The sequence below is a fragment of the Cetorhinus maximus genome, unplaced genomic scaffold, assembly GCF_964194155.1.
Source record: "Cetorhinus maximus unplaced genomic scaffold, sCetMax3.hap1.1 HAP1_SCAFFOLD_1537, whole genome shotgun sequence".
NCBI classification, from domain to species: Eukaryota; Metazoa; Chordata; class Chondrichthyes; order Lamniformes; family Cetorhinidae; genus Cetorhinus; species Cetorhinus maximus.
In genome coordinates, this window is record NW_027597477.1 from 8,911 (window position 1) to 78,964 (window position 70,054).

A 70,054-nucleotide genomic window follows, 5' to 3' on the forward strand; every position below is an offset into this window, starting at 1 on the left:
AGACGTTCAGCTGCAGCTCCATTGACTCGCTGGGAACTGGGCCTCTGAAGCTTTCTCACCCACTCAAGCAACACAAAAGCATGAAAGTGCCACCAAATGCTCCAGAACTTTCCACCCCTCGGGCACAGACTGCAAATTAATGTGTGTTTTAAAGAGCAGCAGAATTTGCCGACTGGGCATGTTGTATAACCCCCTGTGGAAGGTGCCCATGGCACAGTCACTGGCGGAGGGGCTCACAGCCCCTTGCTGTGTCTTTATTAAGGTTTGGTCCAGTCTCCCCCATGGTCCAAGCTAACAGTGCAGCCTTGCAGTGCGGGTTAGGAGAATGCCTGTGCCTGAGCTGAGAGCACAACATGCAGTCCAATGGGCAAAGCTGCTGCCAATCGGTCAGGTGGAGTGGGGCAGAGGTGGGTTGGGCTTCGGACAGTCAATGAGCGCGCTACACACTGGTCATCCTAGTGGTGGCCAGGACTCTCCTGCATGTGTGAAGGGGCCTTCAGACTTAACCAAGAGAGGTTCTTAGGACACATATGCTAACCCACGTGTCTCTCTCTTTGTTCCTGCAGGAGGAGACCATCAGGATCATGGAGCCTGGTGATTTAGGGGTGTGCCTCATGGTTTACAGGGAGCAGAGTAGGAGAAGAGAGCAGGGGAGGCACCTGGCTTGGCAAAGGGAGGAGCACCTCCCTCAGGATGAATGGGTGGCAGGGCCTGCTGAGCACGCAGATAAACATCCACAGGGAGCCGTCACTCATAGGCCCCTCACTAGGCCCAGGGTCTATAGACAGCGCTTGTCATTCCTGCAGATGAGCGAGAACCAGTGTCGCTGAAGACTGCGCATGTCTAGGGAACAGGTCAGTTATATATGCCACCCACTGTGGGATTTATCACCACGGGGACATGGGGGGCATCCACTGCCAGTGGCCGTGAAAGTGACCACGGCGCTCAATTTCTACACCAGTGGCTCCTTCCAGGGCTGTGGGATCTCACAAGCCTCCACCCACAAGTGTGTCCATCAGGTCATGGACACCATCTTCACGCAGGTACAGAACTTTGTGCATTTCACCCAGGATCAGGAAAGCCAGGAAGCCAGAGCGCTGGGATTTGCCCAGATCTCGGGTTCCCCACAGCTGCAGGATGCCAGTGACTGCATCACGTGGAGCTCAGGTCTCCGTGGCAACAAGCAGTCAACTACATCAACCACAAGGTCTTCCACTCACTGAATGTGCAGCTGGTGTGTGACCACCACAAACACATCCTGCGGGTCTGTGCACGGTTTCCAGGGAGCGTCCACAACTCCTACATCCTTAGCAGGTCTCAGATCCCTGACATCTTCCAGGGTCCACAGAAGCTGCAGGGCTGGGTCCTCTGGGACAATGGCTACCCACAGAGGCCGTGGCTGATGATGCCCGTGCAGCAGCCTCAGACTGCAGCAGAGCGACGGTGAAACGAGACTCAGGCTGCAACCTGGACTTTGGTGGAGAAAACTATAGGCATTTTGAAAATGAGATTCCGGAATATCGGCAGGTCTGGTGGAGCGCGGCAATACAGTCCCCCGAGGGTGTCACGCATCATTGTCACTTGCTGCGTGCTCCACAACTTGGCGCTACAATGGGGGGAGGAGCTGGCTGAGGAGGGGATGGAGGAGCTGCACGTCTCCTCCGATGAGGAGGATGTCAAAGGGGATGACGATGATGAGATCTTTGTAGGTGAGGATGCCGGCAATGAGGCCATTGCTCTGTCCAGACAGGACAGGCACGCTCGGGAGGCCCTCATAGCCGCTAGATTCATGGAGGATGGTGACACACCCCTGACATCTTCACCTTGCATCTGTGCACATCTGGCTCCTGTCTGGCTGAGGGCAGCTCACTTACACTCTGTGATCGGGGTCATATCATGGAGACACAGCCATGAAACTTTAGAAGCACCTGATCCTTTGTCTGCCTTCAGTACCTGAGCCCTTCAGGAGCACAGCATCACTGGTCACAGATGATGAAGAGATGGGGTCCAGACCCACCTTAAAGGTGCTGAGAGCACACGGAGAGAATGATGGAACTCTGTGACGCCTGCACACGACATTCTGGCAGCAATGACCAGCACCGTCGAGGTGCAGGCATCAGTAATGTGTCCAGAGAGTGTGAGGCTGGACCATCACTTTGGTCTGAAGGCCGCACAAAGCACAGGGAAGAGGCCCTGGACAGAGACACCTGCCTTTATCTTGTGCAGAAAGGTTTCACATCTGAGTGACACGAACACTGCTCATCAGAACAAGGAGCCATAGAGAGGGAGACATTATTGGGAGTTTATTGACAATAGTGAACATTATGTACAAGTGATTAACACCCGTGCTCATGTAGGGGACTGCAGAACAGGACACATCACTCACAGCATGGTTGTCTGATGGATGTTGCACTGCTGGATCCTCACTTGGTAGAGCAGCGCCGACCTCACCATCAGCACAGGAACAGTCCAGATCATCGCCGGCCAGCTGGATGGCTCTGTTTTCAAAGTCCATGAGGACCTTGGTTTCAGGCATTCCTCCACCAGTCTGCGACCTCTCCCTGTTGTTGTGTGCTAGCTTGTCCTGCCTGAATAGAGATGGGGACAGTGTAAGCAGGACGCCTGCCAGGCCAGATGAGAAGGCACGTGTGGGCGGTGAGTGGCGCCATGGACAGGATGAGGACAATGAAGGTGTGTGTGAGAGAGTGAATGGTGATGCCCTATTAACTGGCAGTGAGTGAGGGCCCTGTGGATGTGTGATGGGTTTGTGAGTGTGTGAGTTGAGGGTGATGAGAAGAGTGATTTACCCCAGTGGAACGGAGGAGATCATTCATCCTCTTGTGGCACTGGGTGGCTGTCCTCCTCTGCAGGGCGTTGGCACTGACCACCACCTCCCAGGCTGGATTGGTGAGCTCGGTGACTGGTCGTCACCTGGAGTGGGGGTAGAGGAGTTCACGGTGGGCCTCCACTGTGCCCAGCAGGCGCCCCAGAGAGGCGTCACTGAACCCGGGGGCTGCCGTCTGCTTTGCTTTCGGGGCCACCCGTCGCCTGGAGCAGTCCTGGTCTGAATTAGGCTGCGCTGTGGTGCACCTTAAACATGGCGCCGCGAGGGAGGGAGGGAGGGAGCGCTGAGGACACGGCATGGCGGGTAAGTCTGAGCCTCCCCGCCAGCGATCCGGCATGTTCCCCGGGCATGCATTAATAATGAGGCGCTGGGAAGCGGGCGATACGGTGTGAAAACCCGGCAGGAAAAGCGTCTCTCCTCACGCCCACACCGCACTTAGTGCGATTCAGGGAAAATCCCGGCCAGAGGTTTAAACCTAATGCGCCTGCATCGCGGACGCTAATAATTAGTTACTAGCAGGTTAATAATCCTTAACCCTGCCAGAAACCCACGTGGTGCTATTTTACCTCTCGCGAGCACAGTTCCACCTCAGGTCCCTTTAAGGTCAGCAGATGCTTGCCTCCCAGTTAACCCTGACCGACTCCAGGCTGCCAACCTTAGGCACCTGTGCCCCTGGCGGCTTTGCGCTATCAGCTCTGTTTTCAACAGTCCCGCCCCTGCGCCTCAGCCATTGGTCAGCCAGCACATCCGGCCTTACAGCGCCCCGCCCGCCCACCTCAACTGGAAATGCCATTGGCTGATCGTTGACTGCCAGTCCAAACCACCTTTATCCCATTTTTAACATGGTTATCAAACACAGTTTCTCCAACACCTTCGACTGGTCCACGCTAGCATTTATTCTCCACCCGAGCCTTCGCACCTCCCTCTTCATTTCACCCTATTAACATATCCCTCTATTCCTCTTGTCACACTCAGTACAAGTGTGAGGAGAGTGGATATTATGGACTGGAGGATCACACTTTGTGTAAGTGGACACAAACTCTGTTTAAGTTGGCTGCAGCTAAACATGTGACTGTGTGACGCTCAAACTGTGGACAGTATTCGATTCTGTGGCCAATATTTCGTTAAACGTGGGCCTGAATAAGGGAACTTTGCAGCCACCTGTGACGTTTAAACCCCTGGAAACATCTGAAACAGCTGAACCATCATCACTGAAAGTCTTCTAATGTAGCCAGAGTACCCTACTTGTTCCAACTTCCAGACCCACCTGAGACCCAATCTCCTCGCTGTTCGTCTAGAAGAGGCTTCGCAGCTTCATGAGAATCCTTTGCCCCTAAAAGACCTTCCCTCCGACCAAAGCGTCAACTCAACCAAGAAGACAAGAGGCCTGCATTGGCCCCCTCAAGTTCCCATTCCGTTACCTTTCGAAATCATGGATTGTCTCGGCTTCCGTCACCTTTGTGGGCGGCGAGCTCTGGGTGGTTAATGGGTCGTTATCACTCATTACCGCTGCGTAACAATGGTTCTCCCTCGCCTCCTCCCCCCATCGCATCTTTCTTGTGCAAGCAAGAGCCAGCACCCTCGGGAGGAGAGGAAGCAATTGGGAAACAGATTAAAAAAAAACCTCGGTGCAACTGAGAGCAGGATTCATCTCCGATGTGATACCATCGTGCTCATGCTTTAATGATTTAGCTCATCGGAGCTGAGTTGGCCCGAGAGGCCTATTTGTATGTTGCAAACAATAGCAATATTTATTGAAGAAAGCCTCCCGAGCCAACTCTGCTATTGTTGGTTGTCGGGAAGAAACAGGCAATAATTCAGCTCACTCAGAACCTTATTAAAGGATGCGATTGTGCAATTTGCTCCAACTGGAGTGAGTTAGGCTTCCCCAACAGCTGATACGTAGTTGGAAGGCACATTAAGGGGGTTGGTTGGGAGCAGGGGTTTACAAAGGAGATACTGTTACAACTGGGATGGGGGGGAAGTGCACGGTTTTTTCCAGCCCCACTACTCCCCAGGTCGTACCATTAGTTTAAAAGTTTAATTCACTCACCAAAATGGCCAATTATTTACCTTCGCTACTTTAGACCCAAACTTAACCAGGCTTCTTTCAATAAACACATGATTGATTTCTTATAAGACAAATCTTCCTTTTAAAAACAGGTTGCAAGAACTGGTTAACGCGCAATTGCAATCTGGAAGTATAACTATCTATCCCTTTTAAAAATACCACAACACACACACACACACACACACACACACATAGACCAACAAACAAAGGACAAACAGATAGGGTCTCTGCAGAGATGGGCTTTGGAGGATAGGCTTTATGAAATAAAGGATAAGTTTTACAGGGTTTCGACTCTGTCGACCTGGAGCTCCCTCATGTGAAGACTGGTCCTGTGGAGCTGGTCCCGTTAGCTGTCTGGAGGTTCTCACCCAACGGAGGCGTGGGGGAGAATAGAGCTGGACCGATCCTTCCTGTCTTAGTCTCTCGGGTATCCAAAGACAGATAAGTTCCACTGGGGTGAGGGTTCTTAGCTGGATACTAAACCACTCCATTTCAGGCAGGGCAAGGAGAGTGTGAGCTTGTCATGTCTTACAGTTTTACCCCAACTGAATTAAAAAAAAACCAAGCCCAAAATGTAAAGCTCATCCCTGTCAGGTGATTTCCAGTAAATCACTCGCCTTTGCCTTTAAACCAGTTTTTTTTCTTCCCATCAATTAAAATAATTCTTCATAGCGAAAGATAAGACACTATGGAGAAGTAACAAGTTACACTGCAGCAACTCAGCAAGGCTCCTTCAACAGCACCTTCCAAACCCATGACGTCTACCACCTAGAAGGACAAGGGCAGCAGACACATGGGGGCACCACCTGCAAGTTCCCCTCCAAGCCACTCACCACCCTGACTTGGAACCACATCGCCGTTCCTTTACTGTCACGAGGTCAAAACCCTGGAACTCCCTCCCCAACAGCGCTGTGGGTGTACCTACACCACATGGACTGCAGCATTTCAAATTGTCAGCTCACTACCAACTTCCCAAGGGCAATTTGGGATGGGCAATAAATACTGGTCTAGCCAGTGATGCCCACATCCCATGAATAATTGCTTTAAAAATGCCCTCATTTGCTTTCCCTCTCTGTTCAGGTCTCTGGGACTCACACAGCATCAACAGCACAGGATGGTGGTGTGCTGTTGTGATCATGACATTAACTGAGGGTCCCGCATCCCCCAGTGTTCCTGCAGTTAACGTGGGGGTAAAACCCTTTATTTTAACCCACTTACAAATGACTGACAAGTGCCAGAATGAATAGCATTTTTGAAATTTCTTTTGATTTGCCCACATTGCAGTGGTTGAAAAGGCAAATTCTTCATTTATTGTGCTTTCATAACACTGAGTCTTGATCTTATTGAGTCTTTATCACACTGAGTCTTGATCAGATTGAGTCTTTATCACACTGAGTCTTGATCTTATTGAGTCTTTATCACACTGAGTCTTGATCAGATTGAGTCTTGATCACATCAGGTTTTATCACATTGAGTCTTTACACATTGAGTCTTTATCACATTGCATTGAGCCTTTAAAGTTTGGGAAGTTAATGCATGGGTCTTTCTGACATTAGCTGTATGTGGCATTTGAATGCTAGGTTATTGTGTTTTTATGACATTGTGTTTTTATGATATGGGTCTTTCGTAAAGTCCTCTGACTGGAACACACTGAAGGAACACTTCTTGTGGAGTAGTTGGCAAGCGAGGAGATGGTTAAGTAAAATAAAAGCACGCAGTGATCTGGACAATGGGGAATAGGAATTGAAACAAAGCGATGGGAAACAAACTGGGATTTCGGGCTTTTAAAGGGGGCTGCATAGGAATGCCTAGGACCTGGTCAAGGCAGCAGATTGCCTACGCTGGAGGGATGCTTGGTGATCGCATGAATGAGTTGCAGGTCCAGCTTTGGCAGTGCAGCGCTACCATCCATTGATCTGACGACTGGCGCCACGTAATAGGAGGGCTTGGAGAAAAGCATGCTTCGATTGCTGGCAATCTCCGGTAGGTTCAGGATGCCGGTCTTGTCGATCTCGTATATATCCTCACCCTGTCCCGACACTGCAGTCTGGTCAGAGGTCGAAAAGCGGTGGGGCTTGCTGTGGAGCTGGGCGATCATGTTCTTTTTAAAGATTTTCCAGATATTATTTTTGATAAAGCAGTCGCAGAGCTCGTCGTCACTTAAAGAGAGAGAGAGAGAGAGAGAGAGAATAGTTTGCCATCCGTACAGTCAGAGAGCTGCACTAACTCTAACAGGGAGTTTACAGCAAACTTCTTTGGGAAACTGCTGTGTCCGACACCTTCATTCACACAAAAGGGTGGCGGGAGTCTGGAAATGTTGCCACTAAACAGCTGTTGAGCGTCCATACAATTACACAGAACTTACAGCATAGGCCATTCAGCCCAACTGGCCCATTCCTACAGCGTTTATGCTCCTCTCGCGTCCCCCTCCCACCCATCTCACTTCACCCGAGTGGCACATCCCTCTCACAAAGCAGAATACCGCCGCTGCCGGAAAACGCTGAAAAGACCCAGCAGGTTGTGGAGAGAGAAACCGAGCTAACGTTTCAGGGGGTCTGTGACCTCTCATCAGAACCGGGAAAAGCTAAGAGACGTCAACAGGGTTTTGAGCAAGTGAGATCTGTCGCCCTATTTTGTTTCCTATTCTTTCTGTGCTTTGGTTTTTCTCTCATTTATGCTTTCATTTGGCAGCACCCCCTACTCCACACACACCTTTTGTTTCCTTGTTGCTTTTCTTCTACCCCATCACCTGTCATCAGAACTGGAAAAAGTCAGAGGTGAGTAACTCACCTCCCGACTCCCCAAAGCCTGTCCACCATCTACAAGGCACAAGTCAGGAGTGTGATGGGATACTCTCCCCACTTGCCTGGATGAGCGCAGCTCCCACAACACTCAACACCATCCAGGGCAAAGCGGCCCTTCCTTTGCCCCTGGAAGAGTCACTCTTCTGTCATTCAATCTCTCCTGACTTCCACCCTATCACAGGCCTTCATTTGCCCTTGTCCCGCCCATCCCTCGCTCAAAACCTATCCACGGAATCACAGAATTGTTACCGCACAGGAGGAGGCCATTCGGCCCATCATGTCTGTGCTGGCTCTCCTGTGTGAAAGTGCCGTTCCCCTGCCTTCTCCCCGTAACCCTGCACATTCTTCCTTCCAAGATGACGGTCCAATTTCCTCTTGAATGCCCTCGATTGAAGCTGCCTCCACCACACTCTCTGGCCGGTGGGAAAAAAAAAATTCTCATTTCGCTTTTGCTGCTTTTGCCAATTATTTTACATTCTGTGCGCTTTTGTTCTTGTTCCTTTCACAAGCGGGAACAGTTTCTCCCGATCTACTCCGCCCAGACCCCTCATAATTTTGAACACCTTTTGCAGTGCAGTGCACCTTGTAGATGGGTACACGCTGCTGCCGCTGTGCATCGGTGGTGGAGGGAGTGAATGTTTGTGGATGGGGTGCCAATCAAGCGGGGCTGCTTTGTCCTGGCTAGCCTTAAAGGCATTGATGCTATTTGCCTCAATCACTCCTTTTGGTATCAGGTTCCACATTCTAAACACACTCTGGGTAAAGGGGTTTCTTCTGAATTCCCTTGTCGATTTATCAGTCACTATATTATATTCATGGACCTTAATTTTGGTCTACACTGCAAGTCACTTATCGATTTTATCAAAATTTCACAATTGAGGTTGATAGGGTTTTGTTGGGCAAGGGCATGAAGGGCTATGAAACTATGCTGGGTAAATCTAATTGAGACACAAATCATTGGGTGGAGAAGTCTGGAGGGGCTGAAGGGCCTCCCTCCTGATCCATCTCCTTCTTGTGTTCTTTGCCAAAAGGTAGCTGTGACCCTCTCCGCCATAATCTCCACCATGGTTAGGGCAACGGGGCAGGTCCTGAACCCACCTCAGCCGGAAAGGGGCTCGAGCCCCGTGCTGTTGGCACCAATCTGATCCACATCGGCCGTCCGGCCAACCACCCACCCCACCCCCCCGCAAGGAGCCTGAGTCTCTGTGGTCACACGTACTTTTACATGCATACTTTGGTCTGAAGCTATGGAGAGTGATGGTAGAGGTTCCAGATCCCTGCTCTTACCACCTGCCGTTGGCTTATGTTGGGGGGATTCACAAATTGATACTCAACCTAAGCTCCAAAGGAGAGTCATATTGGGCTCAAAACATTAACTCTGTTTCTTCCAGACCTGCATTTTCTACTCTCATTTCCAGCATTTGGCTTTTATGATATTAATATGCAGCCTGTTTGGCCACATTGTGGACTTCCTTGGTCATCAAGTGCTGAAGTGGGTTTTGAACCTGGAGTATTTGGGCTCAGAGGCAGGTATGCTATCCACTGCACCACTAGACCTCCTCCACCTGCTCCCATTGCTTCCTATAATTTAACTGAGTGAATTTTCAGTCCAATTTCTATTATTCAGGCAAGGGGAGCCTATGGTTGGCAGAACAAAACTGTGGGGTCAAGCTCTGGTTTTCATTCCCTTCCCCCTTCACATCAGGAGAGTTGTCCGGGCCCTCCTTATAGTGGCAGGGCCAGGATCTGGAATTAGCCATATGGACACAGATGATTATGTAGGGGGTAGGATTAGTAAGTTTGCGGATGACACAAAGATTGGCCGGGTGGTTAACAGTGAGGTTGAGTGTCTTGGGCTACAGGAAGATATAGACGGGATGGTCAAATGGGCAATTAAGTGGCAGATGGAATTTAACCCTGAAAAGTGTGAGGTGATACACTTTGGAAGGAGTAATTTGACAAGGAAGTATTCAATGAACAGCATGGCACTAGGAAGTTCTGAGGAACAAAGGGACCTTGGCGTGTGTGTCCATAGATCTCTGAAGGCAGAGGGGCATGTTAGTGGGGTGGTGAAAAAGGCATTTGGGACACTTGTCTTTATCAATCGAGGCATAGATTACAAAAGTAGGGAGGTCATGTTGGAGTTGTATAGAACCTTGGTGAGGCCACAGCTGGAGTATTGTGTGCAGTTCTGGTCGCCACATTATAGGAAGGATGTGATTGCACTGGAGGGGGTGCAGAGGAGATTCACCAGGATGTTGCCTGGGATGAAACACTTAAGTTATGAAGAGAGGTTGGATAAACTTGGGCTGTTTTCGTTGGAGCAGAGAAGACTGAGGGGCGACCTGATCGAGGTCTACAAGATGATGAGGGGCATGGACAGGGTGGAGAGGGAGCAGCTGTTCCCCTTAGTTGAAGGGTCAGTCACGAGGGGGCATAAGTTCAAGGTGAGGGGAAGGAGGTTTAGGGGGAATGTGAGAAAAAACTTTTTTATCCAGAGGGTGGTGACGGTCTGGAATGCGCCGCCTGGGAGGGTGGTGGAGGCGGGTTGCCTCACATCCTTTAAAAAGTACCTGGATGAGCACTTGGCACGTCATAACATTCAAGGCTATGGGCCAAGCGCTGGTAAATGGGATTAGGTAGGTAGGTCAGGGTGTTTCTCACGTGTCGGTGCAGACTCGATGGGCCGAAGGGCCTCTTCTGCACTGTGAGATTCTGTGATTCTGTGACACTCGCAGGTGGTACCCATGGAGCAGAGTGTTTGGGTTCTTCAGTACTGTGCCAGTTCATTACCGAAAACCATTTTTATCCGTCAATATGTACGTGCTTACCTCCTTACCCCAAGCCTCCATGGCTTTCACTTACCTTGGGTAAGTGGATTTCATCTTCTGAACTTTGTGCAATGTTAGGGGGTCCGTTAGTTCAGTAAAGGTCTGCATGTCGACCCTTACAATCTTGGTGCCTTGGCTCTTGATACTAAATTCTCTCTTATCCTTGAGGTCATTGGCCACAAAGTATTGCCGCAGCCCCTGTGAACAGACAATGGCAAAACTGCTTGAGCACTCCCAGGCGAATGGGATCTCGGTCACACATGCTGAGGGGTCAGGAGACTCAATATAGGCTATAGAAGGTCAAAGGTGAGACATCCTTACACTCTCAGGTTCAACGCCGCATCACTCATCCATTAGAGAATGCCAAAAAGAGCCACATCCCAAATGAACACTCTGGTCCAGGGTGGCTGGACATTGGTTGAGGATCATGGTGTCTAATGTCAGGGTCTGTAGCCTCTGATATTCATTCATGGGATGTGGGAGCCGCTGGCTAGGCCAGCATTTATTGCCCATCCCTAATTGCCCTTGAGAACACCATCTTATCAGGAAAGAAGCTGAACAGTTTCTTGAAAGGGAGAAGAATACCTGTAAACCGTGTCCCTCTGGGTTGCTACAGTATTGGTGAGATTGTGCCGGGAGTGCTGGGTGCAGTTTTGGTCTCCTTACTTAAGGAGCGATATACTTGCTTTGAAAGCATTTCAGAGAAGGTTCACGCGATTGATTCCTGGGATGAAGGGAGTTGTCTCATGAGGAGAGGTTGAGAAGGTTGGGCCTGTACTCATTGGAGTTTAGAAGAATGAGAGGTGATCTTATTGAAACATAAAAGATTCTGAGGGGACTTGACAGGGTAGATGCTGAGAGGATGTTTCTCCTTGTGGGAGATACTAAAGATAAGGGGTCTCCCATTTAAGATGGAGATGAGGAGGGGTTTCGTCTCAGAGGGCTATTAGTCTTTGGAATTCTCTTCCACAGTGACCAGTAGAGGCTGGGTCATTGAATATATTCAAGGCTCAGTTAGGTTTTTGATTGATTAAGGAGTTAAGGGTTTTGGAGGAAGTGTAGTTAAGGGCACATCGGATCAGCCCTGATTTTATTGAATGGCAGAGCAGGCTTGAGGGGCTGAATGGCCTACTCCTGCTCCTATTCCTTATGACCTTATGCCTCATGGACATTCAACATTCTTTCTTCACTGGCTCTTACCAGTTTAGAAGGTTGCAAGTTCAAGCCCAGATCTAGGTTGATGGCGAGAGAATTGGAGGTGGTAACATTCAGATGAGACATTATTACAATACCAAGTCTGCCTGTTCTGGTATAGTAACAGGTTCAGGTAGACGCTTTGTAAAAAAGCAGTGATGTCCTCTGATAAGCTGACCAACATTCTTCTCTCAGGCTTAAATCAATGTGGTTGACTCTTAACTGCCCTCTGAAATGGCCTAGAAAGCTAGTCAGTTACATCAGCATGACAAAGGTCCACGAAGTCCTGCAAAGCCCTCCTGGCCAACGTGTGGGGATACTGTGCCAAAACTGAGAGAGTTGTCCCATAGACTCATCAAGCAACAGCCTGACATGGTCATACTCACCGAATCATACCCTAACAGCCAATTTCCCAAACACCACCATCGCCATCCCTGGGGATGTCCTGTCCCACCAGCAGGACAGACCCAGCAGAGATGACAGCACAGTCGGGAGGGAGTTGCCATCAGAGTTCTCAACATTGACTTCAGGCTCCGTGATGTCTAATGACATCAGGTCAAGCCCAGTCAAGGAAACCACCTCCTGATTGCCACCTACCGTCCCTCTGCCCTCAGAATGAGTGTTCCTCCACATTCAACATCACTTGAAAGAAGCACTGAGCTTGACAAGGGTACAGGATGTACAATGGGTGGGGGGTTTCAACATCCATCACCAAGAGTGACTCAGCAGCAACACTACTGACCGAGCTGGCCAAGTCCTAAATGACATAGCTGCTAGACTGGGTCTGCGGCAGGTGGTGAGGGAACCAACATGAAGGAAAAACATACTTGACCTCATCCTCAACAAGCTGCATGACACAGATGCCTCTGTCCATTGGTAGGTGTGACCACTGCACAGTCCTTATGGCGATGAAGATCCATCTTCGTGCTGGAGATAGCACCTATCGTGTTGTGGGGCAATACCATCATGCTAAATGAGATAGATTCAGGACAGATCAAAACTAGGCATCTAAGAGGCATTGTGGGCCAGCAGCAGCTGCAGAATTGTATTCAGCTGCAATCTGTAACCCCAAAGACTATGATTACCATCAAACCAGGAGATCAACCCTGATTCAATGAAGAGTTCAGGAGAGCATGCCAAAGCACCACCAGGTATACCTAAAAAAATGAGGTGTTAACCTGATGGAGCTCAACACTCCACTACTTGCATGCTGAACAATGGGAGTAGCATGTGATAGAGCTAAGTGATCCCACAACAAACCAATCAGCTTCTCAGGGTGGTGTCCTAAGCCCAATCACCTTCAGCTGCTTTATCAATGACCTTCCCTTCATCATAAGGTCAGGAGTGGGGCTGTTCGCTGATGATTGCACAATGTTCAGCACCATTCGCGACTCCTCAGGTACTGAAGCAGTCCATGTCCAAATGCAGCAAGACCTGGACAATATCCAGACTTGGAATGACAAGTGACAAGTAACATTCGTGCCACACAGGTGCCAGGCAATGACCATCTCCAACAAGAGAGAATCCAGCTATCACCCCTTGACATTCAATGGCATTACCATCACTGAATCCCCCACTATCAACATCCTGGGGGTTACCATTGACCAGAAACTGAACTAAACCAGCCATATAAATACTGTGACTACAAGAACAGGTCAGAGGCTGGGAATCCTGCGGAGAGTAACACGTACTAACATATGAATTAAGAGCAGGTGGAGGCCACTTGGCCCCTCGAGCCTGCTCCACCATTCAGTAAGATCACGGCTTTCTAATTTTAACCTCAACTCCACATTCCTGCCTACCCTGATAACCTTTCACCCCCTTGCTTATCAAGAAGCTATCTAGCTTGGCCTTATATAAAGATATACAAAGATTCTGCCTCAACCACCTTTGGAGGAAGGGAATTCCAAATTCTCATAACCCTCTGAGTGAAAAAAATTTTCCTCATCTCTGTCTTAACAGGGTGACCCCTTGTTTCTAAACCTCTAGTTTTAGGTTCTCCCACAAGAAGAATCATCCTCTCCACATCCACCCTGTCAAGGCCCTTCAGGATCTTACATGTTTCAATCAAGTCACCTCTTAGTTATCTAAACTCCAGGGGATACCAGCCTAGCCTGTCCAGTGTTTCCTCATGAAACAACCTGCTTATTCCAGGTATCAGTCTAGTAAACCTTCTCTAAACCCCACCTGGTGCCCATTGCCTGTCGGGATAGGCGCCAACACCCCACGACCCTGAATCTGGAAGAGTGAGTGAAGTGAGTGGGAATTAGTTCTTAGTATTTATGGATCTATTTTAGCTCTGGTGTTTTAAGCTGGCGATTACACACTGTCCCTTACACCAAGCATTTACCGGCCAATCAACTGACTAGATTCCTGTGATGTCACAATTGTTTGTTACACTCAGTTTCTTCAGCAGCTGAAATTGTCACGACCCCCCCTCAACTCCCCGACTCCCCTCAATTCCCTCACTCCCCTCCACTCCCCTCCACTCCCCTCGGCTCCCCCGCTCCCCTCCATTCCCCCACTCCCCTCAATTTCCTCACTCCCCTCGGCTCCCCCGCTCCCCTCGACTCCCCCACTCCCCTCGACTCCCCTCAATTTCCTCAACCCCTCAACTCCCCCACTCCTCTCGACTCCCCCACGCCCCTCAATTCCCTCACTCCCCTCGACTCCCCTCCACTCCCCTCAATTCCCCCACCCCCTCGACTCCCCCACTCCCCTCGACTCCCCCACTCCCCTCGACTCCCCCTCCCCCCGACTGTCCCACTCCCCCCGACTGCCCCACTCCCCTCGACTGCCCCACTCCGCCCGACTCCCCCACCCCCCCCGACTGCCCCACTCCGCCCGACTCCCCCACCCCCCCCGACTGCCCCACCCCCCCCGACTGCCCCACTCCCGACTGCCCCACCCCCCCGACTGCCCCACACCCCCCGACTGCCCCACTCCCCCGACTGCCCCACTCCCCCCGACTCCTCCAATCCCCCCCGACTCCCCTACTCCCCCCACTCCCCCCAAATGCCCCACTCACCCGACGGCCACTCTCCCCCCCACTCCCCCCGACTGCCCCACTCCCCCCGACTGCCCCACTCCCCCGACTGCCCCACCCCACCGACTGCCCCACTCCCCCCGACTCCCCCACTCCCCCCGACTCCCCCACTCCCCCCGACTGCCCCGCTCCCCTCGACTCCCCCACTCCCCTCGACTCCCCCACTCCCCTCGACTCCCCCACTCCCCTCGACTCCCCCACTCCCCTCAATTTCCTCACTCCCCTCGACTCCCCCACTCCCCGCAATTTCCTCACTCCCCTCGACTCCCCCACTCCCCTCAATTCCCCCACTCCCCTCGGCTCCCCCACTCCCCTCGGCTCCCCCACTCCCCTCGGCTCCCCCACTCCCCTCGACTCCCCTCGACTCCCCTCAATTCCCCCACCCCCCTCGACTTCCCCGCTCCCCTCGACTCCCCCACTCCCCTCGACTCCCCCACTCCCCTCAATTTCCTCACTCCCCTCGACTACCCCACTCCCCTCAATTTCCTCACTCCCCTCGACTCCCCCACACCCCTTGGCTCCCCCACTCCCCTCGGCTCCCCCACTCCCCTCGGCTCCCCCACTCCCCTCGACTCCCCCACTCCCCTCGGCTCCCCCACTCCCCTCGGCTCCCCCACTCCCCTCAATTTCCCCACTCCCCTCGACTCCCCCACTCCCCTCGACTCCCCCACTCCCCTCGACTCCCCCACTCCCCTCGACTCCCCCACCCCCCTCGACTCCCCCACCCCGCTCAATTTCCTCACTCCCGTCGACTCCCCCACTCCCCTCGACTCCCCCACTCCCCTCAATTTCCTCACTCCCCTCGACTCCCCCACTCCCCTCAATTTCGTCACTCTCCTCGACTCCCCCACTCCCCTCGACTCCCCCACTCCCCTCAATTTCCTCACTCCCCTCGACTCCCCCGCTCCCCTCGACTCCCCCGCTCCCCTCGACTCCCCAGCTCCCCTCGACTCCCCTCAATTCCCTCGACTCCCCTCAATTCCCTCGACTCCCCCGCTCCCCTCGACTCCCCCGCTCCCCTCAATTCCCTTGCTCCCCTCGACTCGCCCGCTCCCCTCGACTCCCTCACTCCCCTCGACTCCCTCACTCCCCTCGACTCCCCCACTCCCCTCGACTCCCCCACCCCCCCGACTGCCCCGCTCCCCCCGACTCCCCCACTCCCCTCGACTCCCCCTCCCCCCGACTGTCCCACTCCCCCCGACTGCCCCACTCCCCCCGACTGCCCCACTCCGCCCGACTCCCCCACCCCCCCCGACTGCCCCACCCCCCCCGACTGCCCCACTCCCGACTGCCCCACCCCCCCGACTGCCCCACACCCCCCGACTGCCCCACTCCCCCGACTGCCCCACTCCCCCCGACTCCTCCAATCCCCCCCGACTCCCCTACTCCCCCCACTCCCCCCAAATGCCCCACTCACCCGACGGCCACTCTCCCCCCCACTCCCCCCGACTGCCCCACTCCCCCCGACTGCCCCACTCCCCCGACTGCCCCACCCCACCGACTGCCCCACTCCCCCCGACTCCCCCACTCCCCCCGACTCCCCCACTCCCCCCGACTGCCCCACTCCCCCCGACTCCCCCACTCCCCCCGACTGCCCCACTCCCCCCGACTGCCCCACCCCCCACTCCTCCGACTCTCCCACTCCCCCCGACTGCCGCACTCTCCCCGACTGCCCCACTCCCCTCGACTGCCCCACTCCCCCCGACTCCCCCACTCCTCCCGACTGCCCCAGCCCCCGACTCCCCCACCCCACCGACTCCCCCTCCCCCCGACTCCCCCACTCCCCCCGACTGCCCCACCCCCCAACTCCCCCACCCCCCCGACTCCCCCACCCCCGACTCCTCCACTCCCCCCGACTGCCCCACCCACCCGACTCCCCCACCCCCCGACTCCCCCTCCCCCCGACTCCCCCACTCCTCCGACTCTCCCACTCCCCCCGACTGCCGCACTCTCCCCGACTGCCCCACTCCCACCCCGACTGCCCCACTACCACCGACTGCCCCACCCCCCCAACTGCCCCACCCTCCCGACTGCCCCACCCCCACCACTCCCCCACCCCCCAGACTGCCCCACTCCCCCGACTGACCCACTCCCCTGACCGCCCCACTCCCACCGACTGCCCCACTCCCCCGACTGCCCCACTCCCACCGACTGCCCCACTCCCACCGACTGCCCCACTCCCCCGACTGCCCCACTCCCCCGACTGCCCCACTCCCCCATCTGCCCCACTCCCACCGACTGCCCCACTCCCCCGACTGCCCCACTCCCCCGACTGCCCCACTCCCACCGACTGCCCCACTCCCCCGACTGCCCCACTCCCCCGACTGCCCCACTCCCCCGTCTGCCCCACTCCCACCGACTGCCCCACTCCCACCGACTGCCCCACTCCCACCGACTGCCCCACTCCTCCCGACTGCCCCACTCCCCCCGACTGCCCCACTCCCACCGACTGCCCCACTCCCCCAAACTATCACACTCACCGTCACTCGCCGAAACACCCACTGCCCCAATGGTGTCAAAACTCAGACCACTCACACTCCCCAACATACACACTCACACGCTCTCCTACTCTGAATCCCCAACTCGCCCCAACTCCCAGACTCCACGCCTCGGCCCAAACCCAAACGTGCGAAACTCCCATAAGCCCCAACTGAAATAACGCCTCAAATATCGCAGCAGTCCTGATTCTCTAATCACTGATTTTAAACAGTGAAGCTCCCAACTCCATCCTCACTGATTTTAAACAGTGAATCTTCCTCCTCACTGATTTTAAACAGTGAATCTCCCGGCTCCCTCCTCGCTCATTTTAAACCGTGAATCTCACGACTCCCTCCTCACTGATTTTAAACAGTGAATCTCACGACTCCCTCCTCACTGATTTTAAACAGTGAATCTCCCGACTCCCTCCTCACTGATTTTAAACAGTGAATCTCCCGACTCCCTCCTCGCTGATTTTAAACAGTGAATCTCCCGACTCCCTCCTCACTGATTTTAAACAGTGAATCTCCCGACTCCCTCCTCGCTGATTTTAAACAGTGAATCTCCCGACTCCCTCCTCCCTGATTTTAAACAGTGAATCTCCCGACTCCCTCCTCACTGATTTTAAACAGTGAATCTCCCGACTCCCTCCTCACTGATTTTAAACAGTGAATCTCCCGACTCCCTCCTCGCTGATTTTAAACAGTGAATCTCCCGACTCCCTCCTCACTGATTTTAAACAGTGAATCTCCCGACTCCCTCCTCACTGCTTTTAAACAGTGAATCTCCCGACTCCCTCCTCGCTGATTTTAAACAGTGAATCTCCCGACTCCCTCCTCACTGATTTTAAACAGTGAATCTCCTGACTCCCTCCTCACTGATTTTAAACAGTGAATCTCCTGACTCCCTCCTCACTGATTTTAAACAGTGAATCTCCCGACTCCCTCCTCACTGATTTTAAACAGTGAATCTCCCGACTCCCTGCTCGCTGATTTTAAACCGTGAATCTCCCGACTCCCTCCTCACTGATTTTAAACAGTGAATCTCCCGACTCCCTCCTCGCTGATTTTAAACAGTGAATCTCCCGGCTCCCTCCTCGCTGATTTTAAACAGTGAATCTCCCGACTCCCTCCTCACTGATTTTAAACAGTGAATCTCCCGACTCCCTCCTCACTGATTTTAAACAGTGAATCTCCCGACTCCTTCCTCACTGATTTTAAACAGTGAATCTCCCGACTCCCTCCTCACTGATTTTAAACAGTGAATCTCCCGACTCCCTCCTCACTGATATTAAACAGTGAATCTCCCGGCTCCCTCCTCACTGATTTTAAACAGTGAATCTCCCGACTCCCTCCTCACTGATATTAAACAGTGAATCTCCCGACTCCCTCCTCACTGATTTTAAACAGTGAATCTCCCGACTCCCTCCTCGCTGAATTTAAGCAGTGAATCTCCCAACTCCCTCCTCGCTGATTTTAAACAGTGAATCTCCCGACTCCCTCCTCACTGATTTTAAACAGTGAATCTCCCGACTCCCTCCTCACTGATTTTAAACAGTGAATCTCCCGACTCCCTCCTCACTGATTTTAAAAAGAATGATCCTGAGGGTACTTGACAGGGTGGATATGGAGTGGATGTTTCCTCTTGTGGGAGAATTTAGCACTAGGGTCACTGTTTAAAAATAAGGGGTCACCCATTTACGACAGAGATGAGGAGAATTTTTTTTCTCTCAGAGGGTCATGAGTCTTTGGAACTCTCCTCCTCAGGAGGTGGTGGAAGCAGAGTCTTTGAATATTTTAAGGCAGTAATAGATAGATCCTTGATTAACAAGGGAGTGAAAGGTTATTGGGGGTCGGCAGGAATGGGGGTTTGAGATTACATTCAGGTCAACCATGGTCTTATTGAATGGCAGAGCAGGTTCGAGGGGCCGAATGTCCTACTCCTGCTCCTAATTCATATGTCCGTACGTTCGTATGCAGTGTAATGTGGGAAAATATGAGTTTGTCCATTTTGGCAGGAAGAATAGAGAAGTAGAGTGTTACTTAAAGGGAGCGAGACTTCAGAATGTTGCAGTACAGAGGGATCTGGGCATCCTTGTACACGAATCACAACAAGTTGGCGTGCAGGTACAGCAAGTAATTAGGAAGGTAAATGGAAATGTTGGCCTTTACTGCAAGGTGGTTGGGGTATAAAAGTAGGGAGGTCTTGCTACAACTGTACAGGGCACTGGTGGGACTACACCTAGAGTACTGTGTACAGTTTTGGTCTCCTTACTTAAGGGGAGATATATACTTGCATTGGAAGCTGTTCAGAGGTTCACTCGACTGATTCCTGGGATGAAGGGGTTTGTCTTATGAGGAGAGGCTGAGCAGGTTCGGCCTACACTCATTGGAGTTCAGAAGGTTGAAAGTTGATCTTATTGAAAGATAGAAGAATTTGAGGGAACTCGGCAGGGGAGATGCTGAGAGGGTGTTTCCCCTTGCAGGGGAACTAGGGGGGCACAGTTTCAAAATAACGGGGCTCCCATTTAAGACGAAGATGAGGAGGAATTTCTTCTCTCAAAGGGTCATGAGTCTGTGGAATTCTCTTCCCTGGAGAGAATTGGAGGCTGGGTCATTGAATATATTCAAGGCCAAGTTAGACAGATTTTTGACTGAGAGGGGGGTCAGGGGTTACGGAGGGCAGACAGGGAAAGTGAAGTTGAGGCCACAATCAGGTCAGCCAGGATCTTGTCAAATAGCAGAGCAGGTTTGATGGGCCGAATGGCCTGCTCCTGCTCCTATTTCTTATGGTCTAATAATGCAGGGTGAAGGTGTGTATATGCAATTTGGTCACAGATCAGCCATGATCCCATTGAATGGTGGTACAGGCTTGAGGGGCTGAATGGCTTCCTCCTGTTCTTATGCTCCTATCTAAATGATGCATGGCAGCAATTCAAGAAGAACTTCCAAACCTGCGACTTCTACTGCCTAGAAGGACCAGGGCAGCAGGCACATGGGAACATCACCACATGCACGTTCCCCTCTAAGACACACATCAGCCTCTCTTGGAACTATATCGCTGCCCTTTCACCGTTGCTGGGTCAAAATCCCAGAACTTCTGTAATGTAGGAAATGCAGCAGCCAATTTGCATACAGCAAGCTCCCACAAATGTGATCATAACCAGGTTTATCTGTTTTAGTGATGTGGGTTGAGGGATAGACATTGCTCAGGACACCAGAAAGTACTCCCCTGCTCTTCTTTGAAATAGTGTGGTTCGCCACGGCTAACAAGAGAAATTAAGGATGGTGTTAAATCCAAAGAGGAGTCATATAAAGTTGCTAAAAAAAGTAGCAAGCCTGAGGATTGGGAGCAGTTTAGAATTCAGCCAAGGAGGACCAATAGATTGATTAAGAGGGCAAAAATAGAGTATGAAAGTAAACTTGCAAGGAACATAAAAGTGGACTGTAAACGCTTCTATTAGTTTGTAAGAAGGAAAAGATTGATGAAGACCAATGTAGGTCCCCTACAGTCTGAAATGGGAGAGTTTATAATAGAGAACAAGGAAATGGCAGAGCAATTACACAACTACTTTAGTTCTGTCTTCACAGAGGAAGACACAAATAACTTCCCAGAAATACCAGGGGACCAAGGGTCTAGTAAAGAGGACAAATTGAAGGAAATTAGTATCACTAAAACAATAGTGCTAGAGCAATTAATGGGACTGAAAGCCAATAAATCCCCAGGGCCTGATAATCTATATCCCAGGGTACTAAAGGAGGCGACCATGGAAATAGTGGATGTGTTGGTTGTCATTTTCCAAAATTCTGTAGACTCTGGAACAGTCCCAGCAGATTGGAGGGTGGCAAATGTAACCCCACAGTTTGAAAAAGGAGGGAGGGGAAAAAACAGGGAATTACAGACCGGTTAGCCTAACATCAGTGGTAGGGAAAATGCTAGAGTCTATTATAAAGCGTGTGATAACAGAAAATATCAATGGGATTAGACAAAGTAAACATGGATTTATGGAAGGGAAATTATGTTTGACAAACCTACTGGAGTTTTTTGAGGACGTAACTAGCTGAATAGATAAGGGAGAAGTAGTGGATGTGGTGTATTTGGATTTTCAGAAAGCTTTTGATAAGGTCCCACATAAGAGGTAAAATTAAATCACATGGGATTGGGAGTAATATATTGGCATCGATTGAGAATTGGTTAGCAGACAGGAGACAGAGAGTAGGAATAAATGGGTCCTTTTTGGAGTGGCAGGCAGTGACTAGTGGGGTACTGCAGGGATCAGTGCTTGGGCCCCACCTAATCACGAAATATATCAATGATTTGGATGAGAGAACCAAATGTATCATTTGGATTTAACAATTTCCAAGTTTGCTGATGACACAAAACTAGGGAATGTGAGTGGTTAGCAGGGCGTTAAGAGGTGTTAGGAAATAGAGATAGTTTAAGTAAGTTATTGTGGTATTTGTAGGTGTTAGGAATGAGTTTTAGCTTTAAAGTTTAAGTTCAATTTGTATTTCTGTGTGTGCGTGTTAAATGGAGTTTTAGTTTCACTTTAAAAGGGTGCTTGCATTTCTAATGAGTATTTTTAACAACTGTCGCAACTAAGTTAAACAAGGGTAGAAAAATTGAACTGTTGCCTAGCAACAGGGGGCCAGAGTGGCAGGTCCCTCCCACAGACAGGCACACAAAGAAGAGAAACAGCAGTTTTGATTTGGAAGCTGTGGAGTTCAGTTGGTTTTTTTGGAAGTTGCTGTCAGGAGAGACTGGAGCAAAGGGGACAGATTGCCAGTCCCAACCTAAAGAAAAGACCCCAAAATCCACGGGAGTGGAAGAGGGGAAAGTCCCAAGCAGACCTTCTAGTCAAAGCAAGGACAAGAACCTGGAAAAGGTCCTGTTAAGTGAAGTTAAGAGTGAGGGGCAGAGAGAAAGGCCCCAACCTTCAGATTTAAAGAGAAAAAAGCTGCAGAAAGCAGATTTAAAGCGAGAACAGTTTGCAAGAAGCAAGAAAGTCCAAAGAGATGGCTGAAGGTCTGTAACTCTTTGCTATTGGCATGTGAAGCAGTGGTGTAGTGTTAACACTGAGTCGGTGAGAGAGAGTGTGTGGAAGACAGCTTGAATGCATGTGGTGACCCAGGGAAGAAGAACATTTGAACCCTGGAGGTGAACCCTTGCGGATGACATCTGAGAGAAAGTGTCGGTTTGAGAGAAGATTCCAAGGTGAGGTCTTGGAGCATGGAGATTGGAAACCCTTATGTGAAGGATGGGATTCAGTGAGGCTGTTTGGCTCATGTGTGACAAGCCTCTGCGGGGAGTTGAGGAGAGATCCATGGCATCTGGTTGAGGTGGCATCTGTCACTTGGTTTCAGAATGTGGGTGTGTCTGACCACAGGATGCCCATTGGTACGTGGACTGTGTACCTACGGTGGACATTGGAGTATAAGATAGCTTTTGTAACTTGTGTTATCCTTACAAATCAGTATATATCAGTAAAGGTATAGCTGTGGGTGAAGGGGTATTGTAATATAGTTCATCTTTTCTTGTTGAATAAATGTTTTATTTTTTTGTTAAAGTTCATCAGCTGACTCCTGTGACTCTGTTCAGTAGCTACTCCCCACATATCTAAACAAACGAATAAAAGTTAGGATCTATCAAGCTGGGATCCAATCTGGGATCAGGCTTGTCCAGAGGTAACCTCAGCTGGGATCATAATAAGAGGCTTCAAGGTGATTTAAACAGGTTGAGTGAGTGGGCAAATACATGGCAGATGCAGTATAACGTGGATAAGTGTGAAGTTATCCACTTCAATAGGAAAAACAGAATGACAAAGAGTATTATTTAAATGGTGATAGATTGGGAAATATTGATGTACAAAGGGACCTGGGTGCCCTTGTACACCAATCACTGAAAGCAAGCATGCAGGTGCAGCAAGCAGTTAGGAAGGCAAATGGTATGTTGGCCTTCATTGCGAGAGGGCTTGGGTACAGGAGCAAGGATATCTTACTGCAGCTGTACAGGGCCTTGGTGAGACCACAACTGGAGTATTGGGTGCAGTTTTGGTCTCCATACCTAAGAAAGAATATACTATTCATAGAGGGAGTGCAGCAAAGGTTCACCAGGCTGATTCCTGAGATTGTTGTATGAGGAGAGATTGGGTCGACTAGGCCTGCATTCACTGGAGTTTAGAAGAATGAGAGGGGATCTCATTGAAATGTATAAAATTCTGACAGGGATGGACAGACTGGATGCAGGGATGATGTTTCTTCTGGCTGAGGGGTCAGAGTCTCAGGATGCAGGGTAGGCCATTTAGGGCTGAGTTGAGGAGAAACTTCTTCACGCAGAGTGTGGTGAACCTGTGGAATTCTCTACCACAGGAGGCTGTGGAGGCCAAGTCACTGAATATATTTAAGAAGGAAATAGATAGATTTCTGGGCTCTAAAGGCATGAAGGGGTATGGGGAGAGAGCAGATGTGTGGTTTTGAGATAAGAGGATCAGCCATGATCATATTGAATGGCAGAGCAGGCTCGAATGGCCTACTCCTGCTCCTATTTTCTATGTTTCCATGGGATCATTTGTGTCTCACTGAGAGGTCAGGCAGAGCCTCAGATTAATGTCTCACCTGAAGGACATGACCTCTGACAGTGCAGCACCCCCCCCTCAGTAACTGTGCTGGAGTTACAGAGCCTCAGATTAATGTCTCACCTGAAGGACATGACCTCCGGCAGTGCAGCACCCCCTCAGTAACTGTGCTGGAGTTACAGAGCCTCAGATTAATGTCTCATCTGAAGGACATGACCTCCGGCAGTGCAGCACCCCCTCAGTAACTGTGCTGGAGTTACAGAGCCTCAGATTAATGTCTCACCTGAAGGACATGACCTCCGGCAGTGCAGCACCCCCTCAGTAACTGTGCTGGAGTGTCAGCCAGGATTTTGTGCTCAAGTCTCAGAAGTGGGACTTGAACCCACAACCGACTGACTCATTGGCAAGAGTGCCAATTGAGCCAAACCTGATACTGCTAATAGAGTGTGTGAAAATTAAGCTTCAGATATGAGAAACCCTGCCCTGTGATGAGCACATTACGGTAGGCCTTTAGCTATGTTCAAGTTTTAAGACAGGTTCCGGTAGGGTTGCCAACTCTGGTTGGACACATTCCATTGTATGACCTCCTGCCCCGACCATCTCGCCCCCCCAACATGCCCACCATTGGCCCATCCCACTACCTCCCACACCAATCAGAAAGTGAATCGGCTTTTCCAAATAGACGAATCTCGGCTGCCAGTAAAATGGTCGTTTACCCCTTTGTAACTACAAAACTAACAAACAGAAGTGTTCAAAGGGTTTATTTTAAAAAAGAAACACCATTTTGCTTCTTGCCCCTTTGGGTACCTCCTGCGTCTTCCTTGTTGCAGTATCTTGGCAATTGTCCTTTAATTCCTGGTGCTGACAGGACCAGCCCTGGAGGGGTGGCAACTCTGACCTCTGGGCAATTTTTTGAGGGTTGAAGAGTTGGCATAGCGTATCGAGACCAAGAATAAAAGGGGGGGGGGGGTGATAGTATGGGTACGGTAGGATTATCAAAACCGATTGAGATCAACGGCGGAGAAATGACCAAAGCTGAAGATTTAATGTGTCGGTATCTCAGCAATCCGTTAACGTTATCTTACCCAGTGATGGTGTACAGGTAGAATGCAAACTTGTATCCCTTTATTCATCAGATACCTCAAATCATTGCCCAATTAAGACGTTTTCAAAGTGGTACCTCCGCAGAAACAACTTACAAATACTTCTCCTGGTAGAACTGAATCTATTTTCATGTAAGCAGCAACAGCCAAGGCTTTGGGGACCATCGGTTTTTTCAAGCTAGTCCCCAATATGCGTCGAATGTCTCCCAACACTGACATCCTGGGGGACCTGTAGACATACAGAAATGCTTCATGGGAATACTCGGCACATTTATAACACGTTTGTCTACAGACTGATCGAGAGCAAATTCTCAACCTTTGGCCCATTTGACCTCACCATTCTGACCTGACTGAATAATAAATGCAGGGTTACCTAGAATACGTTCCCACCCGTTTGTGTGATTGTGCTGGTAGGAGAGGGTTCAGAGTGTCGGCGTACTCTGCTGGGAAGCGTTCTTGAATACTTCTTCCAGCTTCATCTGCCTTATCATGTTCACCACAGAAATCGCAAGGTAAACGGTGCAGACAAATAACTGAACTTGCTGGACTAAAGGTCGTGCGGTCAGTGGGGTTCGTGTCAGCTCGGGTTAGGGGCTTCCTGTGTTAAAGGTCGGGTGCGTTTGGCGAGATTCGTGTTGGCTCGGGTCAGGGACTTCCTGTGTTAAAGGTCGGGTACAGTTGGCGAGATTCGTTTTGGCTCGGGTCAGGGACGTCCTGTGTTAAAGGTCGGGTGCAGTTGGCGAGGTTCCTGTTGACTCGGGTCAGGGACTTCCTGTGTTAAAGGTCGGGTGCAGTTGGCGAGGTTCCTGTTGACTCGGGTCAGGGACTTCCTGTGTTAAAGGTCGGGTGCAGTTGGCGAGGTTCGTGTTGGCTCGGGTCAGGGACTTCCTGTGTTAAAGGTCGGGTGCAGTTGGCGAGGTTCATGTTGGTTCGGGTCAGGGGCTTCCTGTGTTAAAGGTCGGGTGCAGTTGGCGAGGTTCGTGTTGGCTCGGGTCAGGGACTTCCTGTGTTAAAGGTCGGGTGCAGTTGGCGAGGTTCATGTTGGCTCGGGTCAGGGACTTCCTGTGTTAAAGGTCGGGTGCAGTTGGCGAGGTTCATGTTGGCTCGGGTCAGGGGCTTCCTGTGTTAAAGGTCGATGAGGTTCAACAAAAGTGCGGCTTTTGGATGTGTTTGGTTTTCAGCTTTATGGATAAAGGATACTCACCCTGAATTCCCTCATTCAAATCGTAAAGAACATCGGCAGAAGACTCAGACCCCAGTACAAATCCCTGGAGAACACCAATCCTGCCAGTCTGAGAGCATTGCCTTCATCCCCATTCTCTGCCCTCTTAACTCCTCACCAACCCTTGATTTACGCAATTCATTCTCACATGCGCAATACCATAATTATGACTCAAAATCAATTAAGGTGCACATCAGCTATAAAAAGACCATGAGGACCATATTTGGAGTCACACAGCAGGGCGTGAAACACATTGAGCCCAACTACGGCGCTCATATCCCACATGTTTTTATCTCTTGCCATCCTCCACCCCCCCATATTCTTTATTCCCCTCTCCCTTACGTATGCAATTAGCCTTCCCATAAGTTTATCAATACTACCTCCTTTAACCTCTCCATTTGGGAACAAATCCCAAGCAGAACGCAGAAAAATCAGGAACAAGGAGTAGGCCATTCGGCCCCTCGAGCCTGCTCCGCCATTCAATAAGATCATGGCTGATCTTTGCTGCCTGCCCCCCTTCCCCTGCGCCCCCCAGAAGAGAATTCCACAGACTAACAACCTTCTGAGAGAAAACAATTCTCTTCATCTCAGTTTTAAATGGGAAATCCCTCATTTTTAAACAATCCCCTGGTTGTGGACTCCCCCCACACACAAGGGGAAACATCCCCCTCTGCGTCCACCCTGTCAAATCCCCTGTGCTCCTGCAATTCCACTTTCTCACGACTGATTCCTCCTCAATTCTTTATCGGCTAGTGGGTCTCTTTTCATCCTGCCCTCTTGTTCAGCACTCACCCGCCAATGGAAGGAGTTTTTAAACATCCACCCCGTCTCAAACCTCTCTTACATAAAGGTCTCCTCTCGGTCTTCTCTTTTTCAGGGAAACAGGGCCGCAGCCTGTCCAATCTTTTTCGATAATTGTACCCTATTGGTTCCCGGAACTGGAATGAAGACTGATCCTTCATTCAGGTGCAAAGTGAAATTGTTTCTTACAAACCCCTCAGTTGCAGGATGAATCCCCCTAAGACTGGAACCGGGAAAACCCAGGGAAAAGGGGGGAGTGGCGGGGGAAGCGGGAGTGGGAGGGGGATGGCAGGGGACCCATCTTTTGGGTGAAATTTTGTCCTCTTATCGGCCCTCTCCATTGGGCGTAAAAGATCCAGGCTACTTCGGAGAAGAGCAGGGGAGTTCTCCCTGGTGTCCTGGCCAATGTTTATCCCTCGATCAAGAGTCGCAAAAGCCAGATTATCTGGGCACCATCACGTTGCTGTTTGTGGGAGCTTGCTGTGCGCAAAATGGCTGCCTACGTGTTCCCTACGTTGCAACAGTGGCTGCACTTCAGAAAAGTGCGTCATGGGCTGTGGTGCACTTTGGGATGTTCTGAGGTCATGAAAGGCACTATTATAGAAATGATGCAAGTCTTTCTTCCTGAACGCTTTTTAGTCCTTACCACAGGTTATCTCCTGGGGCTAGGCTCTCGGTGTTACTGATGAAACTCGCTTACTTGTGGGGGTGTTGGGGTTTGGCGGGAGGGGTGGGTGGGGAGGTGTCCAACCTGCAGACTCGGCGCAAAAACGGCTGTCGCACGTGACATGCACCTGTCAACCTTCTGAGCTGTGACTGGGATGGCGAAGACCCAGCCGTCCAATCAGAGCTTCAGCCAATCGCTGCAAACCGGGTTTTCCCGATAACCAATCCCAAAATGGGTGCCAAGGCTTGAGCGGCCCAAGGATAAGCTCGTTAAAAAATACCTAACATCCATTTTAGAGCAAAAATAGTAATTCGGCAGGTCGAACAGAGCTCGCTGCGCTAGTATTAAATGTTGAAATAATAAATTTGGACGAAGAGAATTGGGAAGAAAACTAAGTGATGGACAAATGAATTTATAATGCCATGGCTCTCAGCTTAAAGGAGGGAACAGTGCCTTTCATTACCTCAGGATGCCTCAGAGCGCTTTACAGCCGATGAAGTATTTTGAAGGGTAGTCACTGTTATAATGTGGGAAAGTTAAAAGGGATGGCAAGTAAATTGTTATGGCTTTGTTTCAGTAATTGAGCTACTAGGCTTTATTTGAATATCACCGAGGGGTCGTCTCCACTTTTGGAGCAGGGACAAAGACTGACATGGGTCATGGGTCAATCGTCCACCATACATCCCATCCAATTCCCTGTTCCCAGAAGTCAAGGTGAAGAAACATCGAGAGCGGAACCTGAAGCCGAAACTGGACCATGTTGTGTGCCAAAGAAGGTTTTCCTTTCATTCAAATGGGCTGGCCCCGAGAACCCAAGGTTGCTCGGGCCTGCTCGGCCTGTACTGGTTAATCCTCTCCCGCTTGCAAGCACTGGTTGTCCTTGTTTTCGAAATCCCTCCATGGTCTCTCTCACCTCCTCCAGACCCAGCCACCCTCCAGGGTCTCTGCGCTCCTGCAGCACTGGCCTCTTAAGCATTGTGATTTCCCTCACTCCACATTGGCAGCTGTTACTTCAGTTATCTGGGGCCTGTGGAATTACCCCCCCACCCACCTCCCCAAACCCCTCCGCCTCCTCCTTTGGCAGGCTCATTGCAATCAACCTCTTTGACAAAGTCCCTCCCAATAGCCCCTCACATGACTCAGTGTCGACATTTGGTTTGATAATGTTCTTGTGGGGCACTTTGGTGGTGGGGGGGGAGGTTTTTAACCATGCTATATAAACACAAGTTGTTGTTGCCGCTCTGTCAGGGTGCATCAGTAAACACTACGGTAAGACAGGCAGAAGATACGTAGTTCACTATACCTGCTAAGTCTTATGCGTCTCCCTGTTTCAGTCCTTGCCTTCAACATCTGTGACGATCCAGATTGGGTCAGTGAGATGTTACTAGAGGAAATATTTTGACTCATGGTGTCCATGCTTTTTCATGCTGTTGGATGATCTATGAATAGGGGTTTGGGAGTCCCAATATTGGTCCTGGAAGCGCTATCGAATCCTAGGTGGGTCGAGGTGGTTCTACTCGCTGAGCTGAAAGGTTGTCTGCCAACCTGTGAGTTATCTATCAATTTTTTTTTGAAAGAAACAAAGGAATATTACTCACAACAGCCCCTGCAGCTTGAAGGGGTTTCTGTTCCACCAGCGAGGCAGCCTCAAGATTTCAACTGATCCGGGGATTCCCTTTGACCACTTTCCCGAGTGACTGGCAGCAGAGCGTGGGTACGCCCATGAAGGGGGGGGTGTTGGCCCCCATGCTGACCACCAATGGCGCCGCATCCATCCGCCCACCCACATCATCCCCGACGTCATCCTCGGGTGGGCTGAGTGCTGGCGCTGGGCAGGGAGTCGCTTCCGCCCACAGCTCCGGCTCCCTTGGCGCTGTCTCCTCGCCCGAGCGAGGCAACGAATCGGCCATCGCGAGCGAGCCGGCCGGGCGGTAACACTGCCCGGAGGGGGGGAGGGGGGGGGGGGAGGGGGGAGGGGGGGGGGGCGACGGGTCTGCCAGGCCAGCAGCGGGACAGAGGCTCAGGTGGGTCACCTTGCGGCCTCTGAGGGAGGCCTCAGCTTTTAACATGGAGGATTTCGCACCTCATCTGCTCCCCGCACACGCGCTACCCCCACCCCACCCCCACCTCCCCCACCCCACCCCACCCCCCCCACCCCCCCCACCCCCCTACCCGACCCCACCACCCCCACCCCCCTACCCGAACCCACCACCCCCACCCCCCTACCCCACCCCCACCCCCCTACCCCACCCCCATCCCCTACCCCACCCCCACCCCCTACCCCACCCCCACCCCCTACCCCACCCCAACCCACCCCACCCCAACCCCCACCCACCCCACCCCCCTACCCCACCCCACCCCCCCACCCCACCCCACCACCTCCCCAACCCCCTACCCCACCCCACCCTCCTACCCCACCACCCCCTACCCCACCCCACCCTCCTACCCCACCACCCCCCTACCCCACTCCACCCCCCTACTCGACCCCACCACTCCCCTACCCCACCCCACACCCACCCTCCTACTCCACCCCAGCCCCCTACCCCACCCCACCTCCCTACCCGACCCCACCACACCCTCCTACCCTACCCCACACCCATCGTCCTACCACACCCCACCCCCCTACCCCACCCCAGCCCCCCCCACCCCACCCCACCCCACCCTCCTACTCCACCCCACCCCCCTACCCCACCCCACCCCACCCTCCTACTCCACCCCACCCCCCTACCCCACCCCACCCCACCCTCCTACTCCACCCCACCCCCCCACCCCACCCCACCCCACCCCCCTACCCCACCCCACCCCACCCCCCTACCCCACCCCACCCCCCCACCCCACCCCACCCCACCCTCCTACCCCACCCCACCCTCCTACCCTACCCCACCCCACCCCCCTACCCTACCCCACCCCCCTACCCCACCCCACCCTCCTACCCTATCCCACACCCACCCCCCCCACCCTCTTACCCCACCACACCCTCCTACCCTACCCCACACCCACCCCCCCACCCCCCTACCCCACCCCACCCCACCCCCCTACCCCACCCCACCCCCTACCCCACCCCACCCCCCTACCCCACCCCATCCCCTCACCACACCCCACCCCCCCACACCACCCCCCTACCCCACCCTCCTACCCCACCCCACCCCCTCACCCACCCTCCTACCCCACCCCACCCCCTCACCCCACCCCACCCTCCTACCCCACCCCACCCCACCCCCTCACCCCACCCCACCCTCCTACCCCACCCCACCCCCTCACCCCACCCCACCCTCCTACCCCACCCCACCCCCTCACCCCACCCCCTCACCCCACCCCACCCTCCTACCCCACCCCACCCCCTGCCCCACCCCACCCCCTACCCCACCCACCCCACCACCACTCCCCCCCACCCCCCTACCCCACCAAACCCCACCCCCACCTGCCCCACCCCCCTACCCGACCCCACCACCCCCACCCCACACCACCCCACCCCACCCCCACCCCCACCCCCCCACCCTCCTACCCCACCCCACCCCCCATCCCCCTACCCCACCCCACCACCCCCACCCCACCCTCCTACCCCACCCCACCCCCCCATCCCCCTACCCCACCCCACCACCCCCACCCCATCCCACCCTCCTACCCCACCCCACCCCAACCCCACCCCACCCCCTACCCCACCCCACCCTCCTAACCAACCCCACCCCCCCACCCCACCCCCTACTCCACTCCACCCCACCACCTCACCCCACCCCACCCCCCTACCCCCTACCCCACCCACCACCGCCACCCCACCCCACCTCCTACCCCACCCCATCCCCCACCCCCATCCCACCCCACCACCCCCACCCCAGCCCCCTACCCCACCCCACCACCCCCACCCCACCCCCCCACCCCACCCCACCACCCCCACCCCACCCCACCCCCCTACCACCCCCCCACCCCACCCCACCCCCCTACCCCACCCCACCACCCCCACCCCACCCCCCCTCAACACAACCTCCCCAAAAAAGGTGGAAATTCCTCAGAATCGGAGAGAATAACATCAACGAGCCACATCCCACGCCATTCCTTTAGCCTCTACACCCTTGTGTAGGAACATAAGGTCAGGGGAAGGCCCTTGAGTCTGTTCGGTGAGATCATGGCTGATTATATCTCAGCGGCATTAACCCTCCTAATGGTCCCTTGCTCTGGACTCTCCCCACCATAGGGAATAGATCCTCTCTAGCTACACCACCAGATCCTTTTCCTCATTTTAAATACCTCAGTCTGGTTTTTTTTATTCATTCACAGGATGCGGGCATCGCTGGTTAGGCCAAGCATTTATTGCCCATCCCTAATTGCCCTTGAGAAGGCGATGGTGAGCTGCCTTCTTGAACCGCTGCAGTGCCTTCAATTTTCTAAACTCGAGGGAATACCAAGGTTAGTCGACGTAACCTGTACTCATAATTTAACCCTTTTAGCCCCAGTCTCAGTTGGATTCCACCCAGGCACCAGAGATGAAAGCGGAATGGTTTACCCCAATACCTCAGCCAGCCTCCAACAACCTTCCTTCACCGTTAGCCACGGTGCAACCCATTCAGTGATATACACCGGAGACAACAGTCTGGCAGAGACAGAGACCCTCACCGTACATCAAAGGTTACACACCCGCAGTGCCCTAACCTACACGGCTACGGACTAGAAATTGGAAAGTGAATGAGGCAGGTTGGCTATTTCTCAGCCAGCATTGGTACGACAGGCCGAATGTACTCTTCCTGTCAGAACCCTATCGTGGCACTTTGAACGAGTACCCACGCAGTTAACATTCCCAGGCTCTCACCGCCCAATTCCATGCTTTTAATGGTGCTTTTCAGGAAAGGCAGCTCATGAACAATGAACCTGTGATAGGACGGGCAGAGCGTGAGATCCACCAATCGCAGGATGACAAACCGGCCCTGCGAACAGAGAGGAATGGTTAGAGGAGAGCCAACTGAAGCGGGCTGACTTAGCCACACCCCACCGGGCGTTCAAATGTTAAAAATCCAAAACAGGAAACCCAAACCAGCGTCGAGCCCTGGTTTTAAGGAACGATGGATGAGAGGCAGTGGGCCAATCCGCTCCCAGAGAGAGGTAAGGCTGTGTGCCTCCGATTTAACAACCTTTGTTCATTTTTAACTCATGTCAGTTGGGTTTCCTGGATCTTGGAATGGCGCAGGGTTACAGAAGGTCTGGGACAATAAGGCCTATCTAGCAGCGCATCGAAACCAGGTGGAGCAAGTGTTTCCTCCAGCCCCAGCAAGCTTACCCTGTCAATCAGCCTGTGAGTCAGACTGTCGATGAGCCTGTCAATCAGCCTGTCAATTAGGCTGTCAATCGGTTGGCAGTCAGCCTGTCAGTCAGGCTGTCAATCAGCCTGTGAGTCAGACTGTTGATGAGCCTGTCAATCAGCCTGTCAATTAGGCTGTCAATCAGTTGGCAGTCAGCCTGTCAGTCAGGCTGTCAATCAGCCTGTCAATTAGGCTGTCAATCAGTTGGCAGTCAGCCTGTCAGTCAGGCTGTCAATCAGCCTGTGAGTCAGGCTGTCGATGAGCCTGTCAATCAGCCTGTCAATCAGTTGGCAATCAGCCTGTCCATCAGCCTGTCACTCAACTACCCTTTTAATCAGGCTGTCAACCAGCCTGTCAGTCAGAATCAGAGCAACTCATTGGGACTTAATTTAAGCATCGCTCAGTGATCTATTAAAGAGATAAGAAGCCCAAAAAACCAAAGTGAGGGACTAAGACATCACACTGTATATTTCTTTTATAAAATATAGAGATATGATAATTGCTATCACTAAAAATTGAAATCTGGACACAGACCTAAAATGGCTGAATCTATGTCAGCCTGCGACCCTCGAACATAAGAAGCTATCTTGCAGTATCAGGGAAACTTGCAGCTTGCACTTGCTCTCTGAAGAGCCACGAACACCACATTGTGGGCTGCACAGACCAAATTCAAAGAGAGCTATACAAAAGTCATTCACATTTCATAATGCAGGCTGGCCAACAGGAGTTGGCTCGTCTGGTAAGACAAAGGACCCTGCAACCTTCCTTACAATTCTTACTGGTTGAGACATTCAGCAATCTCGGGAACCCAGATGACGGATACACATACTTTATCAAAGACAGTGTGGAGAGGTGGGAGTCATGTGACATGGACCTCTGGCTTATAGAACCAGTAATATTGCCTTGCTGTACTGCCAAGTCCCAGTCTGCCATTTAACCATCCAACTAGCAGCATCATAGACAAGGAGCTCTGGCCCAGTTTGGACACCTGGCTCCCTCTACACTGCTTCTGGTGGAAATTCTGTACGATCACCTACAAGACTGATTCACCTCTGCGTGCTTGTCTCATCATGTGAAGTCAACACCAACAGAAAAGTGAATTATCTAGCATCAGTTTTCAACCCACCAACCTCTGTGAAGGGATACCTCATTGGACTTTGATTTTGCACACTGGGACCCACGTGAAACAATATTTATTTTCACTGTGGTCTCTGCACTGTAAATCTTTCTTTTATCTATCCCTCTTTTACTCACTGAATGCACAGGAGGCAACGTTGCTACTCTCCCCCCGCAGTTTGAGTGTGTTCTAATAAACTAACCCTTTGAGCTCATCCTATCTCGTGTTTGCCATAGAAATACGATCACACCAAGACCAAGGGGTTGGGAAATAAGCCACTGCTTATAAAAGGGGGAAGCAAATCAAAACACCTTCCGGCTTATGAATAGGTGATGAGAGAAGAAATCAGTGCGGTTTAAATTAACCCCCCTCCTGTCCGTAACACTAGAAAACAAGACTTTCCAACGACAGTCATGGCACTGACCTACAGCTACAAGGGCAAAACATCCTGCGAAACATAGTCTCCAACCAGAGTTGGCAGCACCGTGCTGTGCAGCCGGGAGGGAGTGGCCCTGTAAGTCCTGCATTTTGACCCTGGATTCCTTGAAACCTCATGGCATCAGGTCAAATGTGGCAAGGCAACTGTCCCTTCCCACTTCCCACCGTCCCCTCAGCTGATGTATCTATACTACTCCATGTTGAACACCACATGGCGGCCGGTGTGGGTCATATTGGTGCCAACAGCACGGGGTTCAATTCCCTTCCGGCTGGGATGGACTCCGGACCTGCCTCCTTGTTCAACCTGTGGTGGAGGTTGTGACATTGTCGGTCCGGCCTGCCTTTGGGCAGGGACCTGAAGAAGGTGGGGAAAGAGCACGGGAGTTGGGTTAATTGGATAGCTCTTTAAAAGCCAGCACTAGCACAATGGGCCGAATGGTCTCCTTCTGTGTTGTATGACTTTATGAAGCCAATGTTGAATGATATATGATAAAGATAACAGAGGGAGCGAGACAGACTGATGTTTGAGTTCAACAGAAGAAAAAAAGTGTTGGTTTGGATTTATTAACTGAGTCTTGATAGATCCTGATTGTTTTTTTTTCCTGAGCTGGAGTTGTTACATTTTGGTTTAACTATCGAATGGGGGAGGAGGTCTTGTGGTGCAGTGGGCAGCATCCCTGCCTCTGAACCAGAAGGTCTAGGTTCAAGCCCCACTCCAGGACTTAACAGCCAAGTTGAGTTGGTGACACGGCCAAGTAGAATGAGCATCAAGTTGTAAATCCTTGCAACACATGCCAGTGGGAGGTAGTAAGAGTGGGAGAGATTCCTGGTCAGCCATGTGATGGAAGGAACATTGGAGCCTCTACCATCACCATCCACAGCTCCAGAATACAACATGCATTTAAAAGTGCATGTTGCCATAGCAACTCAGATCCCTGAGTGAACTGGAACACATCCACCACCAGATAATACAGCTGTGGTTAGGGTAAGACAGATGTGTAAAAAGTGCCAAATTATAAGGTAGGTTTGGCTTTGGAAAGATTGAGTCAATCTGAATACTGAGCTCAGAACTCCCCAACCATCTGTGTAATTATAATCATGTAAGAGTATGTTCAAGGTCTTTTTTTTTATTCATTCACCGGATGGGGATGCCGCTGGCTCAGCCAGCATTTACTGCCCTTGTCCTTCTAGATGGTAGTGGTCGTGGGTTTGGAAGGTGCTGTCTAAGGAGCCTTGGTGAATTCCTGCAGTGCATCTTGTAGATGGTATACACTGCAGCTACTGTGCATCGGTGGTGGAGGGAGTGAATATTTGTGTATGGAGTTCCAATCAAGTGGGCTGCTTTGTCCTGGATGGTGTCGAGCTTCTTGAGTGCTGTGGGAGCTGCACTCATCCAGGCAAGTGGGGAGTATTCCATCACACTCCTGATTTTGTGTTTTGTAGATGGTGAACAGGCTTTTGGAAGTCAGGAGGTGAGTTACCTGCTGCAGGATTCCCAGCCTCTGACCTGCTCTTGTAGCCACTGTATTTATATGGCTAGTCCAGTTCAGTTTCTGGTCAGTGGTAACCCCCAGGATGTTGATAGTGGGGCATTCAGCGATGGTAATGACATTGAATGTAAAGGGATGATGTTTGGGTTCTCTCTTGTTGGAGATGGTCATTGCCTGGCACTTGTGTGGCGTGAATGTTGCTTGTCACTTGTCAGCCCAAGCCTGGATATTGTACAGGTCTTGCTAAATTTGGACATGGACTGCTTCAGTGTCTGAGGAGTCGTGAATGGTGCTGAACATTGTGCAATTATTAACGAACAACCCCACTTCTGACCTTATGATGGGAGGAAGGTCATTGATGAAGCAGCTGAAGATGGTTGGGCCTAGGGCACTACCCTGAGGAACTCCTGCAGTGATGTCCTGGAGCTGAGGTGATTGACCTCCAATGACCACAACCATCTTCCTTTGTACTAGGTATGACTCCAACCAGCAGAGAGTTTTCCCCCTGATTCCCATTGACTCCAGTTTTGCCAGGGGTCCTTGATGCCACACTTGGTCAAATGCGGCCTTGATGTCACGTTTAATAAAAATACGCTTGCTCGGCCCCTAGTTTCAAGAGCCCAATTTTTTTTTTAAAATAGGTCTAATGTTTAATTATGGATTAAATATAAAACATTCTCCAACATGCCCACCAGCGAGCCAATTATATTCTGGGAATTCAGCAAAGACCGGGGGACCAAAGCTCGATCTGAGCAGCGCAGCACAAAGCCATGAAGCAGGAGGGCCCACCTCGTGTTTACCTTGGTCACGAAAATGAGGTGCTCCATGTGGTTGGGAATAACCTGGCCGTACAGGAACTCCTCTGTGGTTGAATAGTCAGAAAGAAACTCGATGGAACTGTCAGGTAATGATTCCAGAAGCTTTAGTGACCTGGAAGAGTAAACAGAGTCACGTATGTCAAAAAAAAGAAAGACTTGCATATATGTGGCACGTTTCTTGACGACCGGACATCTAAAAGCGCTTTGCAGCCAGTCAAGTAGCTTTGATGCGGAATCATTGTAGGAAATGCGGCAGCCATTTTGAGCACCATAAACTCCAACAGACAGCAATGGGACTAGATAATCTGTTTCTTCTGGTGCTGATTGAGGGATAAATATTGGCCAGGACTCCTGGGAGAGCTCCGCTGTGAAATAATGCCATGAGGTCTTCCACATTGACCCGATGGACGGTGCAGGTTAGCAGGGAAGTACAAATGCGGACAATGCCGAGAAGCGAGGCGTCATTGTTAAACAACGTAAGATTCCGATGAACGGAGGGCGGTGGAAAGAAATGTCAAGCTGTTATAAAAGCTTAGGTCAGGAATTACTCTGACCTTTGGCAGCTCGAGGCTGAATTTTCCCAGAATTGCACTCAGTGCGGTAACGGGCGGGTAAAATGGAGTCCTACCCGCCCATGAAAATGGCGGGTTTTCACACCGTATTCACCCAAGCCCGCCTCATTATAAAACCATAACACATAGGAGCAGAAATTAGGTCATTCGGCCCATCGAGTCTGCTCCGCCATTCAATCATGGCTGATAAGTTTCTCAACCCCATTCTCTCGCCTTCTCCCCGTAACCTTTGATCCCCTTACCAATCAAGAACCTATCTACCTCGGTCTTAAATACACTCAATGACCCGGCCTCCACAGCCTTCTGTGGCAATGAATTCCATAGATTCACCACTCTCTGGCTAAAGAAGTTTCTCCTCATCTCTGTTCTAAAAGGTCTTCCCTTTACTCTGAGTATATTCACTCCAGCGAAAACACGCCGTTTCCATGGCGGGCGGGCTCTCATTCGCCCGCTCGCCATCACCCCGCTGTTGCATCACGCCGGCCGCCATCTTTAACAGGCAGCCGCCAGCAAAGCGCTCATCGCCACCAGCTGACCACCGCTGCCTGGGAGACATGGCCAGCAAAGGCAAAAAGGCTCCCTGCTTCAACGACGGGTCCCTCGAGCGACAGCTGGAGGCCGTGGAGGCCTGACAGGATGTGCTCTACCCCCGCTCTGGCTGCAGGATGGGGGTAGCAATGTCACCAACCCGGTTTGGTGGCAGCGGTGGTCAGTGCGAACACCCTGCAGAGGAGGACAGCCACCCAGTGCCGCAAGAGGATGAATGATCTCCTCTGTTCCGCCAGGGTAAGTCACTCTTCTCATCACTCTCAACTCATACACTCACAAACCCATCACACATCCACAGGGCCCTCACTCACTCCCAGTGCAAGGGACATCACCGTTCACTCTTTCACACACACCATCATTGTCCTCATCCCATCCATGGGACCACTCAGCACCCACACAGGCCAGGCATCCTTATCATCTGGCCCGGCAGGCATCCTGATACACCCTCCCCATCTCTATCCATGCCTGGAAGAATGAGGTTGAGGGATAATATATACTGAATGGTACCATTTCAAAAAGGGTGCAGGGGCTGAGTGATCTAGGAGTGCATGTGCTGAAGCCTTTGGATGTGTCAGGACAAGTTGAGAAGGCTGTTAAAAACATATGGTTTCATTAATAGAGGCACAGGGGACAAAAAACAAGGGAAGCTTATATAAACCATTGGCTCGGTCTCATCTAGAGTGTTGTGTTCAATTCCAAAATGCTACGCGGGATGAAAGAATTGAGTGACATGAAGACTGAAGGAACGGCTTGTTCTCCTTGGAGCAGAGAATGTCAAGGGGAGATTCGATAGAGGTGTTTTGATAGTGTGCCTTGTAGATGGTGGACAGGCTTTGGGGAGTCAGGAGGTGAGCTACTCGCCACAGGATTCCCAGCCTCTGACCTGCTCTTGTAGTCACAGTATTTATATGGCCAGTCCAGTTCAGTTTCTGGTCAATGGGAACCCCCAGGGTGTTGATAGTTGGGTAACAAAATACAAAAATTGCTGAAAAATGTCAGCAGGTCTGACAGCATCTGTGGAAAGAAAGAGTTAATGTTTCGAGTCCAATGACTCTTAAGTCAAGGGGCGATGGTTGGATTCTCTCTTGCTGGAGATGGTCATTGCCTGGCACTTGTGGCGCAAACATTACTTGCCACTTGTCAGCCCAATGTTGAACCTATTGAATAGGTTATTGGCTATCCAATAACCTGGATATTGTCCAGGTCTTGCTGCATTTGGACATGGACTGCTTCAGTATTTGAGGAGTAACGAATGGTGCTGAACATTGTGCGATCATCAGTGAACTTCTGACCTTATGATGGAAGGAAGGTCATTGATGAAGCAGCTGAAGATGGGCTGGGCCTAGGGCAACCTGCTCAGCCTTTCCTCATAAGACAAACACTTCATCCCAGGAATCAGCTTGGTTAACCTTCTCTGAACTGCTTCTAATGCAAGACTATCCCTCCTTAAGTAAGGAGACCAAATCTGTACACACTACTCCAGGTGTGGTCTCACCAGTAAGCTGTACAGCCTTATGACCACAACTGATGTTAATTGCCGCGTAAACCAAATCCCAGGGGGAAACTTGGTTTACGGGCCACACCCTTTTTTAATATTCTGAAAACGAGAAGGGGACATACTGATTGTGGCAGTAAAAAGTCCAGTCACACTTTCGGGACTTTACAATTTCAAAGTAAAAGTTTTATTAACAAGAGTAAAACAAAACTTATGCACACAAGATTACAGTTGCACAGATAAACTTAGTCTTACACAACATTTCCCCAAAATGACTCTCTACTTGGTCAGGCCCACAAGTACACACCTTCCAGGCAACACTCCCTTATAGATGTTTAACTATAAAAAATCCAGTAATATTACCCAAAGCAAACTGCTGTAGCTTCAATGAAGGCATACCACATGACCTGTAACTCTCTTCAACTCTGCTGTGAAAATCCAAACTTCAGAATAAAAATGCTTTTTGCAGCCCAAAGCTTTTTTGGCTTGACTGGATAGTTGATTCAAACATCTGTAGCTCCAGCTGCTACATCTCACACTTCCAGCTGAACAGCTCAAACAGCTACAGCCCCCTTAAGCTCTCCACAGTAACTCCAAAAATGCCTTTATTTCCCTTTCATCTCAGGTTCCATTGTTTTCGCACCTCTTTGAAACTCAAATCCTTCCAAATATAAGATCTTTCATGTTTCCATCTTGTCTTCACTTTCGGTTCCGTAAGATATAATATTCCCTTTCTATTTACCAATGGGACTTCTGAAAGATGCCTACATGTTTCTTAACACCTCCTACCCCACCTTGATATTCAAACAAATTCAACTCTTATCTAAAAATGCAAATGTTAGATCTATCCTAATCACTTGTACCTCAAACCTAACACCTAACCAAAGAAAAAGGGTGGGACTTCCAAATCTAGAGAGCCCTGGTTACCCAGAAGCATACAGGCCAAGATAAAGCAGAAGAAGAAAGCTTATGGAAGTCACAATAGACTTAAAACTGTAGAAAGGCTAGAGGACTATATAAATTAGACGGGTGAAGTAAAAATGGAAATTAGGAAAGCAAAGAGAGGATACGAGAAAATATTGACAGGTAAAATCAAAGAAAATTCTAAGTTGTGTTACCAGTACATTAAGACCAAGAGGATAACTAAGGAAAGAGTAGGGCCTATCAGAGATGTACATGGTAACTTGTGTGTTGATGCTGATGATGTCCGGGCAGGGTTATCAATGAGTGACTTGTCTCTGTCTTCACTAAGGAGAGGGATGATGCAGACATTCTAGTTAAAGAGGAGGAGTGTGAAATATTAGATACAATAAGCAGAGTGAGAGAGGATGTACTGGGGGGACTAACATCTTTGAAGGTGGATAAGTCACCAGGGCCGAATGGATTGTATCCCAGGCTGTTGAAGGAAGCCAGGAGGAAATAGTGGATGCTCTGAGGATCATTTTCCAATCCTCACTAGATACAGGTGAGGTCCCAGAGGATTGGAGGGTCTGCGAAGGTTGTATCATTATTTTAAAAAGGGTGCGAGGGACAGGCCAGAAAATTACAGGCCGGTCAGTCTGACTTCGGTGGTGGGCAAATTATTGGAAACAATTCTGAGAGAGAGGATAGACTGTCACTTAGAAAGGCTCAGATTAATCAGGAATAGTCAGCATGGTTTTGTTAGGGGAAGATTGTGTTTTACTAACTGAATAGAATTTTTTGAGGAAGTAATAAGGAGGATTGATGAGGGTAGTGTAGTGGATGTAGTCTACATGGATTTTAGTAAGGCTTTTGGCAAGGTCTCACATGGCAGACTGGTCAGGAAAGTGAGGTCTCATGGGATACAGGGGAAGGTGGCGAGTTGGATCCAAAATTGACTCAGTGGCAGGAAACAAAGGGTAATGGTCGATGGATGTTTTTGTGAATGGGAAACAGTTTCCAGTGGTGTTCCATGGGGCTCAGTGTTGGGTCCCTTGCTGTTTGTTATATATATTAATGATTTAGACTTAAATGTGGGAGGCATGATTGGGAAATTTGCAGATGATACAAAAATTGACTGTGTAGTTGATAATGAAGAGGATGGCTGTTGACTCCAGAATGATAGCAATGGTTTGGTTGAGCGGGTGGAGAAGTGGCAAATGGAATTCAATCCGGAAAATTGTGAGGTAATGCATTTGGGGAGGGCAAACAAAGCCAGGGAATACTCAATAAATGGGAAGTTATTGAGGGGGGGCGTTGAGGAAGTGAGAGACCTTGGAGTGCATGTCCACAGGTCCCTGAAGGTGGAACGACAGGTGGATAAGGTGGTAAAGAAAGCACATGGAATGTTTTCCTTTACTGGACGAAGTTTTGAATATAAAAGCAGGGCTGTAATGGTGGAACTGTATAAAACGCTGGTTCGGTCACAGCTGGAATTTTGTGTACAGTTCTGGTCACCACATTACAGGAAAGACATAATTGTTCTGGGGAGAGTACAGAGGAGATTTACAAAAATGTTGCCAGGGCTTGAAAATTGCAGCTATGAGGAGAGATTGGACAGGCTGGGGTTGTTTTCCTTAGAACAGAGGAGGCTGAGGGGTGACCTAATTGACCTAGTACAAAATTATGAGGGGCCTAGATAGGGTAAACAGGAAAGACTAGTTTCCCCGAACTGCGGGGTCAATTACCAGGGGGCATAGATTTAAGGTGATCAGTAGAAGGATTAGAGGGGACATGAGGAAAAACTTTTTCACCCAGAGGGTGGTGGGCATCTGGAATTCACTGTCTAAGTTGGTGGTTGAGGCTGAAACGCTCAACACATTGAAAAGGTACCTGGATCTGCATCTGAAGCGCTGTAACCTGCAAGGCTACAGACCAGGGGCTGGAAAGTGGGGTTAGAATGAGTGGATAGTTTCTTTTTTCTCTTTTTGGCCACCACAGACACGATGGGCTGAATGGCCTTTTTGTGCGCCGTAACTTTTCTATGGTTCTACTCTATCCTTTTCATGTTTCAAACCACCTCCAGACAACCTGTCTCCCTATTAACCTCACACACACACACTCACACACACAGACACACACACTCACACACACACTCACACACAGACACACACACACAGACACACACACACACTCACACAGACACACTCACACAGACACACTCACACAGACACACTCACACAGACACACTCACACACTCACACAGACACAGACACACACACTCACACAGACACACACACAGACACACTCACACAGACACACACACACACATACACACACTCACACAGACACTCTCACACAGACACACACTCATACACAGACGCACACACACTCTCACACACACACACACACACACACAGACACACTCATACATACACACACACACACTCACATAGACACTCTCACACAAACACACACACACACTCACACAGACACACACACAGACACACACACAGACACACACACAGACACACACACAGACACACTCACACACACACACACACACTCACACAGACACAGACACACACACTCACACAGACACACACACAGACACACACACACAGACACACACAGACACACACACACACACAGACACTCTCACACAGACACACACTCATACACAGACGCACACACACTCTCACACACACATTCACACGGACACACACACACTCACACAGACACACTCATACATACACACACACACACACTCACATAGACACTCTCACACAAACACACACACACACACAGACACACACACAGACACACACACAGACACACACACACACACGCTCACATAGACACTCTCACACAAACACACACAGACACACACACTCACACAGACACACTCACACTCACACAGACACACACAGACACACACACACAGACACACACACACAGACACACACACACAGACACTCACACAGACACTCTCACACAGACACACACTCATACACAGACGCACACTCATACACAGACGCACACACACTCTCACACACACACACACACATTCACACAGACACACACACACACAGACACTCTCACACAGACACACACTCACACAGACACACACACGTTCACACAGACACACAGACACACACATTCACACAGACACACACACACACACTCACACAGACATACACATTCACACAGGCACACACACACACACACTCACTCACACAGACGCTCTCACACAGACACACACATACACACACTCACACACTCTCACACACACACACACTCATACACAGACGCACACACACTCACACACACACAGACACACACACTCACACACACACACACACACACCTTTTTCAGGGAATAACACAATATTCCCCAAAAATATTTTTTAAATGACTCCTATTTCTCACAACAGTTATAGCAAGACTTCCCCACAGTTATATTCCACCCACCTTGGCAATAAAAGGCCAAAATACATCACTAATAGTTCCAGTCTCGTGCAGAATCAACTCCCAAATAACTCACGCCCCTTGTGGAACATGCTGGTGGTTCTTCCCGCATTTTGGAAAGGAATTGGGAATTGAGAATGAAAACCGTAGGAATGACTCTACCTGAAAAATATAAAGCGACGATGATATTCCCTGACTAGCGCCTGGTCAAGTCTGTTTTCAAAGAATTCCTCTTTGTCCACCACCAGTAGCTCAGTATCCTCCGTACAGACGACAGTGAAGTTTCTCTGCAGACCTTTCAGTACTGGTATTTCCTGCAATGGGAACTCAGGGATTACACCAACAACAACTTACAATTCCATAGCGCCTTTAACATAATGAAACATCCCAAGTTGCTTCACAGGAACATTAGGTCAGGTGACCAAAAGCCTGGTCAAAGAGGTAGCTTGAAGGAGTATCTTAAAGGAGGAAAGTGAGATAGAGAGGTGGAGAGGCGTAGGGAGGGAATTCTAAAGCAACTGAGGGCATAGCCACCGATGGTGGACTGTGAATGATTGGGATACAGAAGCGTCCAGAATTAGGGGAGCACAGATATCTCAGAAGGTTGTGTGGGGCTGGGGGAGATTACAGAGCCAGGGAGGTGGCGAGGCCATGCAGGGTTTTGGAAACAAGGACGAGAATTTTAAAATCAAGACGTTGCTTGACCCTTACCAAGCAGGGAACTCGCAAGTCATCCATGGTGCACCCAAAGGATGTCAGGCCAAGGCAGGTCATTCGCTTATGTTCAGGATCACACATCCAATGAATTCCCTATCTCGGCCACATTCGTGATCATGCAGCCAGTGAATTCCCTATCTCAGACTCAAATTCGGGAGCACAAATCCAGTGCAATCCTGATCTTGGCGGAGTTCAGGGTCACACATCCAGTGAATTCCTGGTCTCAGCCACGTTCAGGGTTGCGCATCCAGTGAATTCCACATCTCCGCCATGCTTGCTATCACACATTCAGGGAATTCCCTACCTTGGCCATGCTCAGGATCACACATCTAGTGAATTCCCTATCTCGGTCATGTTCGGGATCACATATTCAATGAAATCCTGATCTCGGCCATATTCAGGGTCACACGTCCAGTGAATTCCCTATCTCAGCCACGTTCAGAGTCACACATCCAGTGAATTCCCTATCTCAGCCACGTTCAGAGTCACACATCCAGTGAATTCCCTATCTCAGACACGTTCAGAGTCACACGTCCAGTGAATTCCCTATCTCAGCCACGGTCAGAGTCACACATCCAGTGAATTCCCTATCTTGGCCAGCTATTGTCAGCACATGGCATAGCAAGTGGAAAATGGTAGGTAGCAGTACACTAGACCTGTTCTCATTGGTCATTGGTCCCCGTGGCTGGACCATGTCTAGGAGCAGGTTGGTGCTCTTCAGTCCTCACACTACCCCGCATTGCAGCTTTACCGCTGTCCTGCACTGGAGTGTCAGCCTGGATTAACAGAGCAAACACTGGAATCAGGGCTTGAACTCAAGAGCCTTCTACTCAAGAGGCAAGAATGCACCAAGTGAGTAAAACAACACTGGCATGAATGAACTGGGGGCAGAAATTGCTTTGTCTCAAGTTAGGGTATAGCTGGTGGATAAAATTGGAATTTAGAAAGAAAAATGTTTGTTTATATAATACTTTGGGACATCCCAAAGTGCTTTACAACCAACGCCAGTTTTGAAGTGTAGCCACAGAAACATGGCAGCCAATTTGTGCACAGCAAGCTCCCATTGTGGTAATGGCCGGATAATCTGTTTTAGTGACCTTGGTTGAAGGATAAACTTTGGCCAGGGCTCCTGGCTTCTCCAATGCCCAAGAATATTGAACCTGAGAGAATAGGCAGGAACTCGGTTTAACACCTCGTCCGGAAGACAGTGCCTCCAACCATGCAGCATTCCCTCAGCGCCGCACTGGGAGTATCAGCCTAGTTTTTTGTGCTCAAGTCTGTGGAGTGGGACTTGAATCTACACCCCTTTGACTCAGGAGCTGAGAAGCCAAAACCGGGATTGACAATAATCCATTTAAGGGTAAAGGTCGCAATTCACTGACGAAGGGAAAGGAAAGGCAGCAAATTCAAAAGTACAGGAAGATAACAAAGCTCGAAACCGGAGTTTTGTGACGCTTACTTACTGCAAAGCCCTTGTTTCCTCATGGTTTATCTTCTTCCCTTAATCCTCATTTTCATGCTCAAGGAAGACACAGGAGGAGGCCATTCGGCCCATCGAGTCCATTGCAGCTCTCTGGAGAGCCATCCAGTCAGTCCCCTTCGCCCGCTCTCTCCACATTGCCCCGCCAGTTTATTTGCCTCAAGTCCCCCGTCCAAATTTCTTTGAAAGGGTGAGTTTTGAGGGTTGGAGGGCAGGGGGTGGGGGCGTGGGAAGGTGAATCCAATCCCCTCCCTCCCAACTTCAGCACCCCAGTTGTCCGGACAAGCATGTGCACGCACGCACACCAAGGGTACTCACCCCAAACCTGGCACCTTTTCGCAAATCAGTTTGATGCCCTTCCTCAAACGCGCTGCCTCCATCTTCGTCCGTGGTGAAGCTGACTCCCCCCGAGTATATGAAGTAGAAACTGTGTGCGTCCTGCCCCTTCTTGATTATCACTCTCCTCCTCCTGAGCCTAGGGCACCGACAACAAATTTGGGTGAATGTCCCGCGATCCTTTTGCCTTCCCCGCTCCTCCAACCCCCTCCCCTACTACCCTACCTGCCTCATGCCACTGCGCCTCTTTCCACAGGCCGCCCTTCGACGCCTCACCGGAGTGGCCAACCCTTCGCCTTTGGCCCGGTGTTGGGAGGCCATTCAACCGGGAGAGGCCACGAGATCGAGCCCAATCCTGTGCCTTGTCCAACACCCATGCATCCTGGCTCCGCGGTGGAAGCTGTTGGGCAGCCACTGGTTGGGGTGAGGGGGGCCGGGCACAGTGGTAACACCACTGGACTAGCAATCCCAAAGCCTAGGCTAACTCTCTGAGGGTACGGGTTCAAACCCCACCAAAGAAACTTCTGGAATTTAAATCCAATTAGTAAAATCTGGAAGGCGAAGCTAGTTTCAGTAACGGTGACCATGACAACTATCATCGATTGACATAAAAACCCATCTGGTTCACTAATGTCCCTTTAGGGAAGGAAACCCGCCGTCCTTACCCGGTCTGGCCTACATGTGACTCCAGCCTCCCACAGTAATGTGGTTGACCCTTGTCTGAATCTTAACTGCCCTCTGAAATGACCTGAGCAAGCCACTCGGTTTAAGGGCAATTAGGGATGGACAACAAATGCTGGCCTTGTCAGCAACACCCACCACCCCCCACCATGAAAGAATAAATAAAATACATGTCTTAAATTGTGGAAACTGGCCCAACTGTGCCTCTCCCTATACCATACATGTTGGGGATCAGCAGTTTAAGTGCTACTAGGCTGCCAACTGTGATTAAATGGATTCCTGGAGGTTTCCTCACATGACTCAGCCCCCTCGCTCCGGCCAACACACCTGTCCTTGTGACGCACGGCCTTCCTACACCAATTGGGAAGCACAAAGACTCATTACCCCAATTGGGTGATGCTTGACTGTCAGACAAACAACCGATTTTCCACCATTTGCAAAATGTTTATATCCGGTAAAGAGGAACGTTCAAAGGAAACAACAATAAAAGGACAAGTGTTATCAATATCCTGATGATTTTTCTCCAGGGTTGCACACAGCAGTGTCCTGGAGATTGATCTTCGATTGCTGGAGGCTACAGACCAATCCTGGGGAGTTGGCAACCCTAAGGGCAACACTGGCCGAGAGGGGTGAACTGAGAAGAGAGCCGGGGGCTGGGATATACAAAGGGGTGTACCGTTCACGTCTTCCGGAAGGAAAGTCGGTTCCAAGCCGACCAACCTTAAAAAAGGCAGGCCCGCGGCGATAGGGCGCTCCAGCTGGACCAAACTGGCTAAGGGTTAGACTTCCTCCACTCAGTGGGAGGAAGCCCCGCCCTCGAGAGCCACCGGATTGGCCAATCAGATCGGCCGGCAGCTCTAACGGCCCCAGCAGCGCCAGGGCTCAGTAGTGGGCGCTGCTGGGACTGCAAGGTGGGTGGTGGGGTGGGGGGCGGCGTAAGGACATGGAGCCCGGGTAAGGCCCGGGCTTTTAGGGTGGTCGAGGGATCGGGGATCCTAGAGAGGGGGCGCGGGGGCGGGAGTTGAGGACCAGTTGGGGAGGCACGGAGGGGAGTGACATGGTGGGAGGGGTGCTCCCGATGCACACAGGGCAACCCTCTACCCTGGAATGGTGCCTTTTCACCAGCGTTGTTCCAAACAAATGACCTTCCCACTCCTGCCCGCCTGCCATTGTGCAGCGTTTATGGCAGTGGAGGCGTAAGTGGAGAGCCTTAAGTGAACAATAATAATTGGCCACTCCAGGCCCTCATTAGGCCTAGGGGCAGGAGGGGGTTTGTGGGCACCTTACCCACCCCGCCCCTCCCCCCACCCCCCCCTGGAGGGGACCGGGTCGGGTGTGGATGGGAAGGTAGCGGGCTGGCCACCTGACATGTTCCCCAGTCCCCGCCATGTTCTTGATCTGGGGGAAACCAGGAAAGAATCATTGGTGCAAGTTCAACAGGTTTAGTTAATGGGGGTCAGCGTGTGCCAAGTTTAATAACCAATTAGCAAAGTATTCAAACAGTGCATACAGAGAGTGTGCACCCGGAATGTGCATTGAGGCTGTGGACCAAGAGTGTATACCAGTGTGTATCAGGGAATGTGTACAGGAGTGTGTACAGTGAGTGTATACCGGGTGTGAGTCCCTGGGTCTATGAGGACCCGGAGTGTGTGTACAGGGAGTATGTACCGGGGAATGTATACTGGGAGTGTGTACTCGAGAGTGAGATCCAAGAGTGGGTACTGGGAGTGTGGAATGGGGGGTATGTACCGAAGAGTGTGTACTACAGTGTTATTCAGGCAGTGTTTGCCGGAAAGTGTGCACTAGGGAGTGTGTACTGAAGAGTGTGTACTGAAGAGTGTGTGCTGTGAGTGTGTGCTGTAAGTGTGTACCATGGAGTGTGTACCATGGAGTGTGTACCATGGAGTGTGTACCATGGAGTGTGTACCATGGAGTGTGTACTGGAGATTTCTATCTGAGAGTGTGTATCAGAGGGCATGTACCATGCAGTGTGTACTGGGCAATAGGTACCAGAGGCAGTTTACCAGGCAGTTTACCAGGCAGTGTGTACCTGTCAGGCACAAATCCCAGAGTACCAATTAATTTCTCTTTCCATGCCATGTGTCAATGATGATATCATCATGCCCAGGTATCCAATCTAACATCCTGTAAACCCTAACGTCATCATTATAAACCACATTTGTCCTGTGTACGTGCCAACTAATATTCCAAGCCCAATCTTTGTACATCTTTGAGCACTAGTGGAACTTTAGCTTCATGTATGATGTGCAAATTACTCCAGTGGGCCTGACTGGATCAATATTTGCTCTCTTGTTGGGTATAAGGGACTGTCAGATTTTAAAACGTGGCATTGTGTAAGGTTAGCCTGGATCTTGCTGGCCATGATCTCCTGGGATCTTGCTGACCCTAGTCTCCTGGGAACTTGTTGGCCCTGAAATCCTGAGGCTGTTGACCATGGTCCCCTGGGATCTTACTCACCATGATCTCCCAGATCCTGCTGATCCTCATCTCCTGGGATCTTGCTTAACAGGGTCTTGCGGAGTTCGGTTGATTGACTTCAAAGAGCGGATGAGAATTTCCCAGAGCTGTCCCAAGAGAGGCTGCCTGGGTGTGGAGTGAGGTGGGTTAGGGCTGGGGTGGAGGGGCTCCCATTGCCCGATTAAGGAAGGTGGGCAGGGCCAATCAGAGGGCCGGCAGCTCTGAAGCCTCAGCAGCTCCCCCCGAGAGGGCTGGCCACTGCTGAGAACTGCAGTAGATCCCAGCAGCTGGACACGTGGGAACAAAAATGTTGAAAAGTCACAGGGCTGGGGGTCAGCGAGGAAACTCCCCCTCCCCCTCCCCGAGACACGGGCGCTGTCCTTCCTGGGCCACAGCTCCTCCTTTAACCCCTGAGGGCCTCTCCCCTTCCGCTGGGAGGTTGCCTCCATTTGGCTGTACAGCAGGAAGTCACCTCGCCATTGGCAAAATACCAAAGGCAACATAAAATGTCCCCTCGTTGGGCCTTAACGTATGTGAGTGATCTGCCTGCCTCTCTGCAGTGGGCGGCCTCTCCCCTTCTGGTCCCGCCATCGGACCCGCCTCGAAGGCAAGACCATGTATTAATCCAGCAGTTAACAAAGAAAGACTTGCCTTCCTATCTCATCTTTCAGGCCCTCAGGGTCTCCCAAAGCCCATCGCAGCCGGTGATGCACTTTTGCAGCGTTGTGACCCGCTGCATTTAAGCAGAGCACAGCAAGCGCCCACAAACAGGAATGGGATCGCGCCCAGTTTGTCTGGCTTCCTGTGATGTCGGGTGAGGGATGAATGTTGGCCAGGGCGGTGGGCAGAACTCCCCCGCTCTTCTCCTAATCAACGCCCCGGGGATTTTTCACATCCGCGTCTACACGAGGCCTCGGGTTTAACGTCTGGTCAGAGAGACAGCACCTCTGACAGCGCAGCACCACCTCAGTGCTGCACTGGACTATCCGCCTGAATTATTGTGCTCAAATTATAGAGCCGGACTTGATCCCGCAATCTGCCTGAATCGGAGGCCAGGCTGCTCCCAACTGAGTGTCACCAGCACAATGAGCTATACCCCATCACTGTATGTACTAAAACTCTGTTCAAAATGTATCCTGCGGGGTCAGTGGTTGACGAGTCATCGAACGCTTGCAGCACAGTAAGCCATTTGGCCCGTCATTTCAGTACCAGGCTCTCAGCGAGAGCAACCCCCTCCACCTAGTCCCCCTCACCCTGCCCTTCCCTGTGGCCCTGCGAATCACTTTTCTCTTCAGAAGGTCTCAGTTTGGCCTGCCTACCTTTCATAACGCATTATCCTGGCCAGCATGAGCTGGTAGGGCTTGCTGTAGTGTCTGATGCTCAGCAAAGATCTCAACGAGCACAAAAGCTCCTCCAACTCCTCCGTCGACCGCTGCTCGGGTAGCTTCATGGTGATCTGAATCGCCCGGGTTGGGAATTTATTCTGTGAATGTAAATAAATGTCAATCCCAACAGAAACTGCGGATATTTGCACTTTAACATAGGATGAGGAAGGGAGTCTAGATACCCTGATCTGCTCCAACAGTGCGAAACATATGATAATAAGAGGCCTGGAACTCTACCCAGTGGCAGTGTGAGAACACCTTCACCAGACAGACTGCAGTGGTTCAACCATCTTCTTAAGGGCAACTAAGAATGGGCAAAGGCTGGAGTCTCATCCCCTCTGCACGTTGCCCTCGAGTTGGCTGTGGTGGGGATGAGACCGTTGTTCACCTCCTTGTGGAATGTGCCTTTGTAAAGAAGGTCTGGAGAGAGATGCAGTGGTTTCTGTCGAGGTTCATCCCGAGCAGTTCTGTGACACAGGACTCTGTGCTCTACGGGCTGTTCCCAGGGACACACACTGAGACAAACATCAACTGCAGCTGGAGGACCATCAACTCGGTGGAAGTCGCTCTTTGGTCTGCCCGAAACTCATTGGTCTTCCGGTGCAGAGTTGTCCCCACCCAAGTGTTGCAGACTGGCACATTCCAAGGTCCAGGACTACGTGCTGAGGGACGCACTAAAGCTTGGGGCAGCCGCCGCAACGGCGCAATGGGGAAAGGTCTCTGTCTAAGACCTTTCAGCCACAGTGCACTGAGGGACTGGGAATTGTATAGACCCCACCGACTGTATGACATGTAATGAATCTTGTAAATATTAACTGTAATTGGTTAACATAGAGTACTCAAAGAAATGGAGTTGACTTGTACCTTATGTAATGCCAACTTTGAACAGTCATGTAATGCCCTTTAAGAAAATTTGCAAATAAAGTATATTTTTGTGAAAAAAAATTGCTGGCCATTCCAGTGACGCCCATACATCTAAACTGCATTTTTAAATAATTTAAGAATGCTGTGCATTCCCTGGCGTTAAGTGTGGAAGGCAGGGGATTTCATCTAGCCACAATGTTCATGAGAGGCATTGTGTGTTTTATGTATCTCAGAAGGATGCAGAGGTGACACTCGTTTCTAAGTGTTGCACAGGTTTAGTTACAGGAGTTTTAAAATATCTCATCAATCATCAAATGTCCGCACCCTCGTTGACAGCTCAGCTTCTAGTAGCTTCTGCAGTTTCTGTTGACTTTGCTCTGAGTCCACACTCAGGCTTAACCAATCAAGCACAGTGAGCATAGATCAATTACCAGACTCGCATAATCAAACACAGAGCAATTGAACAGTACAGGCTTCGCATAAAAAGAAAACTTTTCTGTTTTCAACGAACTGCTCCTGGGGAGGCCTGTTGGACCAGTCAAAGATATGAAAAGTCTATTCTGGCCATCAAAGCCCATTCCTTCAGTCCCCTAATGAAACCTCTGCACTTTAACCAGCCCTACATTTTATGACGAAATTACTTATGGCTCCGGAAATGATTATGAGCCTTTATCCTCCTTAGACTCACAGAATCACACCATGGTAAAGGCACATAGGGAGGCCACTCAGCCTGTTGTGTCTGTCCTGGTGAGTGAGTGAGTGAGTGAGTGAGTGAGTGAGTGAGTGAGTGAGTGAGTGAGTGAGTGAGTGAGTGAGTGAGTGAGTGAGTGAGTGAGTGAGTGAGTGAGTGAGTGAGTGAGGCCAAATGGCAGACAGGGCAAGAGGCAGGAGAGAAGAAAGCTGATTGGTTGGTTGGTTGGTCCTCCTTGGGGTAAACAAGTTCTTCCTAAACTCCTGATTGGGACAGAGGCCAAAACCCTCTTCTTCTATAGACAGAGAGATTGGGCATTGTATGACCAGCAGTTGAAAGAGAGAACTTACATTATATAGCGCCTTTCATAACCTCAGGACATCCCAAAGCACTTTGTAGCCAATGAGGTACTTATGAAGCATAGTTACTGTTGTAATGTAAGGAACTCAGCGGCACAGCAAGCTCCCATAAACCACCGTGTGATAACGATCAGATATACCGTGCTCTTGCTATCGCTTGAGGGTTCAATATTGGCCAGGGCATCGAGGTGGCAGAGCTGCTCTTCTTTGAAGCCGTGTCACGGGTACTCAGGTAACATCTCACCTGATAGACTGTGCAGCATTCCCTCATCACTGGCAATGGGAGCGTCAGACCAGATTCTGTGCTCAAGTGTCTGGAGTGGGTCTCGAATCCATCACCTATCGACTCAGAGAGAAGGGTGCTACAAAACGGCGATGGTGGGTGTGTTCCAGTTCACTCAGGAAGTCCAAGTTGCTATGGCAACATACACTTTTACATGCATGTTGCAGTCCAGAGCTATGGATAGTGACGGTAGAGGCTCCAATGTGCTTACTATCGCATGGCTGACCAGGAACCTCTCCCACTGGCACGTGTTGGAAGGACTCGCAGGTTGATAATAGTGTTTATGAACACACCTTCCGTAGCCATCAAGTCCTGGAGTGGGACTTGAACCAGGAGCTTCTAGCTCAGAGGCAGGGACGCTACCCACTGCGCCACAAGAGCTCTCTGTCAGCGTAATCATGTCAAACTTTAAGAATCAGTTGGATAAGTGATTGAAGGAAAGTTCGATAGGGAACATGGAGTTGGAACTATTGTTTGTGTGGAAATAAACACCAACATGGATTGGTTTAGCTGAATGGCCTGTTTGCATGTTGAATCTGTCGCTAATGCCCTTTTCACTAATTTAAGTCCTCTGGTCCCACAGTAGTGTTCAATTGTTCTGCGTTTTTCTTTGTTTGTTCACGGGATGTGGGTGTCGCTGGCTGGGTGGTGGTGAGCTGCCTTCTTGAACCGCTGCAGTCCCTGTGGTGTAGGTACACCCACAGTGCTGTTAGGGAGGGAGTTCCAGGATTTTGACCCAGCGACAGTGAAGGAACGGCCGATATATTTCCAAGTCAGGATCGTGAGTGGCTTGGAGGGGAACTTGCAGGTGGTGGTGTTCCCAGGTGTCTGCTGCCCTTGTCCTTCTAGATGGTAGTGGTCATGGGTTTGGAAGGTACTGTCTAAGGAGCTTTGGTGAGTTGCTGCAGTGTATATTGTAGATACTACACACTGTTGTCACTGTGCTTCAGTGGTGGAGGGAGTGAATATTTATGAATGTGGTGCCAATCAAGTGGGCTGCTTTGTCCTGGATGGTGTCCAGCTTCTTGAGTGTTGTGGGAGCTGCACTCATCCAGGCAAGTGGGGAGTATTCCATCACACTCCTGACTTGTGCCTTATAGATGGTGGACAGGCTTTGGGGAGTCAGGAGGTGGATCACTTGTCACACTACTCCTAGCCTCTGACCTGCTCTTGTAGCCACAGTATTTATATGGTTAGTCCAGTTCAGTTTCTGATCAATGATAACCCCCAGGATGTTTGATTATGTGAGTCTGTTTACTATTGATGCTCACTGTGCTTGATTACATAAGCCTGGGTGTGGACTCAGGGAAAAGTGAACAAAGCTGTAGGAAGAGCTGGAGTCACAATTGCAGACATTTTGTGACTGCCGAAATATTTTAGAGCACTGTAAATAACGTTCTTACGCACATAGGAACGAGTGTCATCTCTGCATAGATCTGAGTTATAAAATAAACAACACCGACTGGCCTGACCTTAGTCTGTTGGTTTGTCTCCAGTACAAGTCCAACCAAAACATCAACAGCAACAAGTTCCCCACGAGTCCCTGAGATTCTCATTTCTTATGATCATTCCGCAAATCGGTCAGGAAGGTAAGGGGGCGACTTACATGTTGTGTCTTGAAATATTGGGCATCAAAGGCAGCCTTGCTGCTTTCCCTCTGTTCCTGTTTGAACAAAAATAGAGATGTTGACCTTTTCAATGTCCATTAGGGAAGGAGCGACAACCTATGGGAAAACTGAAGGCGTTACAAAAAAAACCAACAAGTATTCTTGAAACTTGCTGAAAAGAGAGACATGTTGCTGAAGCATTTCTCATCAGGACAAACACAAGAATACCAAATTTCAAACAATCAGAACAATTTATACGACAGGAGCAAAGGGTGGTATTGATTGGCAAATCAACTTCTGATTAGCTGAAGCGTTACCATGGAGAAAGCAACAGGGACAGGCTCCCTGATCCTTCGGGTAATTCAAAAAAGGAGCAAGGCTTGAACAGGTTCCTTTTGTTTCGTTGAGAGTCCCTGTATGTGAATATTTGTCGCTTTCGGCAGCGTAAATGAGCTATGTTACGAGTTTGGCTGATTATCTTGGTTGTTAGTGTAGCTATTGGCGCACTCAGGATTGTTCAGCAAGTGCTGGCCAAACCTGTTCTTTGTAAAAAGGAATATGTTCAAGCCTTGCACCTTTCTCGAATTACCTGGGAGCTCGAGGAGCCTGCAGTTTCCCGTTGCCTTCTCCATGGCAAACCCTCGGCCCAATCAGAGTCAACTTGCCAACCAATCAGCATCCTTTTCTCCTGTAGTAAATTTTTGTGGCTGCTTGAAATTTGGCATTCTTGTGTTTGTCCTGATGTGCATAAGACGAAAAGCTGCAACAACGCGCCCCTCTTTCGAGCAATAACAAGTGCTCCATGGTGTCAGGGCAAGTTTTACATCCTGATGATCAGTGCAAAATCCTGAAAGCAGGGCCTGATTTTAAAAGGTGGGGGTTGGTGGGCGGTGGGGCGGAATGGGAACGACACCAGGGTCCGGGCCAAGACGACCTCAACAACTGGGCTCTTCCATCCATCAGACCTTTCCAGCTCCACACCTGCTGAAACCTGACCGGATCTGCCAGTGTGCCAGCGGACAGGAGCAGAAACCCAGGTGGCATGAGGCCACAGCCAGGGACCCACGGTATGGTGACCAGCAGCCAGGTGAGCGATGGGGTCTTGGCGGGGTAGCTATGCACCTGGTTTTATACTGGACGGTCCGGTTTTCAGCTGGTCCGTCCCCTGTCCAGTACCCGATTTAAACCGGACGCCCTATTGTCTGGTGTTTTATTCAGAAGCGAGAGCCTCTGTCCATTCTTCCACCTCCTCCTGACCCCCAAACAACCCTGAGGTACAATTTATTTTATGGTTAGTTTCATTGACAGCCTTGACCTGTCCTTACAATACGTGGGGAATCTTCAAATTTTGTTTGTGCTTCAGAATTAATCATTCTTCCTACTGCGCCATGTACGTGGCCTACTTTAACCTGGCGTGCATCGAGTGGACGCCATAGCAACCGGGGGCCTAAGACTTCCTTTGTGAGGCCCCAGGGGTCACTCCCGCCCCCCCCCGGGAAGCCTCACTCAAGCGGCTAAAAGGTGTGTCTTCCTGGACCGAGTCCCTGACCCTCGATCGCACGGCTGCCCCGGGACGGGCCTGGGTCGGGGTGAAGCTGGCCGTCAGCTCCCCCCTCTCAGGCCTCTGACCAAAATGGCAGACCTGGGCCCCGCCCAACATCATCACCGTCATCCGATCGGCACGTTGAAGGATCCCGCTCTACCCTGGGGGTGCCCTGTGCCATCTGCCCAAAAGCACGGGGTTAACATCGAGAGGTGGCCCAAAGGCAGCAGGTCAGAGGAACTGGCCTCACTTTGACCGCCCCTCGCCCACCCGGTTTCCGCCAGGCTCAGGTGGCTGGGCGGGAGAGTTAAGGGACCCCAATACGATCCCAGAGCCTATTTCTGTCCCCAATGCCCCACCGAGTGCCCATTCCTGGTGCCACCTGGATAAGTCTCCTGGGATATCGCTTTGAACTGGTCTTTCCCGGGTTGGTGCTGAGGTCCCTCGTCCCTCGTCCCTCGAGTTGCAGCTTATTCTGCGTCTGGTGGCACCGCGATGGCACCAGGCACACTCACGGCACACCCGGGCTCCGTGCCTGTGCCGTTGCTGCCAGGGATGCCTGCGTCCAAGAACAATGTTCTGAGTGACCGCCGATTGCTACCCGACTCCCAACTCTCGACCCTCTCGCCGCCTCGCTCCCTACCCCACTCCCAACTCTCGACTCTCTCGCCGCCTCGCTCCCTACCCCACTCCCAACTCTCGACCCTCTCGCCGCCTCGCTCCCTACCCCACTCCCAACTCTCGACCCTCTCGCCGCCTCGCTCCCTACCCCACTCCCAACTCTCGACCCTCTCGCCGCCTCGCTCCCTACCCCACTCCCAACTCTCGACTCTCTCGCCGCCTCGCTCCCTACCCCACTCCCAACTCTCGACTCTCTCGCCACCTCGCTCACTACCCCACTCCCAACTCTCGACCCTCTCGCCGCCTCGCTCCCTACCCCACTCCCAACTCTCGACCCTCTCGCCGCCTCGCTCCCTACCCCACTCCCAACTCTCGACCCTCTCGCTGCCTTGCTCCCTACCCCACTCCCAACACTCGACGCTCTCGCCGCCTCACTCACTCCCCCACTCCCAACTCTCGACCCTCTCGCTGCCTCGCTCACTCCCCCACTCCCAACGCTCGACCCTCTCGCTGCCTCGCTCACTCCCCCACTCCCAACGCTCGACCCTCTCGCCGCCTCGCTCACTACCCCACTCCCAACGCTCGACCCTCTCACTCCCGACCTCCCTCCCAACGCTCGACCCTCTCGCTTCCTACCTCACTCCCAACGCTTGACGCCTCGCTCCCTACCTCACTCCCAACGCTTGACGTCTCACTCCCTACCTCACTCCCAATGCTCAACCCTCTCACTCCCTATCTCACTCCCAACGCTTGTCACCTCGCTCCCTACCTCACTCCCAACGCTTGACGCCTCGCTCCCTACCTCACTCCCAACGCTTGACGCCTCGCTCCCTACCTCACTCCCAATGCTCAACCCTCTCGCTTCCTACCTCACTCCCAATGCTCAACCCTCTCGCTCCCTACCTCACTCCCAATGTTCGACCCTCTCACTCCCTACCTCCCTCCCAACACTTGACGCCTCGCTCCCTACCTCACTCCCAATGCTCAACCCTCTTGCTCCCTACCTCACTCCCAATGCTCAACCCTCTCGCTCCCTACCTCACTCCCAATGCTCGACCCTCTCGCTCCCTACCTCACTCCCAATGCTTGACACCTCGCTTCCTACCTCACTCCCAACGCTCGACTCTCTCGCTCCCTACCTCACTCCCAACGCTCGACTCTCTCGCTCCCTACCTCACTCTCAACGCTCGACTCTCTCGCTCCTTACCTCACTCCCAATGCTCAACCCTCTCACTCCCTATCTCACTCCCAACGCTCGACCCTCTCGCTCCCTACCTCACTCCCAACGCTCAACCCTCTCGCTCCTTACCTCCCTCCCAATGCTCGACCCTCTTGCTCCCTATCTCATTCCCAATGCTTGACGCCTCACTCCCTACCTCACTCCCAACGCTTGATGCCTCCTCGTTACCCCACTCCCACCCCCGAGTGAAGCGACCAGCAGAACGGCAAGTGAAGAGGTGAACAGGGCAGTGATGGGTGTGGGGTGCAGTGGGGGGGGGAACGGGGGCGGAGATGGCAAGCGGTTGGCATGATGTCATCAGCACCGACTTCCTGTTTCAGGACAAGGGGCGCCCAATGATGATGTCGGTGCTGAGCCCCGAATCCCCGGTCCAGTGCAGTGACAGGAGGCACCGTGTAACGGACTGGGCTCCAACACACAGTCAGTTCCCCTCAGAGTCCCTTCCACCAAACTCCAAATACCGCTCTATCCCCTCTAACGTTCCTTCACCTTCCCTCATCACTCAGCTTCAGCCTCTCCAAAGGGATGAATTTTCCCAGGAATTCCCGTGAGTGCGTGAGACTGGCTATTTCCACTCACAGGGCCGCACTGAGCCTCCAACCACAGATACCGCTCTTGGCCAACACCTTCAGAAAGGACCCACGGGAATGTCTGCAGGGATGAGGAGCCTCAGCTCCGCGGACAGATTGGAGAAGTCGGGACTGTTCTCCTCGGGGGAAGAGGAGGCCGGGAGGAGATTTGATAGAGGTGGTTCAAAACCACGAGGGGCCCGGACAGGGAGGAGAGGGAGAAACTGTCCCCACTGGGGGGAGGGTCGACACAACCCGAGGGCGCAGATTTAAGGTCATTTGGCAAAAGGAAGGAACGGCGACACAAGGGGAAACTGTTCCACACAGCGAGCGGGTAGGATCTGGAATGCGCTGCCTGGGAGTGTGGCGGAGGCAGAGTCAATCGAGGTTTCCGAAAGAGAATTGGATCATTATCAGAAGGAAAAGCTATCTGTGGAGCTAAGGGGAAAAGGCGGGGGGGTGGGGGGGAGTGGGACAGGGTGAATTACCCTCACAGCGAGGCAGGATGGACGCAATGGGCTGAATGGCCTCCTCCTTGTGCAGTAACTATTCCAGGATCCTATGGGTTAGTGACCTCACCTCTTCGGTCTGCTGCTTGTTGGCGTATTTGGCCGAGGTGGCCCACACCTGCATGAAAGCTTTGGATGCCACACGGAGACGCATGCAGACCCGGCACATCAGAACCACCTTCTTTGCCAAGTGTTGGAATGGAGGAATCAGCTGGAAAAGAAACAGGGGGGTGGAACATGAAGACAAAGAACAAGAGCAGCCCCACAGAACGCAGCGGCAAGGAATGAAACTTCACCCTTTCCGATCGCCAGCCGGGTCCCAGGCAACAGCAACCACCCGGGGACCGGATACTCTCACAGGCTGTCCGCGCGCACACTGGGGTCACAAAGAGGTAGAAAGAACTCGCAGTTATACAGCGCCCTTCGCAAACTCAGCAAATCCCGAAGAACCTTACAGCCAGTGAAGTAATCCTGAAGTGCAGTCTCTGCCGGAATGTAGGGAAAAGCAGCACAGCAAGCTCCCACGATCAGCGAGGAGATAGCGAGCAGATAATCTGTCTTGGTGAGGTTGGGTGAGGGACACCGGGGGAAACCCTTCCTGGCCTTCTTCCCAAGTGGGATGCCCTCTCGCCTGAGAGGGAAGCCGGGGCCTCATTTTCATGTCTCGTTGAAGGACGGCACCTCCGACAGGGCAGCACTGGGAATTTCAGCCTGGATTAGCTGCTCATGGATCTGGGAGTGGGACTTGAACCCACAGCCTTCCGACTCAGACCAGGCGGCGCTCCCGCTCGAGAGACAGGGAGTGGGATTTGCTTTGACTGCTGCCCTTTACCTTCCCGTGTCACCTGTAAAATATGTCAATACTTACCTGTCTCACCTCACTGGTATTTCTCAGCCCACCTAATGAAAGGATAGAGCTGTGAGTGTGAGACCACATGCAAAAGACAGGGTGCACAGCTCTTATCATAATGGCTTGACCCTTGGGTTATGCTGTAATGAGATATTAGCTAGCTTGGAAGCACCTCTCAACTTAAGATATTAAGGACCACTTATGCGAGTGACTGACACTATTGTGGTTGAGACAATATCTACAGCAGACCTGGAACTAATAAAGCTGTTCATCCTTTTCAGTGTCTTGCTCAGCAAGATGGGTGAGCTCCGGGGCTCATAGGATGACCAGGACTGTGAAGGCAGCAGCTTCACCACAACTCCCACCATTCAGACCTTGACAAGCCAAACACCATCCTGATGTGGAAATATATCGGCCGTTCCTTCACTGTCGCTGGGTCAAAATCCTGGAACTCCCTCCCTAACAGCACTGTGGGTGTACCTACACCACAGGGACTGCAGCGGTTCTAGAAGGCAGCTCACCACCACCTTCTCAAGGGGGGGACGGGGGGAGGGAGGCAACAAATACTGGCCCAGCCAATGACGTTCAATTCCATGAAAGAATTTTTAAAAATCTGCGTGTTGAATTGTCAATGTACGCAGTCTGATTTCACCTCCCGGCGCTCCCCACCTCACCCCACCCCAGAATCATGGGGTGCAAAACTGAGGGCCCGGGGGCCTACATGGGCCTGACCAGTGATGCAAGCCCTGGCTAAATTTGTGATCGAAACGTGCAAAATCACTGACTTCACCCTTCGCCTCTGCAGCATCGATGATGGAATCCTGTGGGAGTCAAAGCAGGTAAAAGGTCATCAAAGGCCTCTCTAAACCCGAACAGTGATTTTCTCGCATTCCTTTCAATGTAGCGCGTTATACTCGCTGCCCACAACGCGGCCTCCTCTACATCGGGGAGACCACATGCATGCGCTTCGAGAAACACCCACCCCCCACCCCCCAGCCCCCACCCCCCAGCCCCATCCCCGCCCACCCCCCCCCGCCCGGTCAGTCAGCAAGCAATCCCTGTCCATTGTCATTTCCATTCCCCACTCTGCCCCCACTCTGACCTTTCTGTCCTTGGCCTGCTCTACTGTTCCACTGAAGCTCGGCGCAAGCTAGAGGAATCGCACCTCATCTTTCAACTCGACTTACTACAGCCTTCCCAACACAACACCGCCTTCAACAATTTTGGATCATAACTTCCGCTCCCATCTTGTTTCACGCGTTCTTCTTTTTTTTCCGCTGGTGCAGTTCTTGTTTTCTTGTTTCTTTCTTCACTCCCTCATTTTGCATTCGGGTGGCTGCTATCCAGCAATTCACGCCCCATCTGGACCCATCTTTGACTTCTTTACTTTCTCCATTAATCTCTCCTGCCCTCCATCCTATCAGACAGCTTCCCTTTTATTTTTCTTTCCTTGAGCATGTCTTTAAATTGTATTAATTGTGATTAAGTACTTAGGGATGGATGGCATTGATTGGATGGTTACTTGAGCACATATAAAGAGATACTTCCCCTTTCAGGGAGGATTTGAAAATTAGTGTCAGAGCCCCTGCGATCTCCTCCCTAGTCTCACACAGCAGCCTGGGATATATCTCATCTGGGCCTGGGGATTTATCCACTTTTAAGCCCACTAAAACTGCTAATACCTCCTCCCTTTCAATGCTAATTTGTTTTTAATTTGATCATTAGTCGGCTGAATTAAAATCCCCATGACCATACATTCATCACATTTAACCCATCACATCTTTCCTGTTTGCTGAGTCAAGTGGTGTGATAATGAAAGAGAATGACCAAACAGATAAGGCTGAACCAAATTGCTGGAATCTCAGTGTCCTACTTGAGCCTGAACTAACCACTGTTACGAGCGCAAAGCTCTATGAGATGGTCACGTTTAAACTGGCACTCATAATTCAAGATAAAATGGAGTCGTGGAGAGGGACGTGTGATCTCCTACGAATTCTTCCTGATGATAAGCCTATGTGACCTGGTTTTCATGGGGACTGAGGGCCCAGGTAAAGTCCTATTGAAACCCAAGTGCTACTTTTTACACCACAAAGGGCACAAAGGCAAAAGCAGCTGACCTGGCTTTGTGCAGAGTTACAGACTCTCAGGCAATCAGGTTCAGAGACATGGACAAAGAGAGAGAGAGAGAGAGAGAGGCCCCAAAGACTGAGACAGGGAAACAGCATCTGTTGCAAAAGGCAGGGGAAAATGCTGTTCTCTGTTAGCCACCAGGCAGGATGCTGGTGGGAGTTCATTCTCTGGTTGAAGAAATGGGAGCAGTAGAGATTTAAGGACACTGGAAGATTCACCCTGGCATGGTGGGAGTATTAGAGTCTGGAGTGGGCCTTGCTGTCAGAAGTCGATTCAAGGATTCTCAGAGGACTGAGGGAAACGACTTTCAACAGGAACTAGAAGTTATGACTCACTGAAATGGAGAGATATAAGCCTGTAGGAAGCTGGAAGTAACTTTGGACTAGTTCCTTTAAAGGCTGTTATGATGCAACAGATGATGTGTGCCAGGCGGATCCAAATCCACGAGGGTAGTTTGGTTTCGCGGTCACAACGGTTTTGCAATTTGTATTTATTATGAGAAGACTGAACACTGAATTCAAAAGTAATGAGTCCACTGAGACCTTTAGGGTTTTTTAAAAAAAACTAAATTAAAATATTTATTAACAAAAGAAAAGTTGTCAAACAAATACATAAGATTCCAGTTACTTAATATTATAGCCAATACTAAAATGCCTAGACAAAAATAAAAATACCTGGAAAAACTCAGCAGGTCTGGCAGCATCTGCGGAGAGGAACACAGTTAACGTTTCGAGTCCGTATGACTCTTCAACAGAACTAAGTAAAAATAGAAAAGGGGTGAAATATAAGCTGGTTTAAGGGGGGGCGGTGGGACAGGTAGAAGTGATAGGTGGAGATAGCCAAAAGATGTCATAGACAAAAGAACAAAGAGGTGTTGAAGGTGGTGATATTATCTAAGGAATGTGCTAATTAAGGGTAGAAAGCAGGACAAGCAAGGTACAGATAGCCCTAGTGGGGGTGGGGTGGGGTGAAGGGAAGGGATTGAAATAGGCTAAAAGGTAGAGAAAAAACAATGGATGGAAATACATTTAAAAATAATGGAAATAGGTGGGGAAAGAAAAATCTATATAAATTATTGGGAAAAATAAGGGGGGGATCGGAAAGAGGTGGGGATGGAAGAGAGAGTTCATGATCTAAAATTGTTGAACTCAATATTCAGTCCGGAAGGCTGTAAAGTGCCTAGTCGGAAGATGAGGTGCTGTTCCTCCAGTTTGCTTTGAGCTTCACTGGAACAATGCAGCAGGCCAAGGATAGACATGTGGGCATGAGAGCAGGGTGGAGTGTTAAAATGGCAAGTGACAGGGAGGTTTGGGTCATGCTTGCGGACAGACGGAAGGTGTTCTGCAAAGTGGTCACCCAGTCTGCGTTTGGTCTCTCCAATGTAGAGGAAACTGCATTGGGATCAACGAATGCAGTAGACTAAATTGAGGGAAGTGCAAGTGAAATGCTGCTTCACTTGAAAGGAGTGTTTGGGCCCTTGGACGGTGAGGAAAGGGGAAGTAAAGGGGCAGGTGTTGCATCTTCTGCGGTTACATGGGAAGGTGCCATGGGAGGGGGTTGAGGAGTAGGGGGTGTTGGAGGAGTGGACCAGGGTGCCCCGGAGGGAATGATCCCTGCGGAATGCCGCCAGGGGGGGTGAAGGGAAGATGTGTTTGGTGGTGGCATCATGCTGGAGTTGGCGGAAATGGCGGAGGATGAACCTTTGAATGCGGAGGCTGGTGGGGTGAAAAGTGAGGACAAGGGGGACCCTATCATGGTTCTGGGAGGGAGAGGAAGGTGTGAGGGCAGAGGCGTGGGAAATGAGTCTGACACCCTTTCGTGCTTTCATTACTTTCATCACAATTCTAACTTTCCTCAGTTCTGATGAAAGGTCACAGACCTGAAAGGTTGGGTGGAATTTTACAGCCCCTTTGTGTCTGGGGTGGGACTGTAAAATGCAGCAAGCCAGTCAAAAGTCCAATCACTTCGGCGGGATCATACAACCCCGCCAGCATAAAATTCCACCAGTTGACTCTGTTTCTCTCTCCACAGACGCTGCCAGGCCCTCTGGGTATTTGCAACTGCAGCGTATTGAAAATTGCATTGTGCATGGGGCTGTCACATACGCCTGTACCAGCAGAGGGAGTCTGCTAGGATCCATGTTTAACAGCTCGTGCTGTTCTAATTCTAAATGTCTCTGGCTGAATATATAACTGTTTCTGTCCCAAGAACTTATCAGCAACATTTTCATTTTTTATTTTATAGTCTAAAGGAGAGGCGTGGAGTAGCGGTATCATCACTGGATGACTCATCTAGACTAATGATCTGGGTGACAAGGGTTCAGATCCAAGGCAGCAATTAATGAAATTTGGAATTGAAAGCTCGTAACGGTGACCATGAAACTATCATCGATTGTTGTAAAATCCCATCTGGTTCACTAATGCCCTTTAGGGAAGGAAATCTGCCGTCCTTGCCTGGTCTAGCCTACACGTGACTCCAGACCCACAGCCATGTGGGTGACTCTTAACTGCCCCTCTGAAATGGCCAAGCGAGCCACTCAGGTCAAGGGCACTGTCATCCCCAAAGATGTGATTTTGGCCAATTAGCTTCCAATTGTCAGTTTGGCAGGCCGACTGCCCCCCTCTACTGCCTGGTGAATGTTCTGTGGTGCAACGTTTCTGTAATCCCCACGCTCCCATCCCCGTAAAGCCCCCGGATGTGAACAGGTTTGCTCGATACGGGACTACGGTGCCAGCCCACGCAGCTGCAGCCACTCTGGCAGGGCGCCTGGAACCTGCTGCTGTTGACCCGACCTCATACCCAGTGTGTACCCTGCCCGCAGGTCCAAACAGACGGAAAGAGACAATCAAAAACATTACTTACTGTGGCCTTTCTCTCTGCCATCTCTTGAGTTATCTGCGCCGTGGGTAGGGGAAGGGGGAAGGGGGAAGGAGGAGAGAAGACAACAGCTTTGAATAATCAACGCTCAAAAATATTGAGAATGCAACGATCTTGCATTACGTTAAGTCCAAAAAGCCCCCCCTCCACACCTCCCCCGCTCACCCCCGTGCCCCTGAGTTCCCTATCTCCATTCAGTGAACCCTGGTAGACAGTGTCAGTGGCCAATGAATAAAGGGGGGAGGGGGGAGAATGAGCCATCTCGATTCCGATGCCTCACACAGTCCAATAGCACCCCCCTCCCCCCCTACTCGGGCTGGGAGGTCAGGAAGTCTGAATACATAAGGCCTCGGTCAATGCAATTGGCACAACCTCCACATTACCGACCTGACTGGGATTGTCACTCACTCGCAGGCTCCACCCTCCCCAGCACCATAAAAGTTGAGGCCCCTGTCTACAGCACAGGCCTAACCTTCAAAGCAGCACCATCACGCCACCTCCATTACACACTCTGGTCAACAGTCAGATCTCAGAGCTAATATTACTGCCATGAGCACAATATTATTTACTGTTAGCAGGGAGCAGGATCTAAATGGGTGGAGACACTGCCAATGGTGGTGGCCAGCAAGGGGGCGGTGGGGGTGGGGGTGGGGTAAGGTTAATGCAAAAATCAGGGTCCGAAGTGTGTACTATGTGCTCTGACTCTTAGGGCTGGAAGTGGTTACAGATGCAGTGATCGGGCCAAGGCCATGGAGGCCTTGTAAATGGGGACGAGGATTTTGAACTCAATTCACTGGGTTCCATCAGCCACTGGAGGACGGCAAGGTCAGAGAGCACAACACAGAGGGGTTGGGTGTAACAGAGAAATGGCAGGTGTGATTTGGATATAGGGATCGGGGGGCATGATAGATAAGGGACGGCCATAATAGGGAGCGTGACAGGGTTCAGGGTGGGGAAAAGGCGTGTCAGGGAGTGTGACTGGGATTGTGACTGAGGCTGTGAGAGGGAGTTTGACAGTGTGTGACAGAGAGTGTGACAGGGAGTGTGACAAGGAGTGCGACACAGAGACAGATTGTGTGAGAGCGAGTGTGAAAGAGAGTGTGACTGAGAGTGTGAGAGGGTATGTGAGAAGGAGTGTGATAAAGTGTGTGTCAGGGAATGTGAGAGGGAATGTGAGAGGGAGTGTGAGAGGGAATGTGAGAGGGAGTGTGAGAGGGAGTGAGAGAGGGAGTGAGAGAGGGAGAGTGAGAGGGAATGTGAGAGGGAGTATGAGAGAGAGTGTGAGAGGGAGTGTGAGAGGGAATGTGAGAGGGAGTGTGATAAAGTGTGTGTCAGGGAATGTGAGAGGGAGTGTGAGAGGGAGTGTGAGGGGAGTGTGAGAGGGAATGTGAGAGGGACTGTGAGAGGGAGTGTGAGAGGGAGTGTGAGAGGGAGTGTGAGAGGGAATGTGAGAGGGAGTGTGAGAGGGAATGTGAGATGAAGTGTGAGAGGGAGTGTGAGAGGGAGTGTAAGGGGAGTGTGAGAGGGAATGTGAGAGGGAGTGTGAGAGGGAATGTGACAGGGAGTGTGAGAGGGAGTGTGAGAGGGAGTGTGAGGGGAGTGTGAGAGGGAATGTGAAAGGGAGTGTGAGAGGGAATATGAGAGGGAGTGTGGGAGGGAATGTGAGAGGGAATGTGAGAGGGAGTGTGAGAGGGAATGTGAGAGGGAATGTGAGAGGGAGTTTGAGAGGGAATGTGAGAGGGAATGTGAGAGGGAGTGTGAGAGGGAGTGTGAGAGGGAGTGTGAGAGGGAATGTGAGAGGGAGTGTGAGAGGGAGTGTGAGAGGGAGTGTAAGGGGAGTGTGAGAGGGAGTGTGAGAGGGAGTGTGAGAGGGAATGTGAGAGGGAATGTGAGAGGGAATGTGAGAGGGAGTGAGAGAGGGTGTGTGAGAGGGATTGAGAGAGGGGTGAGAGAGGGAGTGTGAGAGGGATTGAGAGCGAGGTGAGAGAGAGAGTGTGAGAGAGATTGAGAGAGGGGGCGTGAGAGGGATTGAGAGAGGGGGTGAGAGAGGGAGTGTGAGAAGGATTGCGAGAGGGATTGCAAGAGGGAGTGTGAGAGGGATTGAGAGAGGGGGTGAGAGAGGGAGTGTGAGAGGGATTGAGAGAGGGAGTGTGAGAGGGAGTGTGAGGTGTAGTGAGAGAGGGAGTGTTACAAGGAGTGTGACAGGGAATGTGAGAGCGAGCGTGACAGGGTTTTTGAGAAGGCCTGTGACGGGGAGTGTGACCGGGAGTGTGACAGGGAGTGTGAGAGGGAGTGACAGGAAGTGAGAGGTGGTGTGTGAGACTGATTGTGAGAGTGAACGTGAGAGGGAGTGTGAGAGTGAGCATGAGAGGGAGTGTGACAGGGAGTGTGAGAGGGATTGAGAGAGGGAGTGTGAGCGTGAGAGGGAGTGTGAGAGGGAGTGTGAGAGGGATTGAGAGAGGGAGTGTGAGAGGGATTGAGAGAGGGAGTGTGAGAGGGATTGAGAGGGAGTGTGAGAGGGAATGTGAGAGGGAGTGTGAGAGGGATTGAGAGAGGGAGTGTGAGCGTGAGTGTGAGAGGGAGTGTGAGAGGGATTGAGAGAGAGTGTGAGAGGGATTGAGAGCGGGATTGAGAGAGTGAGTGTGAGAGGGATTGAGAGAGGGATTGAGAGAGGGAGTGTGAGCGTGAGAGGGAGTGTGAGAGGGAGTGTGAGAGGGATTGAGAGAGGGAGTGTGAGAGGGATTGAGAGAGGGAGTGTGAGAGGGATTGAGAGAGGGAGTGTGAGCGTGAGTGTGAGAGGGAGTGTGAGAGGGATTGAGAGAGGGAGTGTGAGCGTGAGTGTGAGAGGGAGTGTGAGAGGGATTGAGAGAGAGTGTGAGAGGGATTGAGAGCGGGAATGAGAGAGTGAGTGTGAGAGGGATTGAGAGAGGGATTGAGAGAGGGAGTGTGAGAGGGATTGCGAGAGGATGTGTGAGAGGGATTGAGAGAGGGGGTGAGAGAGGGAGTGTGAGAGGGATTGAGAGAGGGGGTGTGAGAGAGGGAGTGTGAGAGGGATTGAGAGAGGGGGTGTGAGAGGGATTGAGAGAGGGGGTGAGAGAGGGTGTGTGAGAGGGATTGAGAGAGGGAGTGTGAGAGGGATTGAGAGAGGGGTGAGAGAGGGAGTGTGAGAGGGATTAAAAGAGGGGGTGAGAGAGGGAGTGTGAGAGGGATTGCGAGAGGATGTGTGAGAGGGATTGACAGAGGGGGTGAGAGAGGGAGTGTGAGAGGGATTGAGAGAGGGGGTGAGAGAGGGAGTGTCAGAGGGATTGAGAGAGGGGGTGTGAGAGGGATTGAGAGAGGGGGTGAGAGAGGGAGTGTGAGAGGGATTGAGAGAGGGAGTGTGAGAGGGATTGAGAGCGAGGTGAGAGAGGTAGTGTGAGAGGCGATTGCGAGAGGGATTGCAAGAGGAACTGTGAGAGGGATTGAGAGAGGGGGTGAGAGAGGGAGTGTGAGAGGGATTGAGAGAGGGGGTGAGAGAGGGAGTGTGAGATGGATTGAGAGAGGGAGTGTGAGAGAGGGATTGAGAGAGGGGGTGAGAGAGGGAGTGTGAGAGGGATTGAGAGAGGGAGTGTGAGAGGGATTGAGAGAGGGGATTGAGAGAGGGGGTGAGAGAGGGAGTGTGAGAGGGATTGAGAGAGGGGATGAGAGAGGGGGTGTGAGAGGGATTGAGAGAGGGAGTGAGAGAGGGAGTGTGAGAGGAAGTGTGAGAGGGAGTGTGAGACGGAGTGTAAGGGGAGTGTGAGAGGGAGTGTGAGAGGGAATGTGAGAAGGAGTGTGAGAGGGAATGTGAGAGGGAATGTGAGGGAGTGTGAGAAGGAGTGTGGAGGGAATGTGAGAGGGAATGTGAGAGGGAGTGTGAGAGGGAATGTGAGAGGGAGTGAGAGAGAGAGTGAGAGGGAGTGTGAGAGGGAGGAGGTGAGAGGGAGTGTGAGAGAGGAGTGGGGGAGTGAGAGTGTGAGGTAGCTGAGAGAGGGAGTGTACAGGGGAGTGACAGGGGGAATGTGAGAGCCTGGAGCGTGACAGGGTTTTGAGAAGGCCCTGTGACGGGGAATGTGACGGGGAGTGTGACAGGGAGTGTGAGAGGGAGTGACGAAGTGAGAGGGGGTGTGTGAGACTGATTGTGAGAGTGGACGTGAGAGGGAGTGTGAGAGTGAGCATGAGAGGGAGTGTGACAGGGAGTGTGAGAGGGATTGAGAGAGGGAGTGTGAGAGGGATTGAGAGGGAGTGTGAGAGGGATTGAGAGAGGGAGTGTGAGAGGGATTGAGAGGGAGTGTGAGAGGGATTGAGAGCGGGATTGAGAGAGTGAGTGTGAGAGGGATTGAGAGAGGGGGTGAGAGAGGGAGTGTGAGAGGGATTGAGAGAGGGGGTGAGAGAGGGAGTGTGAGAGGGATTGAGAGGAGGGGGTGTGAGAGGGATTGAGAGAGGGGGTGAGAGAGGGAGTGTGAGAGGATTGAGAGAGGGAGTGTGAGAGGGATTGAGAGAGGGGTGAGAGAGGGAGTGTGAGAGGGATTGAGAGAGGGGCTGAGAGAGGGAGTGTGAGAGGGATTGCGAGAGGATGTGTGAGAGGGATTGAGAGAGGGGTGAGAGAGGGAGTGTGAGAGGGATTGAGAGAGGGGGTGAGAGAGGAGTGTGAGAGGGATTGAGAGAGGGGGTGTGAGAGGGATTGAGAGAGGGGGTGAGAGAGGGAGTGTGAGAGGGATTGAGAGAGGGAGTGTGAGAGGGATTGAGAGAGGGGTGAGAGAGGAGTGTGAGAGGGATTGAGAGAGGGGCTGAGAGAGGGAGTGTGAGAGGGATTGCGAGAGGATGGTGAGAGGGATTGAGAGAGGGGGTGAGAGAGGGAGTGTCAGAGGGATTGAGAGAGGGGGTGTGAGAGGGATTGAGAGAGGGGGTGAGAGAGGAGTGTGAGAGGGATTGAGAGAGGGAGTGTGAGAGGGATTGTGAGAGAGGGGGAGGAGAGGTGTGTGAGATGGATTGGTGAGTTAGAGGAGGGGTGAGAGAGGGAGTGTGAGAGGGATTGAGAGC

At 51.3% G+C, this 70,054-nt stretch overlaps 1 protein-coding gene and 1 long non-coding RNA gene across 2 annotated transcripts; both read right to left on the minus strand.

Annotated features, from left to right (window-relative positions):
• Positions 1 to 6,227: 6,227 nt before the first annotated feature.
• On the minus strand, positions 6,228 to 6,621 carry LOC144676350 (uncharacterized). Its single transcript, XR_013575311.1, has 2 exons — positions 6,399 to 6,621; positions 6,228 to 6,319 (listed from the first exon to the last, which is right to left on the minus strand). It is a non-coding gene; the product is annotated as an uncharacterized LOC144676350 (long non-coding RNA).
• A 15-nt stretch (positions 6,622 to 6,636) lies between these two features.
• LOC144676349 (cyclic nucleotide-binding domain-containing protein 2-like) lies at positions 6,637 to 59,353 on the minus strand. Its single transcript, XM_078536790.1, is given in 11 exon segments — positions 6,637 to 7,075; positions 10,586 to 10,749; positions 25,043 to 25,175; positions 28,940 to 29,192; positions 32,441 to 32,555; positions 36,773 to 36,902; positions 43,936 to 44,087; positions 46,289 to 46,445; positions 50,785 to 50,948; positions 54,654 to 54,710; positions 59,207 to 59,353. Coding segments are annotated over 11 exon segments (1,764 nt in total). The 5' UTR covers positions 59,306 to 59,353; the 3' UTR covers positions 6,637 to 6,735.
• Positions 59,354 to 70,054: the final 10,701 nt, after the last annotated feature.